This window comes from Culex quinquefasciatus, chromosome 1, assembly GCF_015732765.1.
Source record: "Culex quinquefasciatus strain JHB chromosome 1, VPISU_Cqui_1.0_pri_paternal, whole genome shotgun sequence".
NCBI lineage: Eukaryota > Metazoa > Arthropoda > Insecta > Diptera > Culicidae > Culex > Culex quinquefasciatus.
The window spans coordinates 71,813,325-71,884,158 of record NC_051861.1 but is presented as its reverse complement, the minus strand read 5'-3'; the positions used below and the strand labels follow the sequence as shown (position 1 = coordinate 71,884,158).

Here is a 70,834-nt window from a genome sequence, read left to right as displayed (position 1 = left end):
GCTATATACTAGGATGTAACAAAAATGACTTTTTGACGGGCATTCAGGGGTTGGTACCGGTGGGCGTACTGAGCCAATATATTTTGGATTTGGGCTCAGTACGCCCACCGGAATTAGCCCCTGAATGCTCGCCAAAAAGTCATTTTTGTTACATCCTACTTTATACGTAGGCTTTGCGTGGGATATGGAGCTATTTGAAATGTAAGCAGAGATTAGTGGATCCTACTAGGGGAAACTATTACACGATTTGAGATTTTTTTTATTTTGTTGATAACAGTAACAGCCTCACGCCTAACACGATCGCGAGTTCAGACTAATCCTGTGGCTATTTTTCGAAAACACCTGCTTAAGGACATGTTCACACTCATTCACACCGTGTTGACCGCCAGTCTGTTTTTGCGTGCGATCTCCGGTTTCCCTCCCTCATTATCTTCACACATCATTTTCCAAATCAGTAATTCCCCCCCGAGTGTGTTGGAGCCATTATTGCTGCTGCTGCATCAGCTCAAGTGAGCTCAACGGAGAAACAAAAGAGCACCCTCAAAAAGAAACTACAACTTTCACCGTTGCCATGCTATGACGGGTTTTATTTTCGTCAGCTTCGCGCATTAATTTACAACTTTGCGCTTATTTCGCGCGCCGCTACAAGTGCTAACAAGTCCAAATTCATAACTCTGGGATTACAATTATTGGAAGCGGGCTCGTGGTTGTTATAAGCAGTATGGCCCAATCTAGCATAAATATTTCGTCGAAATGACACACTTATTGGTGTTACGTGAAAAGACCATTCCGATGGGACAGTTGAGATGTACAGAAACAATGGAGCCGGATTTGTCCTCGGAGCACAGGAAGTACGATCTACAGTCAACTGAGTTAATGTCGGCGAATCGTCCAGTTGCCGTGCAAGGGTACTGGTACGATGTCGCAATGGTCGTGTTGATGAGTTCCGCTGTGTTTGGTGAATCTGCTCCGTCGCCGGATTCCTCAAAGATTGCAGCATCCGAAGCTGACAGGCACTGCATCGTTCCGTCGTCCTTGACACATTTATTAAACTTATTGGAGAATAGCGATCCCAGCGGACACGAGATAACTTCACGCTTTAATTCATAGTCCGAATTGAACGAGCACAAGTAGTACGACCGACAAGTTGGATCTTCGGTGTTGAGAATCCGGCCAACTCCAGAACACTGAGCTGTGGAATCCTCAATAATCGGCACGGTCGAGGTCATCGTTGCAGCAGGAACTGTGGTGGTAGTAATTGTTATCGGTACAGTCGTCATCACTGGACAGGCAAACTCTTTGCTATCAACGCATCGTTCACGCTCCGGAGAAAAGACGAATCCGGCTGGACAACGTACGATCACCTTGAACCAATTACCGCTTGGATCACGAGAACACAAATAGTAAGTGTGGCAATTTCCATCCTCCTCGTTTGCGAACCGTCCCGACTCGGTACAGATGCTGACTTCTTCCTCACTGGCCACTCTTCTTGCCATCGTCGGCTCGCTACTCCCGACGACATGCTCCTCCAATTTAAGCTCCAATTCTGCCAATGTACTAGGGCAGACGTATTCCGATGCAGCAACACACTTGGACGTAATTGCCGAGAAGATTGTGCCTCCGGTACAGGTCAAAAGTGTTGGCTTAAGCTCGCCTTTAGAGTTTTCCACGCAGCTGTAGTAAGTTTCGCATGTCTTCGAGAACTTATCCGGGTATCGCCCTACTCCAGGACATTCGAAATCACTGATTCCATCGTCCGGACAGTCGTAACTACTGGGTGGCACACATTTGCGCTCGATTTCCGAGTAAACGGTATCATTCTCACACAAAAAGTTCTTCGATACCAGAGTACTGTTCCGAAGCTTCGAACATACTCGATATCCCCGACAATTTGGAACAGATTCATCGGGAAAACTGCCAACGTCTAGGCACACAAAATCGGATAAAAATTTCAACACAATCGGTGGACACTGGTACTCGCTCTCATCCACACATGACGATGTTTTTGCTGAGAATACTTGCATCTTGGGGCAACTCTGCTTGATCGGTATATACACCCCAGGATCCTTACTTTTCAAGCAATTGATAAACTGGCGACAGTCTTGTGAATTAACATTCACAAACTTTCCACACTCCTTGCAATCGTACTCAATGGAGTAGAAATCTTCCAGGGTGTCGCAAGATTCCCCAGAAATACACCTCTGATATTTGGCGCTGAACAGACTTCCCGGGTTGCACTCATCGTTTCGAGTGCTGAACGATCCATCCGGTCCTGGTATACACGTTACGTACTGCTGGCAGCTCTCTTCATCCTCTTCAGGATCCGGAAATCGGCCCGGTTTAGTGCATTCCCAACCGATGACGACATTCGCTAGAAATGCGCCCAAAAGCAAAACTCGCACTTGAAGATTCATGCTAACTCCAGAACAAAACGAACGATGCTTGACCGAGCTTGATACTGGCTAGAATTTGACTAAATTACTTTCAATTTTGCTGTGCAGTAGCAGACGGTGGATGTGCAAAGAGTTGTCTCTTATTGTTTATAGGATATTAGTGTATGCCAACAAGATCACGAATATACGGGGATATCAAATGGGCTACTAACCGCAGCGTGCTACCGTCTAGCTTCTAATAATGGTTCTAAAACAAAATGACACCAAACGATGACTAACTTGTTTTTCTATCTGAAGGTATAGTATCCAAATGGTTTCTTAACAAATTTGTATCACTGTCCAATATGTCGTCAGCTGTGTGTTATCTTGTGACAACGACCATTTAGTACTTTTCGAGAAAATAATTTTTTAAAGTTTGATGATAAATATTTTCAAAACTATGAATGGTAGAGCCAAACTTTTTGAAGCAATCGGTTCGTATACTATCGCTTAACAAACGCTCCAAGTTTCAACTAATTTGGTTACACCAGTTAAAAGTTACAGTAAATTATGTAATCAAAAATCTTAAAAGCACGTGTCACAAGTGTGTTTCGAAAGTAAAATTGTACTACGTGTCACAAGTGTGCACAGAATTTCCATGCAAACTAAAATAGCCTTATATCAATAGTTTAACCGACTTAATCAGTATATTTTCAAAAACAAAAGATTGCATTGCCTTCAGAAAATGTGTATAAACATAAATTTGTGAAAACAAGAAAAATTTTCCACATTTTCCAACAACATGTATGACGTGTCACAAGTGTGTACGATCATTTTGATGATAAAACGGTCTATGTCACACAAGAAACGGAAGCGAGTTTCCAAAAACGGGTTAAAGCATCTTGTAGTGTTTGTTAAGTATAGCAAAACGTCATCATTAACTCATTTTCGACCAAAATGGTCTGTGTCACAAGATAGCACACAGCTGACGATGTACCAAATACATTCCCATAGTTATATGAAAAAAATATAAATGTTCCCCACACATTGGCCTTTCCTAAAATTGGCTTTTTCTACTGTTAGTCTCAATTTTTTTTTCATTCAGCTGATGTTTTTCACATTTTTTTTTCTGTTAGACCTATTTCACCGATAGGAAGTTTAAAATTTAAACTTCCTGCAATTGGTTCTCAACGGTACGGGCATGATTAGATGATAGCGGTGGCGACAAACGATGATATTTCTTTGCATGTATGACGGTGATGTCTGGATGTCTGGAGCAACTTTTGAAATGAAAAGTACCACATTGCTCTTACAGCCTTTCATTATACGTGTTTAAATGGGAAGAAAGGCCGTAAGAACAATGTCGTACCGCCCCTTTCAAATGTTGCTCCAGATATAGTCATCATCACTTTGCTTGCAGTTGCAACCACGACAAATTCGTTGCTGGGGCCTCTTTTTATCACCTTTGCTCTAGGATCATTGGAATGGTTTGCTACAGCTTACCTGTGAGAAAAATATTAGTTTAACTTGAATAGAGTGAATCTAGAAAACTAATAAATTAAAGTCAGAATGTTCATACCACAAAGACTCACTGATTCAATTCAAGTGAGTGCATAAAGATGTTTAATTTTTATCAAATCAGTTAGAACCCATACTTCAAACTGTTTCGTTTCATCCGATCATTGAACGCAATAGATTCACCAATTATAGCGCTCAATACATATTTCATGAGAAATCCTTCCTCACAGGTGCAAAGAACTCTAGTATTGTATAGATCCATATTTATTTAAATGTTTTAAATCTTATTAATTTTCTTTCTGTTTGCGCTCCAACTAATTTGCAGTGCAATAGAAAGACGAACGGAGGAGTATATCGACGGAATCACGCATTTCAGCGTGGAAAGCTGTGATAGATTGCGGTCTATAACGAAAATGAAAATAAGTTTAATAAATTCGTTCCATTCGAACGACCCCCGCTGGCGGCTTCGTGATTTTGTTTTTTACTATCATCATCATCATATGGGGAGGCTCTTCCAAGGCTTCAAAATGCAGTGACTCACTGAATATCTGCCGCTGTCTGCCCCACTGGACTTCATGGGCGATGGCAATGGAGCCAACAAAAAGGCTTCTGATATATAAATATATAGAAAGTAACGGTTTGTTTTAACTACACTATCAGCAGCATTCAATTAACGTTTCGTCTCGATGGCCTTTCGGTTAGCCACCGACCAATTGGATCGAGAAGCGTTTGATAATAATCTCACCATCACACCTGTTCAGCGAGGAGTGAAGAAGCCGCTGCGCTGTTAGTTACTCTTTTTTGATAGCTTTCTCCTCGCCTTCCCCTCCCCCCCCTCCTCGGCAACGTGATCGACGAGCTTTCTAATGCCCTTAAAATCGGCGAAAAAATATAGTCCAATTTACACACACCAAATTCCTCAAACCATTCTGATGTAACAAATTAATGTGCAAAAGAAACTAGTACGCCACGGCGGTTCCCGCCCATTATCGATTACCCACAAAAAGTGCGATGATTTTATAATTATTACCATTCACTTGCAGATTTTGCATCTCTTCCGCAGGCAGCTTGTACATACCGCTCACTCTCTAGTTCTGGAACAACCCAATCTGCATAGAAAAAAAGGTGGAAAGAAGAAATGCTTCAGGTGTGTACGATGTGCATTTTCACCTTACCCAGAAATCTAATTTATCTTTACCACCTTTCTCGCGAGATTTCGGTGCACTAAAATGTTGTTGGCCTAATAGTTTCGAAACGATTTAGTTATTAAACCAGGCAGTAATTAAAACAAGCATAAATTCCAGAACTTAAGAAAATGTATTTGTAAACCTTATAAGAGATCTTGGTAGATAAATATGCTAGCATAAAAAAATAACTGTAAATAATATTTACTAAATATATATGTTGAAACAGTTGGCCTTTAACTTTTTTCAATTTTCCCTGGTTCAATTTTCTCCATTCACTGATTATCCAGATTCCAGTTCTTTCAAAATGGATCCTTAGATGATCTCATTCTTTATCCTGATTCATATTTTTCGCGAAAGGACTTCAAAAGTTTTATTAACAAAACGCTTTCGTTTGGTTGCACGCCTGGCTATTTAATTTTTTTTTTAAATATAGCATTGAAATAGTAGTTTATGCAACAAGTTGCAAAAAGAGGATTTTTTCAGCACGAGTCGTACAACGAGGTTCACCGAGTTGGATAAATACGAAGAGTGCTGAAAAAATCAAGTTTTGCAACGAGTTCCATACATCATTTTTGGCAATTCCAAAAAACACACAATGAGTTAAATTTTAAGTCAAATTTTCATGTATTTTGTCAATAAATCGTTTAAATCAAATTTTTTTTGAAAAGTGTTACTTTTCGAAACAAGTACTGAAAAGTTCAACAAAAGTTCAGCACCCATTCAGCATTTATTTCGAAAAGTGTTGCTATTCGATTCTATTATTTTTGGTACAGAAAAGTAGGCTATTTCGTCGTTCAAGAATGACAGGAAAAGTGAGTAGTTTCACGACAGAATTGCAAAAATTTAATTTCTGTTTTTAGAGCGGAGGCTTTATACGGTCATCCAAAATGCACTTAACTTATGTGAAAATGTCCCAGGAATCCAGTAATGATAACCACTTGCACCGCAAAAATCATCTAGGGTCCATTTAACCCCAATTCCGCTTTAAAAGCATTTTTGGTCATTCTCAAATGTTAGGTTTTTTGGATACGTTAGATAATTTTATCGTAAAGATCAGACAATTTTACATAAGAAAGATGATTTGCACTTGATAGTTTAACACATTTATGTTGATAAAATCCAACGATGAGTGAAAAGATCAATTTTACAAATCCAAAATGCTAACATTTTTCCAACACGTTCTCAGGTTTCGAAGCTGGATCAGCTACCTTAGTGTGATGATTAATTGGTGAGCACCTGCGTTGCGAATAAAAACACCACGCGCACCGGAAAATATCGTTTTGGTTTGGAATGCAATCAAAATATAGACTGCTTATTTTCATAGGAAAGTGCGCGTAAATTAGAGTAAAATCAAAATCAATGTCAGCCAGTGTTCCCACTAGCCTAAGCCATCGGCTAGGCTAGGTTCATTTTTCTGGTTCAGGTTCACTCCACACGTCGGCAAGCATCGTCGGCTCAGGCTCAACGAGCGCCGTGAGCCATGGTTCATTTGGTTCAAACCAGGCGAGGCTAGCCAAAATGAACCATTGGCTTGAACCAGGCTTGAACCTGATCTAAGAATGTTAGGCTAAACGGCGAGCTCTGTTACACCATGATACTGTTCAACCCTAAATCTACAACAGCGTAACACTGTTACACCATAATAGTGTTACACCGTAACAATGTTACACCGTAACAGTGTTACATCGCAAAAGTGTTGCACCGTAACAGTGTTACACCGTAACGTTGTTACACCGTAACAGTGTTACACCGTAACAGTGTTGCACCGTAACAGTGTTGCACCGTAACAGTGTTACACTGTAACAGTGTTACACCGTAATGTTACGGTGTAATAAATGTTACGGTGTAACAAATATGACGTAGTAACAATGTTACAGTGTAACAATGTTACGGTGTAACAATGTTACATCATTATATTTGTTACATGGTAGCATTGTTGCGCCGTAACACTTGTGCATAGTCATGGTTTTCATTAGCCGGGTTAGCCTGGCTTAAGCCATGGTTCATGGTTCACTGAACCAGGATTGAACCACAAAAGGAGGCTTAAGCCGAACCAATTTTATTGGTGAACCTAGCCTAACCGGTTCATTTGGGAACTCTGACATTGTCAGCAGCTGCGCCATAAATCATTTTTTAGTTTTCGTACGATTTCGTTCGTCTTCGGCGCAAATGGAAAAGGTAGGCACGAAACAGTTGCGCACACCACGCTATTTTCCATCAACCACGGGCGCGAAATTTCACACCACGGATCTCACTTAATATCTGTTGGTTTGATGTACTGTATACAGCAGGAGTTGGTTTTTTGTCTTTTTTACGTTCATCAAAGTGAAGATGATAATTTTGATCAATTATAAAGATAAGCCATAACGTTGAAGTGCATTACGTTTATGCGGCTTTGCTAGGCAGGATCAATATGCTTTTCCCTAATTTCTCCATTTCACAAACAATTTCCATGATGATCGGTGCAGATTTAAGAAGAAGCAATTGAAAACTTACTATCAATTCAGGCCACAAAAAGCTAATAATAGGTCTGTAGTATTGAATACAAAAGTCAATTTGGCTTTTGACGCCACAACCGGGACATCTTTAAGCCATTCAGCGGAATTGACTTTAGCTACATTAGCTTGAAAGACGTCTTGATTGTGAATCCAACTGTCGACCAGTGAATCTAGCCGAGTCTACCGACGCAGGTTTATGCAGGTTTGCAAATTGGACGGCATTAGGACCAAGTCCTTAACCGGCCCAACATAAGAGAATTGCCTCTTATTGATTTTCCTACATAGAAAGCTGTTATAGAAAATATTGTAAGTAAATCTTTCCCTGTTCCTGAGGGGAACATCCGTGAAGAGTATCGGGGCCGGCATTTACAAAGCGGATTCAGTGACAGTTTATTAATCAACTTAATTTCACCCAAACCCTCTTTTACGTAAATGGTCCGACATTTTACTTCCCCATCCGATAGAAGGCCAGAAGGATAAGGCGGGAATCGAACCCACGCCCCATAGCAACTAAGAGATCGACAGCCGAAGCCGTTATCCACCGCAAATCCACCGTGCCACGAGGCCCTCTAACAGTGCTAATATTTATATTTATTCATGGATGAAACATGGATTCCCTGTGCCATTTTCTAAAATACGTATATTTTTTATATTTTTTTTAGGGGACCAAAATAAATGTTCTGAACCATAATGCGTGATGGTGCAAAATCGAGTTGAGGAGATATGTTTTTTTGAAAAATCGTGTTTTTTGAAAATATCGGAAACCTGGACAAAAAAATATTAAAAATATTTTTTAGAAGCAAAACCAAATTTGCAATCAAAAAGTATTCTCAATTCTAAAATTAAAAAATGAAACACTTGTGAAATTTTCTAATCTATTCAAAATAAGGCCGTTACAAATATTTTTCAAAGTTTAAATCGCTCCCCCTCCCCCTTCAAAATTGGTCACAATAATCAGGGGGCAAAAAATAATTCAAAAAACTTCAAAATTTTATTTAAAATAGAAGTCAAATCAACTTAAAACAATCTAAATCACATTTTTCTGCATTGATAATCATATCACAGATGTCTGTCTACGGCTTTAATATTTAATTTAAAACATTGTTTGTATTTATTAAAATTAAGTTAAATCAATTAAACTTTTTGCCTTCCTCACCTCAATAAGGAAGGGCTAGTGCGTCCATCCCGGGAATTAAACCGGGAATTCTCGAATCCGGGATTTTTGATATTTTGTCCCGGGAATTCCCGAAATTGAAAAAAAATCATTATTGGTCTGAAAACTCAGATTAGGTTGTGGAAATAGATGAACAGTTGAATACTTAGTAATCGATATCAATTTTAAAGCATTAGCAAATTTGTATCCGGCATATATCAACATTTATTTGGCTTATAATGGATTTTTTTTTAATTTTAGTTTACGGATCCCCAAAATGCCTAGCGCTTAAAATATTTTTCATTAAACTTTATTTATTTTTTAAATATTTACGTTTAATGATAGCTTTAAACGTGAAAAAATCATATTTAATTATTTTTCATCTGGTATCTGGAACAAATTAGGACAATAGTAACTAATTAAGACAGCATGATGTTCTGATATATTTTTAATTATCAAAACAAGTACATCAATATTCAAATTTATTGCTCTAAAATATTCTGTACCTATTCAGACTGCTGTCCCGATTTCTCCCAGTTGGCGGTAGTGGCTTAAAGATAGTTTGTAAAATATGTTTTATATAACACATGAAATTCTAAACTTTATAAAATTTAACATGGATGGTTTCATTTTATTTGTTTTCTTTTCTTGTTTTTTATTACAGTTACTGTGATTTTTTTAGCTTTTGCAGTGATTTCACATAAAAAAATGAAGAGATATAATTAATATTTTATGACTATTAATATGAAATAATTTGAATCACATTGGATTTAATATTATGATTCATTAAAAATATCCTAAGCATAACAAAGAACAAAAAAACAAAACAATTTTTTTAACTAACTGAAAACTGCTGTTCTTGTTCAGATTGAAGTAAAGATTATCACCAATTAACAGTATTGAGCTAATTCTACGATTGTAAGCTTCAAAAACAAAACAAATTTGATGAAAACATAGATTTAATGACATTTTAGAAAATTTCCCGGGATCCAGGAATTCCGGACTTGAAAAATATTTTTCCCGTTTCCCGGGAAATTCAAAACCCGGGAAAATTGGACGCCCTATGAAGGGCTTTAAAATCACTCGAAAAATGAACTTCTTTATTTGACCTCGTAGACCCACCTTCACGTATACCTATCGACTCAGAATCAAATTCTGAACAAATGTCTGTGCGTGTGTCTGGATGTGAGTCCGTGCACCGAAAAACATGCACTCGATTATCTCCGGATTGGCTGAACCGATTTCCGTCTTGGGGTCCCACAAGAATGAATGAATTAATGAATAATTCTCATACCTGCCGGCGGCTTGGTTCAGTTTACAGGTGTACGCTTGATCAAACAAATCGTCATCTTATGTTCAGTAATCTGTACACCCACGTACATATGTTTTTTTTGTACGAATTTTGTTGTTACAAATACCAGAAGAAATTTCCCAAACCCCCAAAGCAACGGAAATTTGTAAAGGTGTAGGGACACATCACACACGCCCTTGTTCAACCGTCACGACATTAAGGGTATGAGATGTCGCAAAATTAATAAGCATACTACCCATAACCGAACCTTCAACAGAGTGCCGGCAATCGAACACTCACAGCGAACGACCAGGGTAGTACCCTACCGCGTATATAGTTATATTGGCGTGGTTTGACTTAACTGTTGTGTTAATGTGTTAAAGTAAGTGAAATTTTTTTTTGTATCCAGGTCCATTTGAATATTTCAACTTCATGCTACATGCCAAAACCTCGATTGTTACTCTTGAAAGACAGGTTGTTATCTTCACAATCCTTCTCATTAGTTATACTTTTGATTGAGAGTTCCGGAAACGAAAAACCGCTGGAAAAGTTCCACTGGAGCAAAAGTCCACCGGAATTGCACCTGAACAGCAGGAACCAGGAACCAATCGACATTAAAAGCGATCCACCGGAACTGAACTCCACCGAAAAACCTTTTCCGTCTTGGGGTCCCACAAGACCCGGTTAATATTATAAAGTTTAGAAAAGTACTTCAAAAGTTATGCTAAAAAAAACAATTTTAGCTAAACTTTGGAAGATTGTATAAAGGGTGGTTTTTGTAAGAAAACCCGTCATGCTATATATTATTAGAAAGGTATTTGAAAGACCTTTCTAACGCGTTAAAAAGATTGAAGATCTGACAATCCCATCAAAAGTTATGAACACTTAAGTGTTATTTATAGACTTTTTTAAAGCCGGATCTAAAATATTTTGATGAAAAAGTTGTCCGGATCTATCATGCGACCCATCGTTGGATAGGTAATCAAAAGACCTTTCCAACAAGCCCAAAAGATTGAAGATCTGACAACCTTATCAAAAGTTATAAGTACTTTAGTGTTTTTGATACAATTTTTTGAAGCCGGATCCAGATAATTTGATAAAAAATAATTGTTATTTATACACTTTTTGGAGGATGTGTAGTGTCTTTACTTTATGAATGGTGGATTAAGTAACGTTTTTTTTATTGAAATCAATTTATTTACAAAATGTGTTATAGGGTCAGTTACAAGGTCGCCCAAATACCATGGAGAAACTTCAGAAGCCTGAATGTCAACAATTGGGAAAGGTTGCATAAGTTTCGAAAAATATGCAATGGCTTCAATAGCCTTTAAAAAGTGAATAAAACAATTTTAATAAAATAAACAATGGCTTGTTTAATAAATTTAAATTTAATATCTAAAACAAGCCTTACTCGACAAACTTCGTTGTGCCTTTTTTCGTTTGTTGACGTTTTTTGCCTTTTTGCTTATTCAGCCTCCTGGGATCAAAATTTGAGTTTACGTAAATTTTCCCTTATAGTCAAGGCACGAAATCGAAAAAGAGCTCATTTTCTTGTGTCTAACGGCAAATCATGTAACAGGCCAGGTTTTGATGGATCTAGACTAAATCGACCCCGCTGAGTCCGAATATTGCGGTCACGAAGCCGGATGTTAAGGGAAGCGAGATATTCAAGATGGCGACCAATATGGCGGCTATAAAGAGAAGTCAACAATATCACAGTATGAAGATTGTCAACGTGTCAATTTTTACTAATTTTGGGTCGCTGAACCGGAATATGACCATGAAAATCGGTCACGGCGACCCAGGAGCGTGTTATCTAAGATGGCGTCCAATATGGCGAAGAGAGAATCTTCAAGTATTTTTAAACAACATGTAACAGGCTTGTGACCAATCAAATTTAACTAATTTGGGGTCGCTGAACCCGAATATGACCATGAAAATCGGTCACGGCGACCCAGATGTGTGTTATCCAAGATGGCGTCCAATATGGCGAAGAGAGAATCTTCAAGTACTTTTAAACAACATGTAACAGGCTTGTGACCAATCAAATTTAACTAATTTGGGGTCGCTGAACCAGAATATGACCATGAAAGTCGGTCACGGCGATCCAGGAGCGTGTCTTTTTTTATATCATTTCACTTTTGCACTTTTTTTTTATATCATTTCAGATTTCTCTTGCCAGGATCAACCAAACTCCTTCACAGGTGGAAATCAATGGAGTTTGACCGGATATTTTAAAGTTAATTGTGAACACTAAAATTTATTGTATATTGTATTAAAACGATGTTAGTTTTTGGTGCTACTGCGGAAAAAACGGAATCGACGTAACACCATATGGGACCATCCATAAACCACGTGGACACTTTGGGGGTATGGCGATTGTCCACGATCCATACAAAAATATTTTTTTTGTATGGACAATTGTCCACGAGGGGGAGGGGGGGGGTTGACAGATTCCCAAAAAAGTGTCCACGTGGTTTATGGATGGTCCCTATAATGTGGCCCTCTTAAACCTTGCGGTTTCGTCAACGGTCCCCACAGGCGTGTATCGTTCTTTTTGCGACAAGACTCCGCCTCCCGGGTCTCCTAAGTTTGATGGAATGGGCACGGGGAGAGGGCACCGAATATCTATATTAACACTTAGAATTCGAACCGGCGACCTCTGGATTGTGAGTCCAGTGCGCGGTCCGATTGACCCTCACAGGCCGACACTACTGTTTTGGTGGCTTTTCCTACCGAATAAAAAATCAATCAATCAATTCAATTTACTATTTCTGAACCATTGATAGTCATTGGCCCAAGAGTGAAAGAGGATTTTTGCAGTCGAAAAGTCTGCAAATACAACATTTTTGTCTGTATAATTGGCATTGCTTCAGTCAATCCCTCGTTTTGTTTCGTTTCGTAGACGTCATCATTGAACATCATCAGGCAGCTTGTCAGTCATTATTTTTCTTTCTGTACAAAAACAATCCGCAGCTGCTGCGTATCAGATTTTTTCGTTCTCTCGAATAAAGCGAACAATAATCTCGGGAAAGTGCAAAAGTTTCACCAATTTTCGTTAGATAATCGCGGAAGATTAGCTTCGGTTGGGATTGCTTCCTATTTTGTGCGTTGATCTAGCAGAAAGAACTATGTGTCGTCCTTGATGTGTCAGCCAGTGCAGTGTGACAGTGTGAAAAACAGTCGCCATTTATCGCAGCTAAAATCTTTCCTACCTGGGACTGCGCCCCGACGGAGGAGCTGCCGATATGGACATCGTCGGGCTGGTCAAGCGGTCGTACTCCGATTACGGAACTATCCTGAAGGACTCGTGGTATACGATAATCGCAGAAGAGCTTAGAGAAAATGTGCGTAATGTTCTTTTTTTGGTTTTGATAGTTTGTAATATATTTTTTTCATCGGCTCTTCCGTACACATTACCCGCAAGTGTCGTCTGTGCTTTACACTTTATTGAATTTAATTATTCTGTGCATCCAGACAGGAGAATGAAAATGTATTCATTGAATTACGTTTCGTTACAGTTTGCCTGGTCATTGAGCTTACTTTTGCTCTTTATTGCCACGATTTTTGGCCTGTACTGCTGGAGACGCATCTACTTGAAAAGTAAGTTTTTATTTAGTTGCTTGTCATTGTTATTTTATTGAATATTCTACTATAAATGTTTTTATTTTGGAATAAAATAAAACAAGTAAATAAGCTTAACTAACGGTACAAATTCATCAAAATATCACTAAATGAAATAGAAGTAGTCGATAATCGATAATCGATTCTTGTTCAGTTTACGGAATATCTACATCTACGGATATCTAGAATGTTTTACATTTTCCACCTGAACGTTATTTAAAGGATTCTTTACTGAAATACAAATAAAATTATATATGCTTCGGAGAAAAATAAAATTAGAGTCGGTGGTCGTGATTAAGACCGGGACCGTGGTATAGGGGTAAGTGTGGTTGCCTCTCACCCAGTCGGCCTGGGTTTGATCCCAGAAGGTCACGGTGGCAAATTTTGAGACGAAATTTGTCTGATCACGCCTTCCGTCGGACGGGAAGTAAATGTTAGCCCCGGACTAACCAAAAGGTTAGGTCGTTAGCTCAGTCCAGGTGTAGGCGTCGTCTCCCTGGGTCCTGCCTCGGTGGAGTCGCTGGTAGGCAGTTGGACTAACAATCCAAAGGTCGTCAGTTGTAGAGCGAATAATTTGATTTTTTGATTGGTCGTGATGACTATAAGAACATATTGTTAATTAACCCTAGTATTGTTATATTTTAAATAAGTTCGAACTTTACAGTAACCAGAGATATACTCATCAATGAATAATATTACTCATCACAACTACGTGACACCTGCCTCATTTGTCATTACATAGTTTGGGCTGCACCTTACCTCAAACATCACAAAAGCTATAAACTTTAAAATAATTGGTAGGTTTGTGCGCAGCAAGCCAAACCTACATTTAAAACTTTGAAAATAACCCCTTGAACTATTTCTAAGTTTAGCTTTATTACTTGAAAGACCGCAAGGTGTTTTTTCTCAGTAAAAAATGAGAAGTAAAAATGTGACTTATTTTATGGAGTACATACCGTCCTTGGTGGCAGTGCGTGGCCGAATGGTTACGCTGTCCGCTTAGTAAGTGGATGATTCTGGGTTCGATTCCCATCTGCTGCAACCTTCCATCGGATGAGGAAGTAAAATGTCGGTCCCGGCCTTGGTTGTTAGGCCGTTAAGTCATTCCAGGTGTAGGAGTCGTCTCCATGCCATAAGTACAAACAACACACTAAACCATGCCTACTCCGGTGGAATCGCTGGCGGCGGTTGGACTCACAATCCGAAGGTCGTCAGTTCAAACACTGGGGTGGAAGGTTCCTTGGAGTAGAAAGAGGTTTGGGTGCTCTCCCCATTCAAGCCTTCGGACTCCTAGGTTCGAGCAGAAACTTGCAATAGAGACCACAAAAGACCCGGGGTCGTTAATGTGGATGGTTTGATTTTTATTTGACCGTCCTTTTTGTCGGCTTGACAGTCGTGGCGCACTGCCAAGCCGATAAAAAGGACGATTAACAGTCGTTAAAAGTTAAAAGAAATTATGGAGCACGTCTTTTATACATTTTCAAAATGATACGGTGCTTGTTCGGTATCTGGACGTTGTCTAAAATCGTAGATGGTGTAATTCACTCTTGGGGCAATGACTGTCAATGATGGGTCTGAATTTTGGGTCCAGAAATAGTAAATTGAAATGAAGAATAATTCACGATATGTAAAATGCTTCTATGGCCAGATGAACCGACTGTGGTCTTAGCCTATCTTTTGACAACCACAAAAAATGCTTCTACAAACAACACAAAGAAAACCGTTGTTTTAATGATACATTCTTATCCCCTTATAAACAGGAATTCTAGACTTTGTCTCAAGAATAAACTGTAAATTTATAAACAAATTTTCAGACCTGCCATGCTTTATGCTGTGCCGATCTGGACAAGCTGTTACTTAACCAGGAAGAAAACACTTCAAAGGATTCAGAAAAATTCTGAAAATGATTCTGAAACTTCCTCCCTGGTTCAGCACCAGTGAACTTCATCAATTAGCCGAAGTTGACACTTTGGATGTTATGTCCAATAAGATAATTGATGCATTTCGACAAAAATCATTGCAGTCTTCAGCTGCATTGATCCGCTCTTTATATAAATTATAAGTTAGTTTTAAGGTATCCCTTTTCCCTTGGTTTTATCCCTTATTCCCGAATCCCACTTTCCCGAATCCCATATCCCCGAAAATCATTTTCCCGAAAATTCCACATTCCCGAAAATCATTTCCCCGAAAGTGCCATTTCCCCGAAAATCATTTTCCCGAAATTTCTACATCCCCGAAAATCATTTTCCCGAAATTTCCACATCCCCGAAAATCATTTTCCCGAAAATTCCATATCCCCGAATGTCATTTACCTGAATGGCCATTTTACCGAACTGTCGTTTTCCCGAATTTACATATACCCGATTGATTATTTCTCCGAAAGTTCCATTTTCCCAAATGATATTAACTCCGTAGTAACAGTTCAATAGGGCGAATTTGCGTTTGTAAACAAGCAGTCTATCCCTTTTGCTCAAGTGACAGTTCACGTCAAGTAAGAGGGGGATAGACTGTTTGTTTACAAACGCAGATTCGCCCTATTGAAGTGTTACTACGGAACTTAGATATAAACTAAATTGTTTTTTGGGATTTTTTTTACCTTAATATCAAATTCTCCTGCGTGTGTTTTTAAACATGAAAAAAAGAAAAAACAAATAACCGTAGAACCATTAAAATTTCATCCAATTTGATCGATCCTGTTACGAGTAATGATGAAAAACGTAAAAAATATAGATTTTGCTCTGGGCGGGAAGGGGTTAAAGTAATTTGTGGGTTTTTACTCGAAGTGAACTTTTGACAAGGCCTTTGGATAACCGAGTCTGGACTGTATTTTGATTTTCAACTAAATGCAAAAAAAAGCGAAATGATCAATGTATTAAATCGACGCTGTCGTGCTATCTTGTCGTTTGTCGCTTTTTGACGTTCCGAGAAAAAAGCGTGTTAGTGTTTGACCTTTAATAAACGAAAAATAGAGCACGCTATGTAAACGATAACAAACACGTTTTATTTGGTTGACCATTCTGTGCATTGTCCTGAAATTTGTTTGAATTTGGTTGCTGAGGTTATAATTACAAACGTTCACGGTAGTCGGGCATGTACGTGTGTCAAACGCATTCTGATCTGAAACCTCTTTGGCCAGTTACAGCAATTTTCAGAGTGTATCAAGTTAGCACGAGACGACATTTTTAGGTTTTTATTGAATATCCCAGAATTGAAATCGAATTTTGGGTATCTATGTAGGTCAAAAGATGAGGCATTGTGAGCTGCACAAAATTGGCTTTCTTAATTCAATTTGGCCCAAAATCGACGTACGATAAGTTAGCTCGACTGCGACGAAATGAGAAAAATAGGCAACGCAGCTATTTAGATTTGTTCATTAGATATATGTACTTTGCTCAAGATGTTCTCCTTCTCTAGATCATTTGTCATAGTCGGAGTTTTTGTTGGATTCGGCGGAGTCAGTTCTTTTTGAAAGTCAGTTGGAGTAACTAAATATCAGAATTCGGAATTCGAATCCTTTAACTCCACAGACTTGGAAAATATTCAAAATTTAAGTGAAGCTGGAATAAAATGCTCGTAAAAAACTCGGAATTTTTTGAACGTTCAATTGTGAACATGATACTTCATTGATCGCCACTTTCCCGAACCCGGTCAGGCGGGTATGCCCGTTGTCCAGAACCGCGCGCGCATGATACTTCATTGATCGCCACTTCCCCGAACCCGGTCAGGCGGGTATGCCCGTTGTCCAGAACCGCGCGCGCGGTTCTGGGCAACGGGCGTACCCGCCTGACCGGGTTCGGGGAAGTGGCGTTCGGGAAAATGGTCGTTCGGGGATATGGTCATTCGGGAAAATGATTTTCGGGGATGTGGAAAATTAGGGAAAGTGGCCATTCGGGAAAATGGTTTTTAGGGGAAGTCGCCATTCGGGGATGTGGCCATTCGGGGAAATGGATTATTCGGGGAAATGATTTTCGGGTAAATGACATTTCGGGAAAGTGTCTTTTCGGAGATGTGGCATTCGGGGAAATGTCTTTTCGGGAATGTGGGTTTCGGGGAAATGTCATAGATTCTTTCCCTTTTGTACATGTAGGACCTCCTACATTTGAAATCACTGAATAGCGAAAGCTACAATATTTCATGAATAAATGAAAGTTGCTAGTATTTAAAATTGAGGTGAAAAGTAATCGATTGTGATTGGACACTCAATAATATTTCAACAAAATGAATGTACATGGAAGAGAAAAACTGAATAAATAATAATAATAATAATAATAATAATAATAATAAAAAATGATACATTCTGAATCAATATTTGAACGTTTTTCTAAAGCAAACATGGTCGGCTGGGAATGATACCTTTCAGAGCCTTAACTGAACTGGTTTCTTGAGTTTTTTTTTTTGAAAAGGTCCTATAAACATATGAAACAATAGCTTATAGGACCTTTTCGAAAGAACTCTAGATTTCAAACTGGGCGGTCGATTAAAAATCTAGAGTTTTTTTGAATAGGTCCTATAAACAAATAAAACACAATAGCTTATAGGTCCTTTAAAAAAAACTCTGGAAATAAAAAAAAACAGACAAACGTCAGAAACAATAACAAAAGAAAATGACCGAGTGGATGTTAAAATCAAGTTCAAAGTAAAAATCTTTTTTTTTTAATTTGTATGTGATTTCAAGTCACAATTAAAACTTCCATCATTGCCATGATTTTTCGTTCAAAGATATAAATTTTGCGCCCCTATCAATATTTTGACAAAATTTCTTCTACAAAATGTTTAGAATACTACCCCCCCTTGATTCATTTTGGTAACGATAATCCCATGCCTTGCGAAGTTATGGAAATCGTCATTAATCAATGATTGCCAACTAGGACGTCAATGACTGTACCACAAAATTATATAAATTTTGAAGCACAATTGATTTAGATAAAAAATTCCTTCAATGGCTTCAAGAAGGCAACAACCGACACATGCTGATTCATTTTGGTGCAGAAATTCGTTAAATTTAATGAGATACAGAGCATTTTAGAGTGATGATTATTTTTTATCGAAAATGATCAACGGCTTCACCTTAAAAGAAACTTAAAACAAATTAGAATAACTGTTATTTTAAATTATTTTACTAAGAAAATGTTGTACATCGATGGTCCACTGTCATTTTTGTTCTGCCCAGTTAGTGACCAGCCTTAGTCCACTTACCGAACAAGTACACTGAAACCCCGATGGTTTGACACCAATTTTTGTCGAACGAATGGGGTAAATTTTAAGACACCCTCTTTACACGGAGCTCACACACACTACCAAACGTTTGGTGTGATAGTGAGTGTGAGTCTCGTGTAAAAAGTGACAGTACGTCGCGCTCACGCACACTATCAAACTAAACGTTTGGTAGGGTGTGTGTGTGTGTGTGTGTGTGTGTGTGTGTGTGTGTGTGTGTGTATGAACTTCGTGTAAAAAGAGGTGTCAAACTATAAAGTGGCCCCGTACGTTTGACAACAGTTGGTAAATCGTCTTTCAAATATTGAAAAACATAAAGATTGGGCATTTCTGCCAAATGACTTCAGTTCATACATGTTTTTCTGACAATCCTGTCATTCGATGTTACCGTTAAAGTTTAGATTATTTGAATAAAAAAATATACTTTACTAAACTTGCCTTCACTTTCTCCAGAACTGCGCGACAAGGCCGCCCAGCTGCTGTTCCAGAACTATGACTCGTCCCAGCTGCGCTTTCGCAAGCGCGACAAGATGATGTTTTACGGCCGGCGGATGCTGCGCAAGATGAAGTCCATCTCGGGCCAGGCGTACGGCGGGCAGGGCCGCAAGCGGAAGGCCGTGATGCGGTTCGCAAAGCGGCTGCTACACATGCGCCGCGACAACGACCCGATCCAGTTGCAGGTTGTGGAACCGCCGGCCGAGTATCTGGAGGAAGCGGCCGAGGGCAACGACAAGGTTCCACCGGATGCGCTGTACATGCTGCAGAGCATACGCATTTTTGGTCACTTTGAGAAGCCGGTTTTCTTGAAGATTTGCAAGCACACCGAGATTATAAATTTAATTGCGGGTGAGTCGCTGATCAAGGTTGGTGACGCGGATGATAGCGTGTTTATCGTGCAGTCAGGACAGATCAATGTGTTTCTGAATAATCCAGACGGAAGTTCGATTGCGTTGAAGGTGGTTCGTAAGGGTGAGTCGGTGACGTCGTTGTTGAGCTTTATCGATGTGCTTGTGGGCAATACTAGTCAGTACAAAACGGTGACCGCAAGGGCCATGGAGAACTCGCAGGTCATCCGGTTGCCCATGTTCGCCTTCAAGGAGGTGTTTGACGAAAGTCCGGACCTGTTGGTTCGGGTGATTCAGGTCATCATGATTCGATTGCAGCGGGTCACGATCACAGCGCTGCACAATTATCTTGGACTGAGCACGGAGTACATTCAGTGTTCCTCACAACGCAAGAAGGTTTCCGTTCCGATGAAGAACAGTCCCGGCCATCGGCGCGTTCCTTCGGACGTCCAGATTCAGCCGTCGCATTCGTTGGTTGGCCAGCTGAGCAGTGCCAGCGAGATCCGGCCGGACATGTTGGCCGATTTGGCCGATCACATTGCCAGCCGGCGGACGTCGGCCCTGCCGAGTGAACCGATGGAGGAAGCGCTGATGAAGTCTATCGCCATTGAGGGGTTCCTCAAGGAGCTGGGTCTGCGGGAGGAAGACCGGCCTTTTATCGAGGACAACATTGTGCTTAAGGAGATTGCACCGGGGACAACGCTTACGCACCAGGCCAGAAGTGATGTAAGAAGGGGAAGATTTAACTTGGCCTTGAAACTAATTCTTGTAATTTTTTCAGGACGTCATGCTGATATTCGTCATCAGTGGCGGATTGACACTTGCCCAGTATCCGCAAATCAATCCCGGGTGCAACAAAAAGTTGGACAAGTCCGATAGTCACACAGTTACCATCCATCCGGGTGATGTCGTTGGAGGATTGGCCGTTTTGACGGGCGAAAGCAGTTTGTACACGATCAAAGCCAAGCACTATTCGCGGGTGGGACTGCTAAGCAAGGAAGTGATCTACAGGTAAGTGTTGATTTGTTTTCATTTATTTAAATTTTTTCATATGTGTTACTCTTTGCAGCATAATGCGGGAACGCCCAGCCGTAGTGCTGGATATTGCCGATAGCGTCGTGAAGCGTTTGTCGCCTCTGGTTCGGCAGTGTGATTTTGCACTGGATTGGAACTTTTTGGAGTCTGGTCGGGCGGTTTATCGCCAGGATGAGACCAGCGATTGCACGTACATCGTGCTGAATGGCCGTCTTCGGTCAGTCATCACTCACACGAACGGCAAGAAGGAGATTGTAGGCGAATACGGCAAAGGAGACTTAATTGGAATCGTCGAAATGATCACGGAGACGTCCCGCACCACAACCGTGATGGCCGTCAGAGATTCCGAGCTGGCAAAGCTGCCGGAAGGTCTGTTCAACGCGATCAAATTCAAGTATCCAATCGTAGTGACTCAGCTGATCAGTTTACTTAGCCATCGCATCCTGGGATCGATGCAGTCTCGATCAATTACCGGGAGCGCGTTGACGACAGTTCCGTTCGATACGAATCAGCAAATTTTGCATCGTTACTCTACGGTTGCGATCGTCGGCATCAGCGAGGACGTGCCGCTGACCGCGTTCACATACGAGCTATACCACTCTCTCTGTGCCATCGGTTCAACGCTGAGGTTGACCTCGGAGGTGGTGCGCAAAACCCTTGGTCCCCAGATCATGGAACAATCCAACGAATATCGGTTGACCAGCTGGCTTGGCCAGCAGGAGGATCGGCACAACATTGCGCTGTATCAGTGCGATCTCACGTTTGGTCCGTGGACGCAGCGTTGCCTGAGGCAGGCTGACGTAATTCTGATCGTCGGTGTCGGTGATCGTCCGCCAACGATCGGTAAGCTCGAGAAGGAGATTGACCGGCTGGCGATCAGGACGGCCAAAGAGTTGGTCCTGTTGCACCACGAGGGCGCTGCCCGACCGAGCAACACGACCAGTTGGCTCAACATGCGGGCCTGGGTGACGCGGCATCATCACATCCAATGTCCTAAGCGCATGTTTACGCGACGTAGTCAGTACCGCATTGTAAGAAAGTTAATTGATTCGATTCAAGTGTATCTCTGTAAACGCCTTTTTTGCGTGTGTTTTATTCCAGAACGACTTGTACAGCAAGGTGCTCATGTCAGAACCGAACATCCACTCGGACTTTTCGCGACTGGCCCGATGGTTGACGGGAAATTCGGTTGGGTTGGTGCTTGGCGGAGGTGGCGCACGAGGAGCGGCCCACGTGGGTATGTTCCGCGCGATTCAGGAAGCCGGAATTCCGATCGACATGGTGGGCGGCGTCAGCATCGGTGCATTTATGGGTGCCCTCTGGTGTTCGGAGAAAAACATCACTACGGTCACGCAAAAGGCCAGGGAGTGGTGCAAGGTAGGTTGTTGAGGCTGGTTCGTGGAGTTCATAAATCTCTACACCATTTTGTTTACCCAACTTTCAGAAAATGACCCAGTGGGGTCGTCAGCTGCTGGACCTGACCTATCCCATCACGTCAATGTTCTCCGGCAGAGATTTCAACCAAACCATCCACGGGACCTTCGGGGACGTTTGCATCGAGGACCTGTGGATTCCGTACTTTACGCTTACCACCGACATTTCAGCTAGCTGCGCGCGGACGCACACTCACGGTAATGTTTTACTTTCTTTGCAGCAGCACGAAACTGTTTTACCCTGTTGATGTTGTTTTTTGATTCCTTTGTCCCATGAAATATGTTCTGAGGGTTGAAAATTTCCGCGAGAACGAAAGCGTGCCGTCTTTTTCGAATGTCTCTTTCCATTTTTTCTTCCACATTTTTTAATGTTGTTGTTAGTTCGTTCGCAAAATTACAACCTTTGTATTAATTTTTCATTACATTATAAAATGACGTGATTACAATCAACAAAACAAAAATAATCATAACCAATGAAAACACGTTGAACTAAACGTTAAACACAGGGTCCCTCTGGCGTTATGTTCGATCGTCCATGTCGCTTAGCGGGTACATGCCCCCGCTGTGTGATCCGAAAGATGGACATCTGCTCTTGGACGGCGGTTATGTGAATAACCTACCAGGTAATTATTAAATCAACTATTTCCCTTTCGCATTTGTTTTTACCCACCACAACATCTTTCTACGCTCTCATGTTCACATTCCTCTTTGAGGGTAGTTTATTTTTTGTTAAGGGGTTACATACATGTAAATCGACACAAAAAAGTCGGAGGTTGGTGTGAGCACACACTTAATTTTATTTAAAATCTGTTTTCAAGACATTACAATATACATTTTCATCTATTATCAAAACAAATTTGAAGTCATTTGGTAGTACCCATGCCGAGATATAGCTATTTGAAGTTAGAAGTTTCAAAAAACGGGTGCCACGATATCTCAACACTGCCTTGACCAAATCTCAAAATTTCAAAATCGGACTTCGTCATGGACACAGGATAAGTCTTGATAGTCTTCACCCCGAATTTCAGCCATTTTAGTCCATTCCATCTCGAGATATCGTGGCACCTGTAAATCAACTCGGCGTTTCGAGAAAAACGCTCAGAAAGTTTGACAGTCCGCTTTGCGCACGGCAAAATGTTGATCTTAAAATCGTCTCTAACTCAGTTCAATCATGTATTATCTTCATGAAACTTCCTAGGGTGATTGAAAATCATCTTTTTAGTGGATTCAATAAATTGTCTGTAATATGAAATTTTGTGATTTTCTACATGTATATAACCCCTTAACTTCATTCGTTGATTACACTCTAAAATTTTCTTCATTTGCTTTCTCGATCAGTTTGTAGTCGTAGCAGTAGACGCTTCCCAGTGAAACACGCTAACAAATTGCTTTCGTTTGAAGTTTACAATAACAATTGACATTCACACATACACACCTAAACAAACACCTTCTAACAGTATATAACCATCTCAATTAGGTGAGGCTAACGATTGTTGTACTACTGTGACTATAGAGAGCTAAATGTTACGCACATCGACGCTAGTCACATTTGTCGCGCGCGCACACACCCACAAATTCACCGGTCAGAACATGACCGTGAAAAAAACAGTTCGTTTGATTCATCATTGAACGATATCAGTCGATTAAACTTATATTCGTCTTCAAATCAGATCATGCAGATCAGACCATGATCGCTCATACTATCAAACAAAACTTTTGGTAGTAAGTGTAAACTCTGTGTAAAGAGGGTGTCAAACTAAAAAGTTCGATAACAGTTGGTGTCAAACCATCGGGGTTTCAGTGTACTCTAATAGTTTACTTGACTTAAAACTACATTCACGTCTGTTTTTCTGAAGCCACTTAATTTTGATGTTTTTCAATTCGTCGCCATTTCATTTAAAATATCAAAGTTAAAGCATTAAAAGGAAGCGTCCTTTTATTACGTAACGCAGTTGGGTGGAAGGGTTCGAAGGCTGTGTTACGCTTCGTACAAAATAATAAAATTTGCATAAAACGAGGGGGTAGGCGCGTTACGTTACGCAATTTAGGATGCTCCCTAGCGCAAAGTGGATTTTTTAGCTGTCGAAAAATAGTTGGCACGAAAAGTGAAAATTTGATTATTTTTCGTGTAACAATTTTTTCACATTTCTAATATGTATCTCCATGTAAAATCCGCTTTTCGTGCTATTTATGCTATTTTTTTATTTATGAAAATGTATCATTTGCGGTCCGAAAAATCAGGGGGCAAAAACAATATTTGATCAAAAAACTTCAAAATAATAGAAGTCTAATCAACTGAAAACAATCTGAAATGCACTTTGAAACTTTTTTTCGCGCGAAAAAAAAATGATCTTTTTTTGATATTTTGGAAATTAATGATTGCAAAACAACTGGATAGGTGTATAATGCATTGTGGCTTGTAATTTATTTTTTTACCTTTTTCTGCCCTCCTCTCTTGACTTTCGTTAGAGTGGACATAAACTTCAATAAATATTTGCAACGGCCTAACTTTCCATTATTTTGTGATTTTTTTCTGAGTTCATGTACTTGTAAATTTGATAAAATATTTAAAAAAGTTTGTTAGGGTATCGTCGATTATTCCCGATAAAATTGTTGCGTACCATATCGTTATTGTCGGATAATAAAGTCAGATCCGTCAGATCGCCCAAAATCCGAAAAAGTTTCTCTCCTATTACGTGAAATTTTGTCTTAGATGACGTGAATGACAAAAATTAGTTTCTTGATCTGCATAGATTTCTTGTTTAAGGATCACTCCCTTGAAGATTATCGGGGCCGGCATTTACAAAGCGGATTCAGTGGCAATTTCATTCTGAACTTAATGTTAACATGTTAAGGTTAATGTTAACATTCCATAGGTCGCCTCCCTAAGGTATCGGGATAAGGTCCAGTTGGTGACGATACACTACCTTCCCTTTACTAAGCAATTGAATCTAGAAGAGAATTGATCACCAGTTGTGTTGGTCCGAGCCGGGATTTGAACTCCGATCTGCCGCTTACTAGTTGGGATCGTTACCACTAGGCTTCGTGGCTCGGTCCTTAAGCGGTATACGCGCATCGGAAGGAACCGGTCAAGAAAAATTTCAAATGGGCAGCAGCGGCAGCGGAAGCAAGCCAGTGAGGGAAGAAAAGCCCCAAGAAAACGCTACCTCTCCTTTGTTCTGCTGTTCGTAAATCTGTTTCTTGACCCCTTTCCTTCCGATCTCCATACTAGCCTTTAATTGGTAAACGAATCTTAAAATTAAAAATAAATGAAGGTAATTGAAAAAAATTGTGCGTATCAACAATTCCTAACTGCATGCTCTTAAATGTTGAAACTATATTGTTTTGAAAACCAAATAACCAATACCAAATGACCCCTTTGGTAATATCAGAAAAGCAACATCCTTTCGTGTGATCTCGGTAGCAAAGAGATCTGATCTTCAGTTCCCGAGTGAGTTAGAGTAGTGTATTTTGTAGTGGTACATTCAACTTTAACCTTCAAAACACCTGTGTCTATCACACGCTTCTTATCCGTTTTCATTTCCGTTCTAGCTTTTTTTTCTCTCTATGTCCCTGAAATATTGTTTTCCTTTCTTGTCCTTTTTTTCTAAACTGTGACGCGCACAAATGAATTCACACTAAAAGACACCACTTTGCATTGATTTTTTTTTGTTTTACATGAAGAACAAAACCTGTTTGCGCAGTACATTTGAGTAGCTCTGGTTGTCTCGACACACTCAACTTTTTCCGTGTTTCCGTGTATGATTTTTGTAAAATAAACCCGAAAAGGATTTCTTACGTTGGATTGCATTTGATGCTTGCTAAACAGAACTGGTGAAAGAAAGAAAGAAGAAAAAAAAACAAACGAGAGTAGTTCGCAAAAGACTACCCACGTCGCAATCGGAATGATTAATGCTCAGAACTATTTTGTAGGATAAAGTTTTTGTTCTTCTGTTTATGTTTAACTTCCGTTGAAATCAATGCGTCATCAATTGGCTCAGAGGTTAAAAATAAAATTGCGTCACTGCCTTCTTGCAATTGGTTCTTTTCAAAAAGCAAAATAATCTTGCAGGCAGCGCTAGTATTATTTCCCTTTGTGTAGTGTATCCTTGTTTTGTTTTCTTTAAATTGTATGCTAAAATGTTATTTGGATCAACACCACTTAGGGACACTGTGGCGTTATGTTCGTGCTAGTATGTCCGTAGCAGGAATATTCCCTCCTATCTGTGATAATAGAGATGGTCATCTACTGTTAGATGGTTGTTACACTAATAACGTTCCAGGTAAATTATGTGCCTTCTTTCTTATTAGTTCACTTTCCAGTTTACACAATCCTCTGTATACTTTGTATAATTTGTTTCTTTTAAAATTTATCTCTTTCAACTCGTCCGTAACTCACACCGCACTCGCGATAACTAATTCAAAGTAATTGGAAACTAACTTACTGTGTGCTGTGATTGTTGTCTGGTAAAAAGCTTATTATTTGGAGGTTAGTTTCGGATATCGTGGTACTCAAATTTGTAAAAAAAAAATGTTGTTGACTTCCTGCTCCGGTGGAATCGCTGGGTGCGGTTAGACTCACAATCCATAGGTCGTCAGTTTGAACCATGGGGTGGAAGGTTCCTTGGAGTAGAAAAAGGTTTGGGTGCTCTCCCCATTCAAGCATTAGAGCAGAAACTTGCAATAGAGACCACAAAAGACCTGGAGGTCGTTAAGGTGGTTGGTTTGTTTTTGTTAGTTTTTATTGAAAATGTGTCTCTAAAAAACTTGAGTTTTGGTTAGATAGAGCTGAATCTGTTTATATTTGGGTTATTCTCCGGCAACTCACACAGCAGTTGCCCCGACCCTCTTCGTTTTGCGTGAAACTTTTTCTAAGAGGTCACTTTTGACTCTGATTACGAATCCGAGGTCCGTTTTTTTTATATATCGTGACGGAGGGGCAGTACGACCCCTTTCATATTTGAACATGCGAAAAAGACGTGGTTTTGAATAATTTGCAGCCTGAAACGGTGATGAGATGGAAATTTATTGTCAAGGGGACATTTATGTAAAATTGGATGTCCGATTTGATGGCGTTCTCGAAATTCAGAAATAAGGTATTTTTCATCGGAAAATACCGAAAATACACAACAACAGTTTTAAAAACTCTGCTATTTTCCGTTACTCAACTGTCAAAAAATTGTAACATGTAATTTTAAGGAAAATTCAATGTGCTTTACAAATCTTCATTGACTCAGAAGGGTCATTTTTTCATTTAGATCAAAATTTTACATTTTTAAATTTCGTGGTTTTTCTAACATTGCAGGGTTATTTTTTAGAGTATAGCAATGTTCCACAAAGTTGTAGAGCAGACAGTTACAAAAAAAATATATAAGGGGTTTGCTTGTACCCATCACGAGTTATCGCGATTTTACGAAAAAAAGTTTTGAAAAAGTTGGTCGTCGTTGACCGCTGAAAAATATTTTTTTTCTGAATTTTGAGCACGCCATCAAATTGGGAGTCCAATTTTACATAAAAGTCTCTTTGACACCAAATTTTCATCTCATTACCGTTTCAGGCTGCAAATTATTGAAAACGCGTCTTTTTTTTGCATGTTCAAAAATGAAAGGAGTCGTACCGCCCCTCCGTCACGAGATATAAAAAAACGGACCTCGGATTCGTGATCAGGGACAAAAGTTACCTCTTAAGACAAAGTTTCACACAAATCGAAGAGGGGAATGATGCATCTACAATCATTTTCAGTAGACAAGACGTGTGTTAAAGTATCAAGATTTTTTTCTCATTGTATTTATTTGATTATTTCTGCCCCTAAGAATACAGTTTGAACAATGCACAGTGGTCCAGATCGCAAAATTAAGTGCATTTTTGGAGCTTTGGTATCATCATATGAGTTATTGCAAATAGAAAGGGGTAACTTTTGGCCTGGTTGAATATTAGGTTGGGTTACAATTAGGATGTTTTAAAAATATTTTTGGGTTTTTTTGTCTTCTAAAAAGTTGCTGGGCTTGCCAATCCAAGCAACTCTGTGGAAAACACCAACATTTTCAACACATTCCATGCGATCTAAGCCTTCTACGACCAAATTAAAAAAAGTATCTAAGCAAAGTTTTGGAGAGAAGTGAAGATCTGGCACTTTAGTTTTAGTTTTTCGAAAAGTCTTTTTGGACTAATTGTTTTAAATACATAATTAACAAAGGAAAGGCATAAACAAGAACATGTCGACGTAATCGTGCTATCTTTTAGTTTGTCGCTTTTTGACGTTCCGATAAAACGCATTATGTAAGCAAATGTAACCAAAAATTGTATTCGATAGAAATGTATTTTTACACCAAACTCCCAAATATCCACCCTTGAAACCGGACAACAATCACCGCGCAAGTCGCGTCCATCCGTGCACTGTTCTCACTATTTCAACACATTCTTGCTTGCCCTGCCTGCCCCCGAGATTGAACCAGATTTAATGCGTTCCATTTTCCATACTCCCAATTCGCCGCAGCGGATGTGATGCGTGGCCAGGGTGCAGCCCACATAATTGCGATCGACGTTGGCTCGCAAGACGACACCGACCTGACGGACTACGGCGACGACCTGTCCGGCTGGTGGCTGCTGTACAAACGCTGGAACCCGTTCACGTCACCCGTCAAGGTGCCCAACCTGCCCGACATTCAGTCCCGGCTTGCGTACGTTTCCTGCGTCCGGCAGTTGGAGGTTTGTGGGACTGTTGCTATACCTTAAGTTTGAGTTAGTTGTGACAAGATGTTTTCTTGAATTTCCCTCAACAGGAAGTGAAGAAAAGCGATTACTGCGAGTACATCCGGCCACCGATCGATACCTACAAGACGCTGGCGTTTGGAAGTTTCGACGAGATCAAAAACGTTGGCTTCGAGCACGGAAAGGCCTTCTTCGAAAACATGGCCAAATGTGGGCGCCTGTCGCGATTCAACCAGTGGAGCGTCAAGGACGTTCCCCAGAAGGTGACGCACTCTCTGAACGAGTAAGTTGTAGCAAAGTGGTTTATTTTATCTTACACTATTACTCATACATTTTTTTTTCAGATACTCCTTCATCGATTTGGCCCAAATTGTGTGCAAAGTGCCGGAGACGTACCCGGAGCGGGGTTACTCGTCCAGCGAGGACGACTACTACGACGGTTACGCGTCCGAACCGTCCACCATCCCGATGAACAAGGGCTCGTCGATGCGTATCATGCGGGCCGCCGGTTCGCTGTCGCTGTCCGAGAACGAGATGGACTCGGACGAGCTCGAATATCCGGTGGCGTTCAAAAAACTTCAGAGTCCAACGCCCACGTCCGAGCGAAACATCAGCAACAATAGCAGCAGCATTCCGCTGACACCGGAGCGGTCGTTCAAAGATTGAAAAGTTGGGATGGCAATCTCCTCAGTGATTCGTTTTACAAATCATTTTCGATTAGAATATTTTTACCACACCAAATCACGGTAGCTTAGAAACAGCAGTTTACGACAATAGATTCATGGTTCGCACAGCTCCTTTCAAATGTGTACGCTTCATGAAACAGTGTAAATAAAAACTTATTTTCCCTAAAAAAAATCCCATTTATTTTTTCATCGCTACTGAATGATTCATCAAGATACGACAAGACATCAAGACATAACTAATTAGTACCAACTAAAGCATCTGAAACGCGAGCGGATGCTGATAGCTGACTAATGCTTTACGATAACGAAAGGTCTATTCCCGTACTCGCAGAATGGCAAAATTCTGCAGCCACAAAAAGTATCTTTTCGCAGCGTGTTTCCGTACTATGGTACTATTCTGCAACTCTGTCAAAGAACTGTCACAGTGCAAAATTCTGCAGGTACGGGAATAGACCTACACCATATCAAAGGGTTAAATTGAGAACACGCACCGACGTATTTTTGCTGAAGACATTCCGTGCTTGGACTGACTGATACACGCAGTCAATTTTACTATGTTGAAAGCAGTATGGTAATTTTAACCCTCCAATATGCAGAGAAAGATCATGATTTCGTAATTGCCGCCATTCAATTTTGTTTATTTTACCATACTTCTACTGAAAAGCCACGGTTTAATTAATAAGCAGCATTTTTAGCAAATGTTCTTAAAATTACCATGGTCGGGCTTTGAGTGTACAATCTCAGCGTGACATGCATTAAAGAAGGCATTTTTGAAAGTCAAAACATAGGTGAGTAATTCTCAAAGAGGGGTTATAAATAGTTATCACGGGTTTACAAAAAAAAAGTTTTAAAAAAGTTGGTCCTCGTTGATCATGGCCGTTCACGATCACTCGCAACAGACACGGACGACGTAACAAAGAGAAACGCAAAAAGTAGCTTTTACAAAACTTGTTTTCGTAAAATCGCAATAACTCGTGATGGTTACAAGCAAACCCCTTATATATCAAAATTTTTGGAATTGTCTGCTCTACAACTTTGTAGAACATTGTTACACTTTAAAAATTAACCCAGCAAAGTTAGAAAAAAACACAAAATTTACAAAAAAAATGTTTTGTTCTAAATGAAAAAATGACCCTTCTGGGTTAATTCCCTTCTGGACCCTTCTGGTGTTAGATTCAAAAATTACATTAAATTCCCCTTAAAATGACATGTTGCAAAAAAAAAAAAATACAGTTGAGTATTGGAAGATGGCAGAATTTTAAAAACTGTCAGTGTTTTCTTTTCAATGGAAAATATGTATTTTTTCGGAATTTTGAGTTTGCCATTGCTGGGACTCGTGGTGTAGGGGTAAGCGTGATTGCCTCTCACCCAGTCGGTTTGGGTTCGATCCCAGACGGTCCCGGTGGCATTTCCCGAGACGAGATTTGTCTAACCACGCCTTCCGTCGGACGGGGAAGTAAATGTTGGCCCCGGTCTAACCTAGAAGGTTAGGTCGTTAGCTCAATCCAGGTGTAGGAGTCGTCTCCCTGAGTCCTGCCTCGGTGGAGTCGCTGGTAGGCAGTTGGACTAACAATCCAAAGGTCGTCAGTTCGAATCCCGGGTGGATGGAAGCTGAGGTGTAAAAGAGGTTTGCAATTGCCTCAACAATCAAGCCTTCGGACAGGGGTCGGGGTTCGTGTGAGTTGGTAGAGAAAACGAAGTAATTAATTTTAAGTGGCGCAAGGAAATTCACAAAAAAACTTCAACAGTAGAAGTTTGGGAGAGGTTTTCTTTTGCGTGTTTCGCTTCCTCTCTCTTCCGCGGGCGAAGAAATTTCGCAAGCGTGTTTTTTTTTGCGAATATTCCATCCCTGTATAGAATCGTTCCTTGTCAATTATTACCCTTATATAATAGAATCCAAATCTGATTGATAAACTGTTAAGTTGGGTGAAAGGAAAATACGTGTCGACTCGAGTTGCATTTTTTTGAACATCGGACAGTTATGCATAGAACGGCAGTGAAACATTCTAAATATCATGCTTCTCCATGAAAATTGTCACTTCCCAATGCTTTCCTGGAGACGCATGGTGTTTTAAGCTCGTTTGATGTTTGGTAATTTTCCGTTTGGTGCTCCCAATAATTTGCTGAAATTATTTTGATTTGATCAAATTCGTATCTGAGAGGGTTAACTTATAAGCACAAAAATGTGAGTATTCCGGTTGTATTGGTATCAAAAATATTGCACAGAATCAATGCCACAACTAGTACAAGCTAAAGCACAATTCAATTTCACCTGTGAAATTAACACCACGCTGTTGGATCCCATTTTGCCATCACAGTTGTGGCACACGCATTACAGTGAGAGCGAGTGATTTTTTTCTTCGTCTCGTGTCAGCGGCTCCTTTTCGTGTTGGCAACGGAACGGGACATGTGCAAAGCCAGGCAGCGGAAGCCATTCACGGCCCACACACACACACACATACATACACTCGGTTGGGACACCTCCACCTCCTCCCCGTTTGTACTTTCGTTCAAAAAGGCAGCTTATTGTTCTTTATTTCTTCGAACTTTATTCTCAACTAAAACAAAACATAAATTGTACTCTACTCTACTCGGCTATTCAAGATATAGGAGGTTCCACTGTACTCATTGATTGATTGAACACTGGGAAAGCCCGATCGATATAACGTTTTTTTCTTCATTGTCTTTTTTGGTTTCTCCTAGTCAACAGAATGGTTTAACGGTTTTCTGAAGGCATTTTGGCATTTTGGTAACTATTTAGTATTATATATTTTTTCATTAACGTAGTGTCGGCTTTTGCTCAATTTGACTAGATTTAATTGCATTCTCTATTGCTTATAGTTGAGGGGCTGACTAGCTTATTTAGGTAACACTGTACACCACAATTATCCAAACAGGTTTTAGGTTGTTCGCTTGAAATAAATGTATAACCACGACAGATCAACTAAGTTGTTGACACCGGAGAACTGAACTTTTCATTGGCACTTTGCCACCGCTATTTTGGCGGCCATCTTGAAAAGTTTTTCCTCAGTACTTGTCGTCATCCAGGTGGTCCAAACTATCCACGTTGATGTTGATGTTGATGGGTGGCTTTTCCAGGTCCAGCAGTTCCGAGGAAGACTTGTCCGTTTTGCACGACGACTCGTTGTGATGGTGGTCGTTGGCATCGTTGCTATCATTAAGATTGAAGTTGTGTAGATCTAAGCTAAGGTGTGCTTTCTCGTCGGCATCGAAGCGGGAATGTTGCTGTGTATACTGGTGCAACGGTAGTCCACTCCCGTTGGTTTGTATCATTGGGTGTTCACTGGGCGCTAAAGAGTCTGGTCCAGGTTGAACAGCGATTCGCTTTGAAGTTATCTATGTTAAACTGATCTACGTTCAAGAACTTCATTTCGTCGTCATACACTGATGTGGACGATGGGGGCGACGAGTTTATCAGACTGTTGATGTTGAGATAATGCAGCCCACTGTTGGTGTTCACGGAAGCGGACGTTGACGGACCAGCACTTCCTGCTGATGATGTCATGGTTGAGCCTATACTCGTAGCGTTGCACATAATCCCATTTATGTCGGTAAGCGTACTCGGAAACGTTGAAGTTGGCTTTCCACTTGAGCTGACCGTCGGGAAGCTGTTCCACTCAAAGGTCAAGTTTCCACCCCGTCCGTCCACCGGGTTGATGTGGTCAAAGTTTAGATTTAGGAACAAATTCGGCGATAATCGTCCCGGTGACATCTGCCCCAGGGACAACTTTCCCTCTGGATCAAATCCCGCACCTTGGGAAGTATTCTCCTGCAGGTTGAGCGACATACTGCCCAAGTTCATGTTCTGTCCAATGCTGTCGTAACCACCTACGCCCATACCAACTTCTTCAACGGGATTCCGCAAAACTCCCGAACTATTACTTCCCCAACCCCCGCTGGTCATCATCGCTGCACCGCAGTCACTAGGTTCCCCATCTTCCCGCGAAGAACCTTTTTCATTTTCCTCCATTTTGCGCGACGATTTTGGAACCACACCTGAACTCGTGCTTCAGTCAGCTCAATTCTAACGGCTAGCTCCTCGCGGAAAAATACATCCGGATAATGTGTCCTCTGGAAGGCCCGCTCGAGTTCCTGCAGTTGCAACGAGTTGAACGTAGTCCTACACGAAAAACGGAATCAATATTGACCACGTATTACGTAAAATCCTCAAACTTTCGACTAACCTGTATCTGCGTTGTTTGCGTTTCATGCTTACGGCGGGCTGGACAGGACTGACGATTTTCGCTGGGCAATCACCAGGTTGGACACCATAGCATCCGTACACCATTTGTATGGATTCCCAACCGCGCCGAAGGGTATTAGCTGTGAGTACAGACATCGCACGGACGAACAAACGGCCTTTCGCCTCCCAGGTTGGCGGCTTTGCCCCAGCCCTGGACGACACCTCGCGCGACCGATATCATATGTTTTGGCGTTTCAACTCAATTTCATCTGGCTATGTAAAACTGTAACACTTGAGGAGCACGTAGGAAATCCTCGTGCATAAATGGAGACGCATGGTGGTCGGCATAATTCTATGCGATTTGAACGCACCTGATACTTGATACAATTTGGAACAATTTGTCCATCGACCTTTGGTAACGCCAAAAAATAAAGCTGTTAAAGAGGAAAATTATTCGAGGGGAAATTGTTGATTCCGACATAACACCGCCCCTTTTCGCAGAGATGGTTCATTATTTCAAAAATTTTGGAAGGAGATGACAACAACCTCTTGAAGCATATTATTTACAACAAAAAATCTTTTTAAAGCACAAGACCAACCTTATATGAGACTAGTTGAGACTAGATCGTCATTTGTGTGCTATCTTGTGACAACGACTATTTAGTACTTTTCGAGAAAGTTGATTTTTAAAGTTTGTTGGTAAATAATTTTAAAACTATGAATGCTAGAGCCAAATTTTTTGAAGCAATCGGTTCGTATACTATCGCTTTACAAACGCTCCAAGTTTCAACTAATTTGGTTACACCAGTTAAAAGATACAGTAAATAATGTAAACAAAAATCTGAAAAGCACGTGGCACAAGTGTGCTCCGAAAGTAAAATTGTACTACGTGTCACAGGTGTGCACAGAGTTCTCAAATCAATGGTTTTATCGACTTAATCAGTATATTTTCATTAACAAAAGGTTGCATTGCCTTTAGAAAGTATGTGTGTACATTAATTTTTGAAAAACAAGAAAAAAATTCCCAATTTTCCAACAACATGTATGACGTGTCACAAGTGTGCACAATCATTTTGATGATAAATTGGTCTATGTCACAAGTGTGTATTGCGATATCCGGGAAACGGAAGCGAGTTTCCAAAATCGGGTTAAAGCATCTTGTAGTGTTTGTTAAAAGTATAGCAAAACGTCATCAATAACTCATTTTCGACCAAAATGGTCTATGTCACAAGATAGCACACAGCTGACGAGATGTTGATGAATCAACGATCTGAGTGTATATAAGATGCTTTATTGTTGTTATTTTCAATACGATTTATGAAGAAATATTCTATGGCACCTAGGAAACATGTTCAATAATAAATGCGAGAAATATTTGATTTTTCAAGTTTGAAAAAATATAAAAATGCACAATAGTGATGTCCCTGTTTCGCAGTAATTTTATTAAAGAATCATAACAGTGCACATTGTTTTTCGCTTCAACGTTATTTCAAAGCCATCATGTAAGATATGTCAATTACTTGTCTCATCTTTGAAATCCATTAGTAACCAATGGATACGGGTTGACTCCCTGTATCAGTATAAAAATAACCGACCACACATGAATTTCAGCCAGTTTATTAAGGATGAGACTAACGGTAAGAAGGTTGTTCTCCAGAAACCTTTTGCAAAAGGATTAATACGAGTTCCTTTGTGTTTAGATAATTTCAATATGCGCTACGGTGCTAGTTACGTGCCAAACACAGGGCAAGCTAAAGTACGGTGCAACACCACTTTTTGAAAACATCTTCCTTTCATCGGACTATGGCAACCAGAAGCTGTCCAGTGGACCGTCCATCAACTGCTTCCCACCAGCGGATCGAAACCACAAATACGAGTGGGCAGGTGGTTTCAATCAGGGACATATACTGGAAGAACTGCATCCGGAACCGAGAGGCGAAGACAACGGTGTTGATACCAGCGCGGAATCTGACGAGAACCAAATGGATAAACGCAGCGAAAAGGGACGGGACATGTCGTCCGATTTGTACGCCCAGTATCCATCATCATGCGCGTGTCAAACGAAGGTTTGTTGATAAACTTGAATTTCGTCAAAGTAATTTAAAGTTTTTTTGTACTCATTTAACTGTAGTACGAACTGCTCGATCTTGGCTACACGCACTTTCCGCGCTACATCGTAAACGCCATCTGCCAAAACCGGAACATCAACAGCCGTAAGTGCTGGCGTGGATCCCGCTGCAAGGAAATCCCGTACAAGGTCCGAGTGCTAACAAGGCGCAGCGAGGAGGACTCCAACGAGCAGGATCACCACGCTACGTTGTTGCCGGAAACGTTGCGGGATTTTTGGCGCTTCCGGACGGTGACCATTGCGGCGGCGTGTCAGTGTTCCATATAATTAATTGTGAAGAAAAGTGAGGTGCAAAGTTAAAACTAGTTTGGGGATTTGAAAAATCGGTGTGATTAAATTGCTTATTATAAAGAAGCATCTTATTAATAAAATTATTATTATAATACAAGTAGAAGATGAATAAACGCATTTTTATCCATGAAGGTGGTATTATGTTTCCGCACAATTAAAGTGACTAAAGTGAACCAAAAGGGGGTTCATTCGTCACTGATGAATTAAAAAGTAATGCCAATATGAGCTTAACATTTCGATGAAGTAGGTTCAGCAAATGTAAGCGTTTTCAAAAAATAATGAAAAATAATGTTTATAACATTATGCAAAACATATTCATTACTCATGCCTTTTACACGCTAAATGGTTTGCTGTGAAACGTTAAATTTTAGAGTTATATTAATATAGCTTTTATCAAAGATTGAATTTTCATGCACTATTTTCTATTATTGTAAATTAAAGTCACCCTACCGTACACATCAGAATCAACAATAAAATCATGGCCGGCAATTTCCCCAACATTCTCCCGCAGTGCAGGGTGCGAGCATAAATCCGCTTTCGCTCTCTTGCGGATAGCAAATACTCTCCGACTTTTCCCGATTTTCCCGGCTGCTCACCCATTCGCTCTCCCTCTCTCTTTTTATGCTACATTCTCAATGTTCATCACTCGCTCGTGGCTCACACTTTTGTGCAAGCAATTCCCCTCAACAGCCAGGCAGAGTTCAGAGCATAGTATGCTGCCAGGACCAAGAACGAAAACAAGGGTGTGCCCGAGAGAAGAACGAACAGACCACAGAAAAATATGTTATCTTCCAACTCACTTTTGTGAGCCTCTTTGTGGAAAAGTGGAAATTTTAGCGCTTCAGCCCACTTCGGAAGCGGTAATTAATAGCGCAAAAAGTGTGTGAGCGTGTACCGAGTGTCGGAACGATGAAGTGCGGGGCTTAATTAGTGCCCGGGAAGGACCATTCTGGAGGGCATTTTCATTGCGTTGACATGTGAGTGGCCCCCGTGGGCAGGCAAGAAAAAATCTCAAGTGAAAGATGGCTTAAATCAAGTGGGCGCTGCTCCTCTCCTGGAATAGATGAGATTTCTACCCCTTCCACCACGTCCTCCTCCGACAGGCAGCCGTGCCGCGTCTCGGCTCTGATCCGGATCCTCTGTGGCAAGACCTGGCCACCCACTCCCCCAACGAGACGTCGTCGTTGTTCTTCTCGAGAGTTGTTCCTGCCATCGATGATCGGAAAAAAGATTGCAACACCATCGAGACACGGCCAACTTCGATTCCAGGAGGGAGACGAAAAAGAAGAAAAAAGTTAAAATGTGTCATACTTATTCGCAGTTTGCATAATTCACCCCGCACAGGACACAGGAGGATAATAATCGCGGTGTGAACGCACGCGTGTGTGCGTGTGAGTGTGAAGAGGTTGAATCACCCACGACGGGGAGGGACGAGTGTTGTTTAGTGTTGGTGCGTGCGTGCGGGTTGTTCCGGGAGTTTGTTGACCATCAACCATCATGCAAGGCTCAACACCACCGATCATGGGATATCCCGAGGATGACGATCAGTACAAGGTGCCGCTGATCGCCAAGCTGTTGCACGCGCTACCTCATTACAATATCACGTTTCATCGGATCAACAACACGTTCCGACCATCGAACGAGGTCTACCTGGAGGTACATATTGGCCCAACATAATATTGTTGGGCAGATCCAGTACAAAAGGGGTGGCAATAATCAAATTCAGTCCTTTGAAATATGTACATCAATTCCATAAATCGAAATTTGTATTTGAACTAAAAACTTTCCTTGCATATTCAGAATGCAAACTTAGTTCAAAACAAAAAGTTCTTCTGCGTATCTTCTGCTGGCCTCTACTCCGGCCATCGTTCCGTGCAGTGCGCTTGTTGAGTGCGGTGGTTTGCGCAAAGCCTTGTTTTTTGGAATTTTTAAGGTTTTTTTCCTCTGTGCAACGATGAGTTGCATGATATTAAGGTGAGCCTTGTGAGCCATGTGAGCCTTGGTGCAAATATGTCAATTTGGTGTCTGAATTCATTCATGTTTAACTGTTAAAAAAGAATTCAACATGTGAAATCACGGGAAAAGGTAACACTTTTTGCCTTTTTCTGCTTCCACCTTTTTAATTTCCTTTAATTTGTGTAATTTATAACCTCAACCTGCACTGTCCATGTTCGCATAAATATCCCATATGCAAAAACAGCAAGTTGAGAAAAACGCAATTGAAGTTTCCCATACGATAGGTGTTAAGTTTTCGCGAAAAAAATGGATTTCCTGCTGATTTCTCAAACAAAGAACTGAAAGAGCGCACGATTTTAAACCAAACTTCATCAATAACTCAAAAGTGATGAAATTGCATGTGGAACATTATGCGAACAGGGGCAGTAGCAGCAATCTTCATAACAATGAAAATATTGCTTCATCGCATGTAATTTTCATTCCTGTCCTTCGGAATAGACGACACGATTTACTTTTTCTTACCAAAAATTTTTGCTGAGAATAAAACTTTTCAGCACTGTTTTCAAATGTATCAAGGAAGAACAATGTGTTTCCATCGGATCCTGATGTTGGCATATAAACTCCTAAATGTCTTTTTATCAGGTATCAGGTGGAAAAGAGTTTATTAGCACTGGAGCGCCCAACGCATGTCCAACTTACAGGGACGCCCAAGCCTTCCAAAAAAGGTGGAACGGTAACTTCAACTCGCTAGTTCTCGGGCATTACTCAACCAATCGGGACGATTCTTGTTTCCAGTGATTTGTTAGAATGTCTAGATGAACCTTAAAATTTAGCAGAACTTGATTTGAACAAATCTGTTATTTCTGCGACCGAAAACATCGTTCCACCATTTCAAAAACGACTGCCTCCGCGGAATTTTTGGCGAATTTTTTTGATCGCAAAAGTTACAGATTTAATCAAATTAAGTTCTGCAAAGTTCTAGAATCATCTAGACATCCTAACAAATCACTGGAAAGAAGAATCATCTTGATTAGTTGAGTTATGTCCGAGAACCATTAAGTTGAAGTTACCAGCCTTGGGCGTTGGAATGTTAAGAAATGCGCAAGCATGTATTTCAAAAAAAAATATTTGTGTGGTGAGGATCAACAAATTGAATGGAAATAGAACCGAATCCTTAACCTGTTGAACAAACGAAAATTACTGCTATGTGGTCTTATCTTATTTTAACAAGCAGTGCGACATAAAAAGTGTCCAGTGTACAACTCAGGCGATGAAAGCTTCGGAAGCAGAGCCTCGTTGGATAAATGTATGACTCGGGCTAACATCTTTTTGCACCTTGTTGCCTAAACAACTATTGCATTTCTCTAAATTGATTTAGAAAAAATATTCTTTGGAAATAAGCACGCAAAAACTAAAGGCAGGCAAAAACTAAAGCACAACACCCATGACTTTTTACAAAACTGGGTGGCTATGTTTGACATGACATCATCATCATCTCTCATGGTCGTGGTCATGGTCATCTCACTTTACAATGAATATTTAACAAATCGTTAACAAAAAGAATCAAAAAGTCTAAGGTAGTATAATACTACCCTAATAATTAAAACAAATGTCAAGGATTCAACATTTATATCTTCGATCGAAAAATTATAACAATAATGGAAGCCGTACTTGAAATTTGATTGGTTAAATTGAATAAAATACAGCGTATTTTTTTAAACTGATGATCAATTTTCCATTAAATGATGGATGGTTTTACCTTAGAAAAAAATAAATTGGATCAGTGCATTAGCATTTTCATCGGATCTGATTCCGGTTTTTGAAAATTTGATTTCTGCTTCTGGAGATTTTGCGATTCCAACCTGACTCCGAAGATTTAACGATTCCGACTCCGGTTTCTCAGAATTAGTCAACGCTTGTTTTCCAAAAAAATCCTGACAACAAAGTCCTTCCGTGGGTTACTACAGGTTTACTGGGTTATTACACCTAAATTCATTCATAAAATAAAACTGCTTGTCAAACGGATTTATCAACAATCTTTAACAATTTGTAGAACAAGATTAAACAAGTAATTGAATGAACGTTTTAAATATGTTTTGATTCCTTTCAGTGAGAAACAACGTTATGACATAATACAAGCCAGAATCTTCTTACTGGGACATCCAGCATACACGAGTATATGATAGCCATCTGCACATCTGTGCACCACTTGAGTGCAATTCAATGAGATACCAGAAACCTTTCTGTCGTTTCTTTTTGCGCTGAAACCGACCAAGCTGCCAGACTGTCTATGGCCAGATGCACAGAAAGTACAGAATGATGCCAGCACCAGAAAAAAGTAACATGTAATGAGAGAATTTTCGGATTGACTTTATGCTATTCAATCAAATAAATCTTCTCCAGCAGTTGAAGCGAGCGCTTGCTTATGCAAACCACTACTATAACTGCACCTTCGTTGTGTCTATTTATATCGCAAAATAGATACCATTACACAGCAGCAGCAGCAGCTTGATTTTGGTGGGTATTGCATTATGTTGTAACTATGCGGCGCTACGTACTACGATGTTCACAGAAGAATCAGGGTGACACCTAACGGGTCAATATCATATTAGAAATGTAAAAAACACATTGGACCAATTCTTTGGCTCCTTTTCAAAAAATTCCCAAGTTTTTTTCAGCGTTTTGGCTGTAGTGGCACAATTAAAAAAGAAACCACCCAATGTTATTACATATTTGAAAAGATAATTGATTTTCCAACATAGAAATGACATGCATAATGAACAATATTATACCTGTGCTTCTCCTGAAATGAAAAAGTAGCGTGACGGGACAACATCGTAAAACTGGAATTTTAAAAGGCACACCAAAAAAATCTCTTCTACACATTATCACAAATTGAAAAACGAATCTTTTGCTCCTTGAACTGAAAGATTTGGTTGAGATTTGAGTTTTTGCCAGCCATTTCTTTTCGTGGCGGGACAACGAAAGGAGCAGATTTATGAAAAAACTCCTCTCCCATTCAATGACTTGCAGACCTTATTTGGTCAGTATTTTTGGCATTTCATATAAGAAAACGCATTTAAAGCACATTGCAATTATTAGATCATAATTAAAATGAAATTTTTTATATAAAAAATCACATTGAAAATTGAAAAAAGTGACATTTTGGTGTAGCTTTGCTAAGAATCGGTCATTGGGTACTTTTTGTATTTTTTGCGTTTGATTTTATAGGTTTGTTTTGAGGTACGTTTCCATGAATAAATGTTCAAAGATTCATAAATGTTGAAAGAATTGCCACCCTACAAAGGATACAGCACCAATGACGCGCATGAGTGTATGCGTGCGAACAAGGAACGCTCATTCATCGAATGTGCATCGTACACCGTCCAATTGAATGTTTTTTCTTTCCTCTTTTCGTTATCAATACTTTCTTTTCACCATTAACTCTCTTTCTCTCACACTCACTCTCATTCTTTCTCTCCGTATAGAGTCTGGGAATCCTAGGATCGATACCGGCCGCGCTGTTAATAGTGTCACTGTTCGGGTTGCTCCTGTACCTCCTGACACGATGCTGTGACCGCAAACCAAGGCCTGCCCATTCCATTACCAGCCTCAAAGTCACCCTCTCCATCGTGACCGTTAGTACTCCGGCTTCGCACTTTGTAAAGTCTTGAATTATTAATTCTTATTAAAAATATTAGGTATTGTGCTGTGCCGCCATCGGGTTGGGCCTGTACGGAAACGATGATCTACACAACGGGCTGTTGGATGTTCTGCAGGCCGGCCGAAAGGTGGACAATGTCGTTTCGTCGGTGCGCAATCAAACGTACATCCTGGAGAATACACTAACCATGAAGATACAGCAGCAGCTTACCGAGCTGGAGGACATCTTCGACAGCAAGACAAACAATCAGACGGCTCTGTCTCAGCTGCAACAGGCACTCGCGGTGACGAAAGGCAACGTGACCATCGCGAAGAATGCCGCCAACGACATACGGCGCCCGCTGTCCGGGTTGGTCATAACGGACTTTTTAGCGGTAAGTAGAAACATGTACACAGAAAAGGGATTCATCATTAAATCAAAATAACTTAGTTAGCTAGAACAAGCAAAAAAAAATCTCTAATTTTTTGAAATTATATAGGTCTTTATTGAACTTTCTTATAATAATTACATTTCATTTACATTCTAAGTGGTATGGCTACACGGAGAAAAATGAGTTCCTAAAATCGTGAACAAGCGTTCATGAAAATGGGAACCACGAACAAAGTGTTCATTTTTCATGGTACTTTTTTCAAAATCGTACCATGGGATTTGAACACTTTGTTCGAGGTTCCCATTTTCATGAACGCTTGTTCACGATTTTGGGAACTCTTTTTTCTCCGTGTACATGCTCTTCATCTTTGTTATATTTTTCGTTTTCTTATTAACTGTTCACATTCATTTATTTACTTCAATTTTTTTTACATTTTTGCATTGAATCGAATACATTTTGGTAAAAAAGAAAAAAAATAACTTTAACAACTAATCCTAACTTAAAACTAAAAAGTAAATTCATTGAAATATTCAAAATCATTAAAACGAGTAAACTACGAACTGTATTTTAAAATAAATCCTCCAAGCGTTCTTACTTGTTCCGCACGAGTTTTGCAACCACGCAGTGTTGTTGTCATCTCGATGAAAATGTTCAGAAGTTCTTGTGGTGAAAACAGGTCACTGCTGCCTTCATCCGTTGATGCTGGTTGGTTTTTTCCTCGGTTGCTGACTGAAGCCAGGAGGTGTTGTATACTCTGCAACTTTTTGCCGCTGATTCAACGGCAATGGCTGCAGATTTGGAACCACTCGAACAGATCCCGCTCCAGGTGACGCCAAAGCAGGAAAATCCACGTCCGTGAAAGTTGGTGGTGTTTTGCGACGATTTGGTTGGTGCCTCGTCGTCGCTTGCTGCCGAATTTTTACAAACTCAGCACGTTTTGGGCAGCTTCGATTCTTGGTCGAATGGTCGCCGCCGCAATTGAAGCATTTGGCTTCAATGTTCTCGTTGATTGTTTCGCAAGCTTGAGTTTTGTGCTCACCTCCGCAGGTTGCACAACGACTCTTGATGAAACAGTTCCTTCCACCATGTCCAAACAGCAAACAGTTCGAACACTGTGTCACGTCACGGTGCACTGGACGATAACGCTCCCAAGTCACGATGATGTTGAAAATTGCCCGAACTGCTTTCAGCTCAGACGGCGTTGTCGATCCTTTCTCGAAATGAACCAGATACAGTTGATCACGATACTTGATGTCCTTGTTGTGTCTCGTCATCTTGAAGACTTCGATCACGTTCAACTTCAGAGTTTTGAGCTCTTCTTTCAGCACACTCACATCCATGTCGTACAGGCCTCGGAGGACCTGTTTAATGGGGCGTTTACCTGGATCGTCATGGCTGTAGTATTCAATCTTTGTGTTGTTCAGGAAATCCCGAACGTAGTTGTAATCCTTCCTGCCAGGTAGCAGAATTTTGAGTTCATCAGCACACAAGCGAATGGAAGTTCGTAAAGCACCAGATTTGATAAACCCGGTCAGCCACTTTCGCACCGATTTCGATGACGATGTTTTCACAAAAATGGGTGGCAACTTTTCACGTCGTTCAAATCCTTCCTTCTCGCTCACGTCCACAGGGAGGGTAGCGAATTGGTTTCAGACAATTTTGAGCGTCCTTGCTCAAACTGCCTGGCTTTACAGGTAGCGCTTCGGCATTCTTTAGCTTCTTAAAATCTGCCGATCCTGCTGGTGAGGACCGCCTCTTTTTCTTGCCGTGAGGCATTTTTTGCACTTTTTAACACTCTTTTGGTTTGTGAGGGACGCACGTCTGACTCGCTTCTCTGCTGATCGCAGACTAAAAAAAATCTCTATATTTTCAGCATGTAGAACGATTCGCTAATCTGTCTCGCGGTCAAATATGATCGAACAAGTAATAAAAACTAAAACTATCAAAAAAATCAATCCATCCACTTTAACGACCCCCAGGTCTTTTGTGGCCTCTATTGCAAGTTTCTACTCGATTAGCTGCGAAAAACTTGGGCTAATTTTCGCTGTCTAGCAGTTCAGTTTCACTAGAACCAGCTATATATTTAGCAAGATTGGGAAAAGCTGGACAAATGGACAAAAATTACCTTTTCGCTCGTAGGCTGCCATTAACACCAAAACTAACATTTCATCAGAATTTATTCGACCTTCCATAGGGAATGAGTTGGGCTACAATGTCCTTTTATTACGTTTGACCAAAATTAAGAATCCAGGGCTGTCTCATTGTTCCCTCACTTCTTTCAGCTCATGGTTAACAATGAGACACTTTTAGTTTTCTTCATTAGACTTTTCAAAACGAAGTTGACATTATAGCTGTCGGCCACCATTGCTAGTACCAACCACTAGTGTCTTCCTTTTTATCTACAAGAACTTCGCCACCCTAAGTGTATGAAAGTAGGGAGCTGGGGTAAGACGGCCAGGCAGGGTAAGACGGCCACCCCACTGTTTTAATAAGTATACTAATGAATATTACTAAAATGTTCAGCAATACTGTTCCTCATGCTAAATAATGCATGTGGAGTCACCTTTGCCAGAAATATTGTTTAAAATAGTATAAAAATAGCTCAAAATAAAAAAAAATAATTTTTGAACTTGAAACTGGATGTAATTTTCATGAATTACAACTTAAGCATTTTTGTTAAATAACAATATGTTTTTCTGTCTTCAAATATTTTTTCATGTTAAATTGAAGTTTTCCCTAGATTATGTCCCTCGAAAAAGTTCAAAAAATTCGATGAACTGTTTACAAAAAATGTTTAAAAAATAATTTATTTGGGGCAAGACGGCCACCTCTTCCGGGGTAAGACGGCCACCCGTAATTTTTAGATTTTATTTGATATTAGGTTATATTTTTGACGGTTTTTGACTACTAAGACATATTTGTAGATAAAGGAAAAGCATTTTCAATAAAACTATCCATTTTTAATCAAAATGCTGTTAACTACCGTTTCGACAACATTCTTTACTGTGATATAGCAAAACTCATTGAATAGTATGAAATCCTATCAAATTTTTCATAAAAATCGCTAATTTAATATTGTTTACATAATTTTGATTTACTTATTCTAATCGAAATACACAAACTATTTTTTTGTATCAAATTGTGTTTGTTTTGTAGTAAAAATTCATAGTTTTTCATAAAATGTGGTCGCAATAATATGAAATTCACTGAGCCAAAATATGAAATTTTTTAAACAGCATATTTCTTCACATTTGAAACCTGGTTTTTTTCAACCAAAATAGTTACGATGTTCAGAGAAGTCTGTTGAACCAACCTTGTAGGTGTTTGGGTGGATTTAGCAAAGTTATTAAGTTAATTTATAGCATTGGCCGTCTTACCCCACATGGGTGGCCGTCTTACCCCGCGTATTTCATATATATACGATTTCAATTATTTTTTTAAAATTGCTGAAAAGTATTGAAAATTGGTTTTTAGACCAACTAATTTATGTAATTTCTATAATGGACTAGTAGTAGAACAATATGTACGTAATTTGAGATCAAAATAATCTGTTGTGTAAATTTTATGAGACTTCTCCCTTAGGATGGCCGTCTTACCCCCATCTCCCCTATGGCACGGAGCGACGGCGCCGAATACCCATATTTACACAAGGAATTTTTAGAGCGCCCGCCGTGGGATTCGAACCAGTGACCTCTGGATTGTGAGCCTGATTGATCCACTCGGCCAGACTTTTCAAATTCTATGAAAATCTTTCAAAACATGAATTGAAAGTGTTTTTTTTTGGCATATTTATTGAGTTTTAACTTTTTTTAACCAAAAATATAAAGTTATTTGGAATATAACTTTCATGCACATAGGAGCCAAGGGCGACAAAGTCCTTGTAGATAAAAGGAAAACACTAGTGGTTGGAACTACACCCAGAACTGGGCATTGGTATGTATACGAAAGGATAAAGGGCACGGTTAGGTAGTTAAATGGTATTGTGAACGGACGCAGAGGATAAATCCCGAAATTACCGATAGTACTTTACACATGGGTTCATTTTCCAAAAACTGTCGATATCGAGACTCGAACCCAAGAACTTTGGCTTGCCGAACCGAACCTTTGCCGTATCGGCCACCATAGTACGGTGACTAAATGGCGGTCGTTTATCGATATAAGTCACTCAATGGGATGAACTGTTTCAATGAATGAATGAACACGATTTGTTGTTGATGTAAGCGCGAGAGGTCTATACTCTCGCCTAATAGTACTTTCCTCTGGTTTCTTCACGGGAGAACTTTCCGCTTGGTCTTTATCTTTGGATGTCAACTTTTTTTATACATCACCGATTGGACACTAAAACATATTTTGACTTTCAAAAAACTTTTCAAAATTAGCTTTAAAAATCAATTTCAAATCTTTTGTGCATGGAAAATCATTATCTTCTTATAAAATTAAGCTTTATAATTTTATGTAATGAAATAAGCAATTCAAACTTAATGTACAGTCATCCCTCATATTCGGAACAGTTTACAGATCTGCCAATGCTCAACAAATCATAGAAAATCGATAATTGAACATAATCGTGGTGATTATTGCATTAGATCGTAATATTACGATCGTAATTTCTCGACTCACGATCGAGGTTTCTCGATAGTAAGATTACGACTTACCATCGACAAATTATGACTTACCATCGACAAATTACGATCGTAATTTGAATGTTGAGAAATCTCGATCGTGGATCGAGAAATTACGATCGGAATTTGTAATACCGTTTTTTTGAATATTTTTTTATTCAAACAAAATATTTAAAAAAAATCTAAGTTCAATTTTTTAATATGAAAAAATAAGAAAATTCCAAAAATTAAAAAAAAAATTAAAAATTTCACAAATTTCAAAAACTTTAAAAATTATAAAAATTTCAAAATTTTTAAAATTTTTAAAAAAATTAAGTTTAATTTTTTTACATGAAAAATCAGAAAATTTAAACAATTTCAAAATTTGAAATTTTGAAATTTTGAAATTTTGAAATTTTGAAATTTTGAAATTTTGAAATTTTGAAATTTTGAAATTTTGAAATTTTGAAATTTTGAAATTTTGAAATTTTGAAATTTTGAAATTTTTGAAATTTGAGTTTTTTTTTTAATTATTAATTAAATAAAAAAGTTTTCAAAACGAGCTTCGAACCCATATCGAGATTTTCTCGATCGTCGGTCGTAATTTGTCGATGGTAGATCGAGAAATTACGATCGAATGATCTCAATCTACTATCGACAAATTACGACTTACCATTGACAAATTACGATCGTAATATTACGATCGAAAAATCTCGATCGTGAGTCGAGAAATTACGATCGAAATATTACGATCGAATGCAATAATCACCACGAATGATTTGCTTTTACCTTCATGTGAAAGCTTTTCTTGCGATCTTTCGATTGATGTACATTTTTACGTTTTATATCAAGAAAACATTGACCCTTGAAATCCACAAATTCGGAACACTTTTTTCTTACGATGGAAACAAACTTTTTCTCTCCAGGGGTACATATTTTTACAAAAAAAAGACTTCACACTCTGAAACCAATAAAACTCAAGCTTAGTGATGTTTTAAACATAGTCAGATAACTTTTTTTTGTGAAAATATCAATTAAATTCAGGTGTTCCACAATTGTGGGAGGCACAATAACATCCCACAATCATGGAACAGGAAATTTGGAGACAGTGTTTTGCTGTTCTGGATAAATTAGTCTTGAAATGAGGTTTTTTTGTTCAAAAAGTACTATTTTTACTAGTGAAATAGCAAGAGAATGTCCAAATAAAGGTCCTAAAAATAACAGGGACGGCAGAAAAGTTGCTTTTTGCATCCTATTGGCAAATTACCACAAAAGTGTTCCGAATTTGTGGGTGTTCCGAATATGTGGGATGACTGTACTTGGAAGCACTAGGGTCATTCCACCTGAAGCGGAACACCATTTGAAAATTACCATCTCCGATTCTGCTCAAATTTGGCAGAGCTGTTAAGATTATCAAAACATGCAAAAATCCCGAATTTCATCCAAATCGGACCACCCCCTCCATTTTTGTACCCTCTCAAAAAATCGACTTTTTGGCGATTTTTGAGCGAAACCCCTAACTTCAAACGACGATAACTCAGGAACCACAAATCTTAGAGGGTCGGTCTTAGACTCAATTTTGAAGGAAATTGGACGTAGAATCCATTTCCGCGATCAAAATTTAGATTAAAATATGTTTTCTACCTGTATTGCGCAATTGAAAACTTTAAATGGCCGTATCTCAAAACAGCCCTATTTATTTTTTAAATTTGACCTCACCATCGTATTCCCCGTCCAATTTTACATAAGAATCATTTATCGACAGAGAGGAATATTTTTCGTTCCAGAGATATCGAATTTTAAAGTTTTAAGTATTTGAAATTACCTATAATATCTACACTCGCCGCATCTGCTAGAAGCACTCAGTCGTGCTGATCAATAATAACTACCTGGTGTTCTGTAAGATGAATTATTTTTTCAATTTTATACGATTTTGAGATAATCAATACCTTGAACAATCTATTTTTGTTTAAGGAATATTTATTGGGTAATTTTAATACACTATTTTTCCTGATCTCAGTGTCATTGAACCATAATAAGTAAAATTTGAACTTTTTATATTTATTTGCAAATGCTACAGAGTTTTTACAGTACAATTTTCGAAAATTTCTCATTATTCTATTATTTTCATATTTTTTCTAATTCCTCATTTCTTCCCACTATCTCAAATTATTTCTTTTATTTCTTCTTTTATTTGAAACGAGAACAAATGTAGAGCTGGCTGTAGTAGATGAAATAATTCTCATGGGTTCTAGAGCTTTTGCCATGTGCGATAGCGAAATAGTGCCATTCAGCAAAAACCCCAAATTCTGCCTTAGGGTTTGAAAGATTGATCATATTAAACCGATTTTTATAATGTGTTTCATCAGAATAATTGATGATTTTTTTCAATTCTGGTACATTTAATTTCAAAAGCAATACCATATACTTCTGATACATGTGGATAGCAGCTGTATCGTCTTCCAAGATTTCGAAATGATTGACAAACAAAAAAAAAAGATTATTGTTCGGTGTCGAAATGAACACAACTGAATAATAACACAACTAGATAATAAATCAGATTAATCCTTGTGATTTTCTTACCTTTTTCCAGTTTTATACTTTCCAGAAATCCTCCTACTTAATCATGCTTCACGAGAGTTTTATTCATATTAATTCATAATTTTTAACACGATAATGTATCGTACACTTTTTCTTAAGTTACAAGATCAATTACAATTTCCTGCTAGCTCTGCGGGAATTCCATTCTGCCCTGTATTGCGTGTCGTTCTTGCATTGTACAGTGGGCTAGCACACAAATTCGCCGTATACAGCAGTTTCCTACACTGCCGTTTTACGGCGATATGATGTATACGCCATTGAGGTGATTTTGCTGTAGACACGATTTTCTGTTTTTGTTCATTTTTTCAATTTAAAATGACTAATTTGAGGTCTGCTCTGTAGAAACTGTTAAAAAGTACAATAAAAATGTGGCCCCAACAAAATTTCTTGTTTTTTCCTATTCTCTACGATTTTAAACCACAAACATCATTTGGCCGAAAAAATAGCAATAAAAAATCACTACTTTTCCTGCCCAATGATGTATGTATACATTGCTCGATCAAAGCGATCAAAGCTGGCTTTATTTTTTGTGCCAGCTATTTTGATAGCTGAGTGGATCCCGTAATGAATTGTCCACGTGGATACTTTAAGGGGGAAGGTATTAGGAGCGTTCTTTTATTACGTAACGCAGTTGGGGGAGGGTCGGAGGCCGTGTTACGCTCCATACAATTTTTTTTTAAATTTGTATGGAAATTTTGTTACGAGGGGGGGTCTAAAAATCCGATTTTTTGCGTTACGTAATAAAAGAACGCTCCCTTAGCGATTGTCTATGCTCCATGAACACATTTTTGCATGAACAATTGTCAGCAAGGGAGGTTGGTGGGTCTAGAATTTTCAAAAAAGTGTCTACGTGAATGTGGATAAGGTGTCATCCATTAAGTACGTCACATTAAAATCAGCCAAAATTTACTCCACCCCCCTTTGTCACAATTTCCCTATGCTTTTAACACGCAACGTCACGCTTTCTCAAAACCCCCTTCTTCCCTCAGAACGTGACGTACTTTATGGATGATGCCTAATGGACGTCCCCTTAAGAATTAAATCGAAGTAATGTAATAAAATATTGCCCAGGGTTGATTTGGTCCCAAAACCTCATATCAACATTCAAACTGTATTGAATTTGACTCCTATCAATTCTCAATGTATACATACATCATGATGAGTAAAATTGGCGTATACATCATTGTTTGTCGAGTGGGTCTCGTGGCGCAGGGGTAGCGGCTTCGGCTGCCGATCCTGATGATGCTATGAGACGCGGGTTCGATTCCCGCCTTATCCACTGAGCTTCTATCGGATGGTGAAGTAAAACGTCGGTCCCGGTTTCTCCTGTCTCGTCAGAGGCGCTGGAGCAGAAATCCCACGTTAGAGGAAGGCCATGCCCCGGGGGCGTAGTGCCAATAGTTTCGTTTTTTATCATTGTTTGTTTGCTTAATAAAATGGGCCCCAGAGCAGTTTTTTGAAAAATTCTTTCGTCAGGAGGTAGCTTTTAAGATTCTTTATCAGACTGTACAATAAAACTGAAAATGTCCAAAATGGCGTATACATCATATCGCCGTAAAACGGCAGTACAGTGGTGTACATTACATTTTTGCCTTATTTGCTAATGATTATTTGGGATGAAATCTTAATTCAATAAATAACCAGGTAGCAGTTATTGAACAGCGCTTCTGAGTGCTTCTAGCATATGCGGCGAATGAAGCTAATGTAGGTAATCTCAAAAACTAAAAACTTTAAAATACGATATCTCTGGAATGAAAAATATTCCTTTCTGTCAATAAGTGATTCTTATCTAAAATCGGACGGGGAATACGATGGTGAGGTCAAATTCAAAAAATAAATAGGGCTGTTTTGAGATACGGCCATTTAAAGTTTTCAATTGCGCAATACTAGTAGAAAACATATTTTAATCTAAATTTTGATCGCGGAAACGGATTCTACGTCCAATTTCCTTCAAAATTGAGTCTAAGACCGACCCTCTAAGATTTGTGGTTCCTGAGTTATCGTCGTTTGGAGATAGGGGTTTCGCTCAAAAATCGCCAAAAAGTCGATTTTTTGGGAGGGTACAAAAATGGAGGGGATGGTCCGATTTGGATGAAATTCGGGATTTTTGCATGTTTTGATAATCTTAACAGCTCTGCCAAATTTGAGCAGAATCGGAGATGGTAATTTTCAAATTTGCATTTTTTCTTGCACACTTCAGGTGGAATGACCCACTAATGCTTCCCAATGATTTATTTATTAGTAAAAAGGTGGTTTAAATTGAAACTATTCGCCTTCCATTGCAGGGCTGAATTTTAAGGATGTAAAAATTGATTATTGATGGTGTAAGTGGAAAGCGTGGTTGCCTCTCACACCAGTTGGACTGGGTTCGATCCCAGACGGTCCCAGTGGCATTTTTCGAGACGAGATTTGTCTGATCACACCTTCCGGTGGATGGGGAAGTAAATGGTGGCCCCGCACGAAAAGGAGTTTGATCTGAAAATTACGCTCCTTTTTTGTTGGCTCATAATTGTTAAAATTAAAAGTTTTTTAGTAAAATTTTCCATATTTCTAGTAAAATTTGCCACTAGTAAAAATTGTAAAAAAATAACAAACATAGATCGTAGTTTCTCGACTCACGATCGAGATTTCTCGATCGTAGTTTTACGATCGTAATTTGTCAATTGTAAGTCGTAATTTGTCGATGGTAAGTCGTAATTTGTCGATAGTAGTTTGAGATCATTCGATCGTAATTTCTCGATCTACCATCGAGAAATTACGACCGACGATCGAGAAAATCTCGATATGGGTTCGAAGCTCGTATTGAAAACATTTTTATTTAATTAATGATTTTCAAAAAAAAAAAACAAAAATTTCAAAAATATCAAAAATTACAAAAAAATTTAAAATTTTAAAATTTTTAAAAAATTCAAAAAATTTAAAAATTTCAAGAATTTCAAAAATTAAAATAAATTCAAAATTTTCAAAAAATTTCAAAAATTTCAAAAATTTCAAAAATTTCAAAAATTTCAAAAATTTCAAAAATTTCAAAAATTTCATAAATTTTAAAAATTTCAAAAATTTCAAAAATTTCAAAAATTTCAAAAATTTCACAAATTTTCCAAAAAAAAATTATTTTTAAAAAATTTTAAATTTTTGAATTTTTGAAATTTTTTTTTTGAAAATCATGAATTAACTAAAAAAGTTTTCAAAACGAGCTTCGAACCCATATCGAGATTTTCTCGATCGTCGGTCGTAATTTGTCGATGGTAGATCGAGAAATTACGATCGAATGATCTCAATCTTCTATCGACAAATTACGACTTACCATTGACAAATTACGATCGTAATATTACGATCGAAAAATCTCGATCGTGAGTCGAGAAATTACGATCGAAATATTACGATCGAATGCAATTATCACCACGAATATTATGATCGAGAAATCTCGATCGTGAGTCGAGAAATTACGATCGTAATATTACGATCGAATGCAATAATCACCACGCTTGTTTCGAGTCGCTATCGAGAACGCCAAGGCAATGCTGTAGAGCGTACAATTTGATTTTTTTTTAAATCCTAACATTCAAATAAGTCCTTATTTCTAGCTACCGTGACCGTAAGGCTGGTTTCTCCTTGTAAGCGGTGATAGGTTCAAATCCTGCCTGGCTCGGCAAAGTCATCCGGAGGATGTGAGTTCGATTGAAGGTTAAATGAAAATATCTCTATTTACAGAAAGGAGACCAATGGGAGCTGATTCGATGGCCCGGGACGGTCGCTATCCTCGCGCTTTTACTGGTTCTCTGCGCCGTGCTGCTGGTGGGCGTTGCCCGTCACTCACGCTGTGCGCTGATTCTGTTTAGCGTTTGTGGGCTGCTGGCCGTAACCGGAAGCTGGCTCATGTCCGGAATATACCTTTCGACTTCGGTGGCTGTCGGCGATCTGTGTAACGATCCCGCAGACTTCCTCGTTCACCAAGCACCGAACGAGCTTCCGGCGGATATTCTACTTTACTACACCCAGTGTGACGTTTCCCGATCGAATCCGTTTACCCAGCGCCTTCGCGAATCTCAGAATGCCATCAACAACGCTCGCAACGCAATGGGCGTTGTGTCCAAGTAAGATGCTACGTCATGGTTCGGTATTTGATCTGCTTTTTAATATTTTTTTATAATTCTTATTTCAGAATTGGGCCAGTACTCTTCAAGAATGCTGGACTGGGTCCAAAGCTGGGCTCGGTGAATGCCGATATTAAGCTGTGCGAAAGACTTCTCACGGGACTGACGGCGCTGGTTGATTGCAAGACGGTCCACTACAGCTATCTGAACGCAACGCGTGGTCTCTGCGAGGGAGGGCTGCTGGGCCTGGTGCTTATGCTGATCGCGAGCTTTATGGCCGCAATCCTGCTCACCGTGATGGTGTGGGTAGATTCGCACACGTGGATTTATATTCGGAAGAGGTAGGATACAATTATATTTACATATAGACTCTAGATTCGAACTTGCATCTAATTTAATCCATTTCATGGCCAATCCCTCATTTGTTATAGGAACGACTACGCTCAAGTAGAAGAACAATCATATGTATCAGCCCATCAACTCCATCCTCAGAATCACCAGAATATGAACACGCGACCACTGCCACACAATCATAAGGGGTATTTTGAGTCATGGTAAGGTGTACTGTGGATCAACTAATAAATATTTTTTTAATTTATTTTCACAGTCCACCAGTCATTAGCGGATCGCAAACTTTGGCCCACCCAGGACGTAACCCGAAGAACGAGTTAACTCCTCAGCAGCAGGCCCATCTGCACCATCACCATGCTCAAACGATGATGCGGCCCGGTGGAACGCACACTCTCGGACGACTTCCATCGCACAACAACAGCCCGACTCACATGCACGGACCGAACAACGGCAAATACGCCACCCTGAGCAAGCACTGCAAGACACTAGATGCAAATGACTTTTACTGAAGTTACGCCGCCTGTAACGATAAAAAATTTCACCCGCCGAATATGCAACAACCACACTATCATACGCTGAGTCACCAGCAGCAACAGCAAATGTTGCAACTTCAATTGCAACATCAACAACAGCTGCAACAACAACATCAACAGCAGCAGCAACAACAACAACAACAGCAACAACATCCACATATGCCTCCTCACGCTCGACATCACCAACATCCAGGAGGTCCCATCGCAGGTCACACCATGACCATGAATAGAAAAATTATCGAAAAAAATCACTACAACGATGAGGTTCCGCCACCGTTGCCACCTCTAAGGAATCCTCAGAAAGCCCTGGAATCGGTTCAGGCAATACCGAGTCTCAACGACAGCTCTGTCAACGAGCGCGACAAGCAAATCTACATTTGTTCAACACTCAAGAACCCAAACATCCCGAACAATCACAACGGTAGCCATAACAATGGTAGCAACGGAAACACGCACTACGGAACCATGCGCAACAACACAAACGCAATAAAGAACCAAACCACATTCAACTCGACACCCCCAACTACAACCAAACCGCTACCATCGATCATCAATACGCCCCTGCCGGAAATTCCGACGCAGCCCACCCAACAGCCGGTACAAGCCCCCAAGGATGACATTTACGTTAAGCGTAAATTCATCGACCAAAACAGCAAATTCGCAACACTGAAAGCGATTCCGCTACCAAAGATCGAAGCACTGGAACTTGAAGCTCAAAGGAAGAAAATGGCACAAAACTCTGCGTCATCGGGAGCACACAACGGCCCAGCCACGATCGTTCCAGCTGTGAGCTCCCCACTACCACCCCCTCCGGTGACAACAATGAGCACCGCCATGACCACATCCCAGATCCAGTCCCTTCCATTGCCACCACCACCGCCAGAATTGATAGAGGAGGAACCGTTGCCACCGCCACCTCCACCGGTAGAACTAGCTGCCGACCTATCATCGGCTGGTGGTGATAATCCCAAAGAGGTCATCTACGCCACCAAGGCGATCACAAGCAACCACATTGGCAATGACGGGAGCGGAGCGAACGCAACCAGCAATGGCGACGAGAGCAGCTTCTATGCTGTGACAGAACTGTAGACCGGGGTTACCAACGAGGGTTACCAAGAGAAAAAAATCCTAGCAAGCGGTGAAAAATTGAAAAAAACAACATTCGGATCGAGCATATACATAGTGTGGTGAGACAGATAAATAAGGGTGAATGAGATTGCATTTAAATCGTTACAGGCGGAATAGAAATCTTTTAATGAATACCTAGTCCTAGTACTTACTTAATTTGAAGCGCTTTAAAAACCATTGAATTGATTTTTTACGAAGAGATTTTCCTTTCGAACGCATGATTGAAATGATCCTCTCATGGCTTGTATAAACAGTAATTAATCTTTTTAAAAAAATGCGTAGAAATCACTGTTTGTGTTTATAATGTCAAAACTATATTACGGAATAAAACCGGCCCATTATTGCAACAAAAAAAATTATATTGAGTATAGAAGGAACCATGGCAACTTTGTTTGTATTAATTGCAATAACTGAAGAACCTTTTTTTGTATTGTGCAGTGACCCATTAAAATTTTCCTTTCAATATGTAATTGGAAACTATCAGTGTTTTACTGTACAATATTCGTTGATCTCAAAAATTTGCTAAGTTGAAATGTTGAATGTAGCAATTCATTCATCATGAAATGTTAGAGGAATCTGCAAAGTTAGTCATACACTCACATATAGCATTCATAACGACATTTCGCCAAATCATGATTATTAGAGTGACGCAGAAATTAATGCTCAAATAGCGGCTGAAAATATTGACTGTTTGAAACTTCCTCCATTGTTTCGTTTCCCGGCACTGGTCATAGCGTAAAATTAAAATTGGACAAAAGACTATACAACAATACATTAGAAAAAAGCAACCTGCATAATTTATCATACAAAAAAGTAATAAACAAGCCAACTTATAAGCGAATCTAAACCAAATCTTTTTGATATGCATATTAATGTACATGGTTGAATCTTCAGAAACAAAATAGAACTCGAGAAACAAGAACAGCAACATTTTGTGGTACTAATGGAGACATTGAAGTAAATAAATTTTTTGTAGTGAGCTATCTATTGCGGATAAGACATTTTTAGAAATGCGTAATGGAAGTACTCTCTTAAACCAAATATTTAATTAAATATATTAAATGTAGAAATGTAATTAACTGTTGTACATGAGTATTTTTATTTTGATTGATGAAAAATCAAAACCAGGATCCAGCTATTGAATGGAAACGAAGCATGAAAACATAAATTACTACTAATATATCATAGATATACCAAATATACATCTCCTTATCGGGGTAATGCAAAAGACAGAAACACACACACACACATCGTGGAGAGACAAAAATCTCCATAAACACTTTATACCCCACACACACCGCATCACAATCGACAGACAGACAACATAAAAAAAGCAAACGGAAGAGAAAAGTACGAGGCCTCTAATAACATCATGATATTATCGTATTCTCAAAACAAACTGCAATTAGTTTAAGCGTCTATTCGTGCACTTTAAACCAACAACAACAGAAACGAAGGAATTTGTGAAAGTTTAGCACAAGTTTTTATCATTTAGTACGAATCCATCGTTTGGCCGAGATGATTGAACTAGCCAGCAGAAGAAGAAAAAACAAATCCCATGTGCAATGGTAATGAATTGAAGACCATGCATTGCAAGAAGGAAGAATGTAATTATGTAGGATTTTGAAGACTTCAAAACGTAATTCCAATAAAATCAGTAACAAGTAAAAATCGTGGTTTATGCAACAACTTGCAAAATGATTAGTTTTTCAGCACTAGTGTTACGGATGAATACCGCTCGTGCTGAAAAAAACCTAGGTGTGCAACGAGTGGAATATTTTTTTTTTAAATCCGAAAAAAACACGTTTGAATATGATTGTTCAGTAGGGTTACAATAAAAAAATCGACATCAGAGATACCCTCTGACTCAATTCCTAATGTAAAAATAAGTATCTGTGCCAATTTTGAGCCAAATCGGTTAAGGCTAAGGGGTCGCTTTTCATCGTTGAAGTTTATATGGAGAAAATCACGAAAATGTATCTAATCTAATCTAATCTAATCTAACACAAACGCAGCCAGTCCGATGAAAGCATGCTGGAAAGTCTTGTGATTAGATTACGCCCCAAGCACTTTTCTTGTCATTATTAATAATTGTAGTACATCCGAGAACACCCGAAAATGTATTACAAAAATTAAAGCGGCCAGCCCTACTACGTTGTGTTTACCGCAGAGAGGATTCTGAGAACGGATCACATTTCACAGAATCTACAGGGGAGGAAGGATGCGTGGACATACCGTACCAAACGCTCCGGTGGAGAAAATCACGAAAATGTATGAGGAAAAACATTGTTTCAGTAATTTTCTGCTAGGTGGCGCAGGTCTCGCCCAAAATTGTCCAAGTGTGAGATTCTTGTAGGAAATTTAATTCCCTACAACTTTGTCAAAGGGTGCCCCTTGTATACCTTCAAGTATGTAAGCCGATTTCTTTTCATCGCATTGCTAATAACTCATCAGGATCAACTCGGACCGTCTTGCATCCTTCTACAAAGTTGTAGGCCAGGTTGTAGGTAATTAAATTTCCTACAAGAATCTCACACTTGGACAATTTTGGGCGAGACCTGCGCCACCTGCTGCAAAAATCCTGAAGCGATGTTTTTCCCCATACATTTTTGCGATTTTCCCCATATAAACTTCAACGATGAAACCCCTTAGCCTTAACCGATTTGGCTCAAAATTGGCACAGTTACTTGTTTTTGCCTAAAGAATCGATCCAGGGGGTATCTCTTGCGATTTTCCGAAATTTTCAATTTTTCTTGTCACTCTATTGTTTAGTGATACGTTTGATTTCCCGCTTTATGTTGGCTTCCGTGCATTTGGTCAACTCAAAGCCAAGACGTTGTCAACAGCTTTTCTATACATGTGCTAAAAAGTTGAATCATTTTATCATTATAGAATGACAGGAAAAGTAAGTTGGTGGCAAACGAAGGCAAGCATGAAGTTTGGGGTCCCCAGAAACGAAAAATAAGAATTCTTGAAAAATTTGTTTAGAGATGTGCCAAGTTCAAAATATTATTCTAGAACAACAAATTACTATGTCGTTCTTTCAAGTTCCACCATTCAGTAAAAAGCCATCGAGATTGCTACTGTGAAAATTCAAATAAAATTTATTATGTGTTCTCACGTGCACCATACACTACAATCGTTAAATATCTTGTAATAAATATGTAGGATTATTGCGTTTACCGCGGTGCACAACTTTCGCACCACATTCTTGCCGATTTACTTAAGTCATTGTTGTTAGTCCAGGGATAATTTAGGGGGTTAAATGCTATCAGCATTTTATCAACGCTATTTTTTTTCGCTATAACTAAAACTATCGTAATCATATTAAAAGTATGGTATAGAACAGTACTGACTTTGGTAAAAAAATAACGTTATGCGGGTTAACATGGGAATACACTTAAATTTACAACGCATACAAATGCACCACCTCATCATTGTTGGTTATCTTATTGTGCCAATGCTGCTGTTGTTGCTGGTGCTGTCGTATCTCCACCTGCAATTGCATTGCTTTGCGCTTGTTGCGGATGCTGCTGTTGTACCGTTGAAACTGTACGATCCACGGATTGGCCGCTGGACAGCTGGCTGCTCGCGCTCGGGTTTCTGGAATGTAGGCTTTCCCCTCCATCGGCACTAATCGGCGTCTGGACCAGCGGTGTCGGAGGATTTTTGTTGCCCGGTAGTTGATTCGGTTTGGCCGTCATTTGCATATGGTACCTAGTTTATTAGAAAGAGAGAGAGAGTGAGTCAGCCTTTGGCTTCAACTAGTATAGATCTTCAGTTTCATACTTGTAAATGTTTTCCGTACTCTCCACAACTCCTTGCGTAAGGTTCAAGCTGCGTCCTTTTACGCCGCTTTCCTTAATCGGAGGACTCCACCAGTTGACGACGCGACCGACGAGTGGAACTTGTCGTAAGATTCCGTCCTGCCAGAGCTTTTCATCGGCCTCGCGCTGCAAGTCCATGGTGGCTGCCTCGATACCTTTCTTGAGGATCTCGGACATGGTGTCCAGTATTTTGGAGTTTTCCTGAATTTTCAAACCGGTTTGAATCACCAGATCAAGCAGCTCTTCTACATCGGTTTCGCTGGTGACCATGCCAAAGCTTGAATTTGAAAGTAAAGCATTATTCAAAAGAACTACAAGAAACCGTCAGCTTTGCTCACCGCACACAGATAAGTCCATCAGTTCCTTCTCCGAGGGAAAATGCACCATCGTGAGCTTTCAGCATTTCCACTAACGCCGAGTTTAACCTGTTTAGCTCCGTTTTGGCCTGATCGGTCAGTAGTGTTTCCCATCCTTCTGGAACGTAATGAACACTACCCAGCCCAGCCCAATCGTTAAGCTCGATCAGACGAAGAACCGGACTCTCGGCCACAAGCTGGTTGAAGCGAGCCTTGTGTTTAACAGTCGCCAGCAGTATCTCGATTTGCGCCTCGATAAACTGTCCCACGCTTTCGATGACCTCGCTGAGCGGAAGCAACTCCCCATATCCAGGTGCGAACGGAGAGTAACGGATGCAGGTGCCGTGCAATGAATGGTTAATGATTTCCAGATTTAACTGGGCACAATCACGCAACAAAATCTGGCCCAACCATCCGTTCAAGCGGTCAAAGTATGAGGAGATGTTCGACTTGCTGGTTGGCTCATCTTTTGTCTTGCTGTCCACCGCATCTGATGGCAGCTGCGATTCTACCGAAACATCAGCTTCCGATCCAACCGAGGCGGTCACTTCGTTCGTGGCAGCATTCTTCTCAGCACAGGTTCCATCGAATTGAAACACTACCACCGGAATAGCGGACTCGAACAGAATCTGCAAGAAAAGGGCCAATTTGATCGTGCTGCGATAGAGTTATTTATAGACACAACTCACGCAATAATTGATTGGACTGTTCAACAGTGCCCGGAAGGATTTCCCAGCCTCTTGACGAGGAGCTTTACTCTGGAATCAGACAAAAAATAGAAGTTCTGTGAAGAGGCTTGTGCAATACATATTTAACGAAAAGTATGCTGCTTCCACCATTTGATCAGTCCGGTAAGATCACTGTATTTTTATGCAGTGACCGAAGCATTTATGCGAACCGATCTAGACTGCTTTTCCTGGGCAGATTGAGCGTTTAAGTTGTCAATGAAAATCTTGACGCCGTGTTGTGAGCACTTTTTGTACTCAATAACCGGCCTTTGATTCTCAACTGGCACATTCTGTCGTTAACTGGTCACCACCCAATCAAGCGCCAACTTATTTCACCTAACACAAAGAAAGCAGTCCGCAGTGAGTATGTATGTATAGCCGCTACTTCAATACATAGTATGGTTTCCGTAGTTACGGTGATCCTTCCCCTTCCAGCACACCTCTTGCAGCGGTACGACGTCGAGATCGCGGACTAGACAATCGTATGCATCTTGTCTTACCCAAATTTTAACTCCTTCTATCTTGCTGAGCATTTCATGCATCTGCCTGCACGAATCGAATGCCATGAATATTCGCTCGCTAATGGCGTCCACTCCCATCGTCTGCATGATGGTCCACAAGCTGAGCGCGGTCAGCCGGTTCGACAGAATGGGATCAACATCAAACAACGTCAGCATGCTGGTCGGGATCTGTTTGTACATGAGCACACACGGCACGCCGCTCATTCCCAGCCAATTGCCCAAGTTCAGCGTCATCGAGTCCGGGATGGCTTTGATCTGGAATAAAATAGGTCATCAGGCGAAATATCAACGGCATTACTTCTACCGTACCCCTGTCAATGTTCCCTTCGTAACGGCCAATGCCGCCAAGCAATGTCCCTGGCAATGCAACCATACATTGCTCATGTTGCACACGTTCCTGATGACGGCCAAATTGTCCACTTCTCCGCAAACCGACGAACCGAGATCGGCCATCACGAACAAAGGAACTTTGCCAGCTTCAACGTCAGTCGCAATCATCTTCTGCAGCTCCGAGGCGTCCATAGTACCACGAGCGACGGTTATCACATTACAAGGAACAGTGCGAATGTTTGCCACAGGAAGTCCAATGAAACGGCAAGTGTTTTGCAGGGCAAATAAAGAGCTGTTTTCGGAAATATAAAGCGTAGCATTTTGCAGCTGCGACAGTCGGTTATCAACCAACTCCGGAAAGCGGTTTGCGATTGCCAGCCGGACCGAGTACAGAATACATTCGGCACTATCGCGATAGTAGCTGGTACTACAATCCATGAACCTGAACATGTGACTCAGCCAGCGATTCGTGTCCGAAACTATTTTCGAAACAATCCGGCTGAGATGTTGTCGATCCAATGAGGTCAAGTACGATGCAATCGAATGCGTTATGACGGCCAATTGTGCCGCATCATCCAACGGTGGCAGCACGAATTCCGGCTCTTCATCGACGTCCAAAGTGGAAATGAGCGTTTCGAGTGTCGAGAGTACTTCGGCAGTCGGCTTCTTATCCGGTTGAAGGAAACCAGGAGTTATCGGAATCGGATTTTGCTGCTGCTGCTCTACAGCTCCTTTCACATACTCCAAGCGATTTAGCACCTGGGAAGCTTGGTTTTCCAACTCGGCCAGGCTGGAACGAACCTACAGAAAGAAAATTCAGCAATGAAGAAAAAAAATCGATTCCAGCCCCACTTACATTGGCCGCTGGAATCTCCAGTACTTGCGGCTCCAAAACACCACCCAATCCCTGGGGAATACTGGATTCACCAGGTACGTCGGACATGGCTAACCCAGCTGGATTTATTTGTGCTTTACAACGCAATTATACTGTACGAAATCTTTACGCCCCAGAAAAAGACGGTTCTTCAAAACACTGCTGCATTGACCACTTTTTTGTTATGTGGCAGACGCAGAACTGTGACAGCTCTTGTTTGACACATCAATGACACATATTACTTCGCTGACTGACATTCTGAAAGGGCGAATGCTTCGCCTAAAAAGCACCCTAAAATTGGGGTACGAATCGTCCCCAAAAATGGGTAAGATCCGGTATCTTTTTGTTTTGAGCTCGGTGGCTGAATTCGCATTGCGAATTACAGTCGACTCTCTGGCTGTCGATCTTCTCGATTTCAATATTGCTCCATCTATCGATGAATTCTTCAGTCCCTTCAAACTGCATACTTCGATTGGCTTTATTCCTCGATATTCTCTTTTGCTTGAAGGATCTCTTCCTCGACGGTCCCTTGGATTCTGTTTGCTTTAAAAATCTCTTCCGGTTGTCAATGTTGTCACTATCTCATGGCTTGCATAGACATTTATCTTTGCGAAACGAAGCTTTGAAGGGTGTTTGACATTAGTTTGTTTTTGTTTGCTGGACGTTGCCATGATTCTCTCCCATAGCTGGGTACCAAGAAAAACATATTTTCAATCGAGTCTTCATTTTGCATCGTTCTGTAAACTGATGATTCTCTTCCTCGACGGTCCCTTGGATATTGACAACCAGAGAGTCGACTGTATATCATCAAATCTAGCAAAACAATAGAGTTATCTACGTGCGCATGTATTGCGAGTTCATACACGAAGGGTTTTTAGGTTAAAATTTGTACCCGCCAGCAAAAACAAATGGTAGGCTAGTGTGCGTGAGATCGGGCTTAGATAACTCTATGCCAAAGGGCCGTAGTGGGTTTGTAAACATAGAGTGTATCTTGCTCACGCAAGAGAATGTTTACATTTGACAAGAAAGGGATACACTCTTTGTTTACAAACCCTCTACGGCCGTTTTACATTGTTTTGCTTTGTTTTTAATGACAGTTATCCCATAAGGAATAAGGCTTTCTAGTCAGAAATTTACCAACACATTCAAAGTATGTTTACATGACAGCTGGACGTTTGTTTGCATCAGGTTTCCTATCTCTTTCTAGCAAAAATTTTTTGTCAGGCGACTTCTAGCTGGTTTTTTTGACTGACTGCCCGATATGTCAGCCAACATACTTCGCAGGGCTGTGACAGCTACAGCTCGATCATTGTTTGCATCAGGACACTGTGACGAGGAGTTCGTCATTTTTGAGAAAAATTATATTTTTTTTCACTGGGCCTAGAAAGCCTTATACATCGTAGAAAAATGCAAAAAATGCTCGAATGGAAATGCTCATTCAAACAGATACAAACTACTTAATTAATTGCAATAAAAAACGTTACTTAATCCACCTTTGGGTGGTACGTGCCTTCCTCACATTCATAAAGTAAAGACACTACACATCCTCAAAAAAGTGTATAAATAACACTTATTTTTTATCAAATTATCTGAGATCCGGCCTCAAAAAAGTGTATCAAAAACACTAAAGTACTTATAACTTTTGATAGGGTTGTCAGATCTTCAATCTTTTGGGCAAGGTCTTTTGATAACCTATCCAACGATGGGTCGCATGATAGATCAGGACAACTTTTTCATCAAAATATTTAAGATCCGGCTTCAAATGAGTCTATAAATAACACTTAAGTGCTCATAACTTTTGATGCAGTTGTCAGATCTTCAATCTTTTTAACGCGTTGGAAAGGTCTTTCAAATACCTTTCTAATAATATATAGCATGACGAGTTTTCTTACAAAAACCACCCTTTTTACAATCTTCCGAAGTTTAGCTAAAATCTTTTTTTTAGCATAAATTTGAAGTACTCATCTTAACTTCATAATATTAACTAGGGTCTTGTGGGACCCCAAGACGGATCGAATGAGACTAAAACGGTCCAAATCGGTTCAGCCAGTCCGGAGAAAATCGAGTGCATATTTTTCGGTGCACGGTCTCACATCCAGACACACGCACAGACATTTGTCCAGAATTTGATTCTGAGTCGATAGGTATACGTGAAGGTGTGTCTAGGAGGTCAAATAAAGAAGTTCATTTTTTTGAGTGATTATAAAGCCGACATAAATACCTTTCCTCATTGAGGTGAGGCAGGCAAAAACACTGTGTTCATGAACCACTAAAGCTAAGAACAAGATTGTCCGTTCGACGCAGTGGTGAACGCAGTGGTCAACTGTCAGTCGAACAATCTACATGGGTTGCTTTGTTGAATGGTCGATGACTGGCAGGCTATGATGACAGGCGCAGAATTTTGCGTTTGCGTCAAGGCCTGACGGACAATCTTGTTCTTACCTTAACTCTCTTTCGTCACTCCAACTTGCCGATTGACGAGTTGGCGTTTATTCGGGGAAAGAGAGTTAACACAGAGTGGGTGGTGTTTATACAAAGAATGCGCGTGGCAAAGCCTACTGCGCCTAAAGCTAAAACTAAACTAATCACCAGGGCCGCACTTAGGGCTGACTTCCAACACTCCCTCTCGAACCTAAAGTGCTTCGGTGCTTCTCGGTCGAAACAACTTGGGCCCTTGGTGAACACATCGGCGAGCTGGTCACTTGTCAGGAGGAACTGGCAACTTGGTGAGTCCTTCCTGACCAACTATCACGGATGCTGTTGTTGCGGATGCTCCGAGGTTCATCCGCTTCCGATCGTGTAGATCTTCTTCGTAGTGTACTTGCTCTCCTCTTGGCTTGCCACCGGAGAGTTGATGGCGGTTCCGATCGGTTCGCAGGCAGAACCGAATGTTGAGCGGCGATCGACGACGTCGCTTCCCCGGTTTCCGTCCGCAACTCCTAGCAGCGGATCGACGACACCTGTACCGCTTTTTCCGGTTTTGCAGCGCCTTCGCACCAACCAGCGATTTGTTCATCTTGCGCACCTTACTCCCCCTCTCAAATCCTGGAGGCTTCCGTTCTTCTGTCTGGTGCAGCTGTTCCGACGATTCGGGCGTACGTTTCTTTGTAGTCGTACCCCGCACGTTGCAAGCCCCTCAAGACGAGGCGAGCTTTGTACCTGGCAGCGGTACCGTCTTCTTCCTTCTTGATCCTGAACACCCACTTGCAGCACACAACTCGGCGACCAGCAGGAGCCTCGACGAGGTCCCACGTGAGCAACTCTGTGCGGTTCTTCTCTAGCGACCGCAACTCGTCGTCGATAGCGCGCTTCCACAGCGGCCAGTCGTAGCGTTTCTGCAGCGCTTCATTGGTGTCGAGAATCTTGTCCAAGTAGGCCTTGGCGTTCAACGCAACGGTGACGCAGACGTCGTGGTCGGGCCTTGCCGGCCACTTCCACTCCAACACGAGTTCGGAGAACCCAGCCGGATGCATCTTCACGCGACCTCTTCTTTCTCCCGCAGCTTCCTCCAGTTCTGGTACTGCGTTCTCTTCCGGCACTGACACTGGGTTTTCTTCATGCACTTCTGCTTCTTCTTGCACTGTGTCATCTGGATCAGATTCTTCCTCCAAGTCCACATCGTCTTCTTCCGGAATGGAATCATCACCGGCGAGTTCATCGTCCGTGCTCACTTCCGGCACTTTCTCTTGATTCTCCTACTCAGAAACCACGTCTGATCCACACATTTCGAGCTCCACGTCAAGCACGAACAAACTTCCGTACCGCGTTGCAGTGCACTTGACATCTCCGTCCTTCGAAATGCGAGCATGATTCCGTCCAAACGAGGCTTCCATTCCGCGCTCAGCCACCTTTTCCACGGAGAACAGGTTCGTCGTCAATCCAGGCACGTACAGGACGTCGTGAACCGTGCAGTTTAACGTCCTTTTTCCGACGCCGGCCTTCATTTTCAATTCTCCGACGAAGTGACTTTCGAGCGTCACTCCTGCTTCGGCCACGTTGACCACCTTCGGGGTTTCCATCCGACGCACATTCACCAGTAGATTCCAATCACCAACCATGTGATCGGAAACATCACTGTCCAGCACCCAACGGAACTTTCCGTTTGCTTCCTCATTGTTGGCTTCTTCCGCTTCTGGCACGAACAGCACATCTTCCTTGGCACCGGCACTGCTTTCCGCCGCATGCACCTTCCCCTTCTTCGGCTGCTGCACACTTCCGGCAGCGTGTTTTGCCTTCTTCTTGGGCGAGCAGTCCACCTTCTTGTGCCCCGGATTCCCGCAAACGCAACACTTGAACGGAAACATTCCGTTACTTCCGGCACGCGCTGCTTTCCGGTTCGACACTTCCTCCAGGGCTTCCCAAATCAGCTTCGGCGATGACATTCCACGAACGACTTCCCGATGCGGCTCGGCGATTGTCTTGAGCAGGAACAACTTACACTTTTCGTCCTCTTCCTTCCGGGACTTCTGCAGTGCTTCCTTCCGCACCCGCTCCGCCACGCCTTCCTCCGCAACCACCGTGAAAAACGATTCGGTGCCGTCCCGTCGAACGCTTGCGACACAAATTCGTACTCCATCGCTCTAGAAAACGTTCTTTTCGCGTCTCACTTCCCAAAAATTCAACTCACTTTCCGATCGCGAGAATGGCGTCACTTTTCTGGGCGTCCGCGCACGTGTATGTAAAAACTTTTTCCTTCCGTTCGCGGTTTCCTTGGCGACGCGCCACGCGATTTGCTGGGCCCATAACCTGACGAGTTGGCGTTTATTCGGGGAAAGAGAGTTAACACAAAGTGGGTGGTGTTTATATAAAAAATGCGATGCGAGATGGACCAACTATGGTCTCAGCAGTCGTATGACAGAAACAAAAACAAATGCGCGTGGCAAAGCCTACTGCGCCTAAAGCTAAAACTAAACTAATCACCAGGGCCGCACTTAGGGCTGACTTCCAACACCGATAGACACAAAATTTGGCTAGGGTATTTTAACCATTAGTGAACCCCCTAGTAGAGCCGAAGCACATTTTTCGCAAATTTTCAATATTTTAAGCACTTTTTCATAACCCTTTGAACAAAATAATGGAATCTGGAGTGTTTTGAACAATTTTGAGTGTTTGTTTCATAAGTTTTTTGTTTTTGAGCAGAAAAATAGCCATTTGAAAAAAAAGATTGGTGCGCTGGAAGTGGGGGCGCGAAATCGTGATTATGCAGGCTAATTTTTGTTTGTGCTTTTGTGTCGCTATTCGTATGGGGTGAGTGATTGCGGTAATCGAATAATAGCATGACTTACTGAATTATTTGTGTCTTGAGCGTAATTTTCGTTGAGTAATTGGTGTTTTTGTGATTTTTTTTGTGATCTTAATTAATTGTTTTGTGATTTTCAAAGCCCTTCCTATATCATCGTTGATCGGAAGGCACGGCGTCGGGTAAATTGTGTATATTTTTTTGAATAAGGTTTTATTTTTTATGATGAAAAAGCCATTTCTATATAATGATCGAAAGACGCACTGACATTTTGGATTAATTAATAGTGAAGTGAAATAATTGTGTGTGAGTGACTTTGTGTGTTCACCAAAAAGACCTTCCCATAGCATCGTTGCTCGGAAGGCTCGCCGACGGGTCTGTTATGAAAGTCCTCCCCATAGCATCGTAGCTCGGGAGGCATCGAAAAGCCAATACCTTATCCTACTAACCCAAAAAATAATAATCACGTGATGCTTGAAGGAGATGCTGTGGATTCAACGGTCTCAAGCGGTATCAACAAGTATATAGCGAAAAACTGTGTGCTTGATGAGTCTGCAACTTCAACTATCGGACTAACATTCCTCCCTTTCGTTGAACTGCAGGCTTCTTGGGAGGGCGCCGGTATTGACTAATAAAGTAGGGATCTTCAGAGGTTAAACAGTGACCGGATGGTTAGCTCCCACTGATCATTTTTGATTCATTGTTTAACTTCAGCTGATCTGTCGATAACGGAGTAGCAACTCATTGGCAGTCAACCATGCTCATGCTCATGCTCATGCTCAGAAAAATAGCCATTTGAAAAAAAAAGTTTTTTTGCCTGTTATGGACCCCCTTTTCCAATCGAGGTTTTTAAACGAAGATGGCGTTCGAATGGTGAAAGCCCGAAATGTCAAAATCACGCAGTGGTACCAACATTACGGAACAAGTGTGCCATGGCATGACAGCCATATTTTTTTTCTAATGTTGGTGCTACTGCGCGATTTTGACATTTCGGGCGTTCACCATTCGAGCGCCATCTTCGCTTAAAAACCTGGATAGTGGACCCGGGTCTATAATCCGATTGTGGACCCGGGTCCACTATAGGCAAACTGTTATTTTTATACCTAATTTAACCGATATTTGATGTTTTGATGCATTGTGTAGGTCTAATGATAGATATAATGAATAAAAGATGGATTTTGCTCTCTTTTCATCATGAACAAATATGTTTTGTTAACAAATTTGGCTTTAAACAACAAAAAAAACCTAACAGACATTTAAACACATTTATTTCCGAAAAAGATCAGAGAAAACGTTTCAAAAACCACTGTAAACATACAAATAATTTAAAAAAGTAATTTTGATGCAATTTTTCCATATAAATTACATAAATGATTGACCCAAACTAAACAATAGATTTGTTTACAGTTGCTGATAAAACCACGCATGTTCATTTAAAAATAATGTTTTGTTATTGATTTATTATTATAAAATATCATTTCAAACTGCAACTATGATGCTTCAGTAAAGTACCATTAACTAAAGTTTTGATTAATTATTAATTCTTTCGGCTTCAGCATATTTGGTACTTTTAACATGAAAACAGCTATTTATACTCATAATTGAAAAAAAAAATAAGCGTTTAGGTTGATTACAACAAGCATTTATTGTATGTTTAAGAGAAACTTTTGCTTAAATACACAGTTTTCTTTATTTTGGTAAGTTAAATTAACAGGGGTCCACTTTTGGAAAAGTTTAGATTTTTGTTGTCCTATATTGGGCCCCCCTAATTTTTGCTCGAAAATGAGCAGTTGCTTCGTAAAGTTTCTTAAACTTACATTATTTCGACCTGCTGAAGTTGAATTATCAGTCAAAAAATGATTGGATAGTTAATTCAATCATAAAATCTAAATGCATTTTTGTTGTGAAAATGCTAGTGGCCATGGCTGATTTCAGATGTCGAACTCAAAACACTTATTTTGGCTCAAAGGACACGTCAATGTCAGCCAACATTGTTTTAAATTATGCTGAACATGCCAAATAAAAGATTTGTAGACAAAAACACGCTTGAAATTGTGGTTTTGCGAAAGACTGTGGAAGTTCGTTGAGCCCGGAGTGGCCCCGAATCCACTGACGGAAGTGTGGACTGCCGGAGATGAGAAGGCGCTAACCACGATCCAGTTGCTGGTGGAGGACCGCCAACACCGTTTCATCCAGGGTAAGGAGACTGCAAAAGCGGCGTGGGATGCGTTGAAGGAGCATCACAGCAAGCTTACCCTCGAGCAAAAGGTCTCCACCATCATACAGATTGCGAACCAGACCTTTCGGGATGGCGACAGCATGGATACGTACATCGGGGAGTTTGAACAGCTGTATGGCCGGCTGGACAACGCGGGAATGAAGATCCAGGAGTGCGTAAAGGTGGCGTTGATTCTGCGCGGGCTTCCTGCAACGTTTCGGCCACTAATTATGGCCCTCGGTGCGCGGGATGAAGATGATCTCACGCTCGATTTGGTAAAAGACAAGTTGATCGACGAAGCGGCCAACTACAAGTCGATCTGTGAAGCGGAGGAGAAGGCGCTCAAGGTGCGCACCGGCCGCCGGAAGGTGTTGATATGTTATCATTGCGGTAAGCCGGGCCATCGGAAGGCAGATTGCGAGGAGTACTCAACGGAGGACGACGAGGATGACAAGTCGAAGAAACACAAAGAAAAGGCTCTGAAGGCAATCGAAGATTCCTGCGAAGAAATCACTCTTGCTGTTACAAGAGGAAAAATTGGACCAAAATCATGGTTAATCGATTCTGGCGCGTCGTCTCACTTGACAAGTGACAGGAGTGCGTTTGTGAAAATCGATAAAAGTGTGCGTTCTGTACCCTGACTGAAAAGTCCGTCGGACGTCCGTCGTTTGTCGTCCGTGCATTCGTACGACGTCGCACGACAATGTCGTGCGACTGTCGCGCAAATGTCATACGTTTTTGCACCAAAATGTCGTATTTGTCGTGCGATCGATAATCGAAATTGTACGACATTGTCGTACGACATTCGACCGACGTCGCACGGTTTTGTTATTTAGGATGTCGTGCCATTGTCGTGTGCTGTCAATTCTAATTTTTAGGTTATGTTGCAGTTTTTATTTATTTTTTTTATTCAGACGCACAAAATTTCACAATAATATTAGCTTTTTCACTCAATTAAACTTTCGGATCGCAGATTCTTCTCTAAATTCCTTGATTTTCCTTGACCGCAGCTTCGGGCTTGGATTGGTGTTCTCCTGGCAGCATTTTGGTGCTGGACTTTTGATCCCCGACGAGCTGATCAAAGTTGTATCAAAGTTGGGAAGACAATCTTGGATCTCCGACGAATTGATCGTCGAATTGATGGCCACCGGAGTACGAGACAATGTGGGTTTGTGGAGTATGCGTACGAAACAACGTGGCTGCTTCCGTGGGTTCTACGGATGCAACGCGGGACCACACGTGGACGGCAG

At 40.5% G+C, this 70,834-nt stretch overlaps 7 protein-coding genes across 9 annotated transcripts; 3 read left to right on the top strand and 4 right to left on the bottom strand.

Annotated features, from left to right (window-relative positions):
• Positions 1-558: 558 nt before the first annotated feature.
• LOC6034477 lies at positions 559-2,486 on the bottom strand. Its single transcript, XM_001844735.2, has one exon. The coding sequence runs from the start codon at positions 2,412-2,414 to the stop codon at positions 732-734; it is 1,683 nt and encodes a 560-aa protein (XP_001844787.2). The 5' UTR covers positions 2,415-2,486; the 3' UTR covers positions 559-731.
• Positions 2,487-12,970: 10,484 nt separating this feature from the next.
• Positions 12,971-29,739, top strand: LOC6034476 (neuropathy target esterase sws). Of its 2 annotated transcripts, none has more exons than XM_038266995.1 (11): positions 12,971-13,366; positions 13,541-13,622; positions 19,311-20,428; positions 20,484-20,713; positions 20,772-21,768; positions 21,839-22,114; positions 22,182-22,368; positions 26,337-26,453; positions 28,667-28,878; positions 28,953-29,164; positions 29,226-29,739. In XM_038266995.1, exons 1-11 carry the CDS (start codon positions 13,268-13,270, stop codon positions 29,545-29,547), a joined length of 3,852 nt encoding a protein of 1,283 aa, XP_038122923.1. In that variant the 5' UTR covers positions 12,971-13,267; the 3' UTR covers positions 29,548-29,739. The 2 variants fall into 2 exon arrangements, with proteins under 2 accessions (XP_038122923.1, XP_001844786.1); XM_001844734.2 differs by lacking the exon at positions 26,337-26,453 and adding an exon at positions 22,677-22,793.
• Positions 29,740-32,093: 2,354 nt separating this feature from the next.
• Positions 32,094-33,885, bottom strand: LOC6034475 (paired box protein Pax-7). Its single transcript, XM_038265076.1, is given in 4 exon segments — positions 32,094-32,846; positions 32,878-33,492; positions 33,495-33,708; positions 33,773-33,885. Coding segments are annotated over 4 exon segments (1,107 nt in total). The 5' UTR covers positions 33,799-33,885; the 3' UTR covers positions 32,094-32,594.
• Positions 33,886-35,282: 1,397 nt separating this feature from the next.
• Positions 35,283-36,299, top strand: LOC6034474. Its single transcript, XM_001844732.2, has 3 exons — positions 35,283-35,408; positions 35,472-35,837; positions 35,903-36,299. Exons 1-3 carry the CDS (start codon positions 35,397-35,399, stop codon positions 36,164-36,166), a joined length of 642 nt encoding a protein of 213 aa, XP_001844784.1. The 5' UTR covers positions 35,283-35,396; the 3' UTR covers positions 36,167-36,299.
• A 574-nt stretch (positions 36,300-36,873) lies between these two features.
• Positions 36,874-54,374, top strand: LOC6034472 (protein tweety). 2 transcript variants are annotated; one of them, XM_038260055.1, is made up of 7 exons: positions 36,876-37,846; positions 41,635-41,784; positions 41,848-42,183; positions 53,097-53,479; positions 53,548-53,820; positions 53,911-54,018; positions 54,087-54,374. In XM_038260055.1, exons 1-7 carry the CDS (start codon positions 37,688-37,690, stop codon positions 54,337-54,339), a joined length of 1,662 nt encoding a protein of 553 aa, XP_038115983.1. In that variant the 5' UTR covers positions 36,876-37,687; the 3' UTR covers positions 54,340-54,374. The 2 variants fall into 2 exon arrangements, with proteins under 2 accessions (XP_038115988.1, XP_038115983.1); XM_038260060.1 differs by lacking the exon at positions 53,911-54,018 and having other exon boundaries at positions 36,874-37,846.
• Positions 54,375-58,568: 4,194 nt separating this feature from the next.
• Positions 58,569-62,336, bottom strand: LOC6034471 (pyridoxal-dependent decarboxylase domain-containing protein 1). The gene is made up of 7 exons (XM_038266893.1): positions 62,110-62,336; positions 61,233-62,054; positions 60,903-61,178; positions 60,364-60,432; positions 59,657-60,303; positions 59,281-59,595; positions 58,569-59,208 (listed from the first exon to the last, which is right to left on the bottom strand). The coding sequence occupies exons 1-7, from the start codon at positions 62,194-62,196 to the stop codon at positions 58,941-58,943; spliced, it is 2,484 nt and encodes an 827-aa protein (XP_038122821.1). The 5' UTR covers positions 62,197-62,336; the 3' UTR covers positions 58,569-58,940.
• Positions 62,337-65,822: 3,486 nt separating this feature from the next.
• On the bottom strand, positions 65,823-69,645 carry LOC119770355. Its single transcript, XM_038265068.1, has 3 exons — positions 69,622-69,645; positions 66,755-66,873; positions 65,823-66,678 (listed from the first exon to the last, which is right to left on the bottom strand). Exons 1-3 carry the CDS (start codon positions 69,643-69,645, stop codon positions 65,823-65,825), a joined length of 999 nt encoding a protein of 332 aa, XP_038120996.1.
• Positions 69,646-70,834: the final 1,189 nt, after the last annotated feature.

Bases quoted from the DNA above. Each gene is read 5' to 3' on its own strand.
- LOC6034477 (XM_001844735.2), bottom strand. From the start codon at position 2,414: ATGAATCTTCAAGTGCGAGTTTTGCTTTTGGGCGCATTTCTAGCGAAT.
- LOC6034476 (XM_038266995.1), top strand. From the start codon at position 13,268: ATGGACATCGTCGGGCTGGTCAAGCGGTCGTACTCCGATTACGGAACT. The intron at 20,714-20,771 runs GTAAGTGTTGAT...TACTCTTTGCAG, and splicing joins AGCAAGGAAGTGATCTACAG to CATAATGCGGGAACGCCCAG. The intron at 22,115-22,181 runs GTAGGTTGTTGA...CCCAACTTTCAG, and splicing joins AGGCCAGGGAGTGGTGCAAG to AAAATGACCCAGTGGGGTCG.
- LOC6034474 (XM_001844732.2), top strand. The intron at 35,838-35,902 runs GTTTGTTGATAA...ATTTAACTGTAG, and splicing joins CATGCGCGTGTCAAACGAAG to TACGAACTGCTCGATCTTGG.
- LOC6034472 (XM_038260055.1), top strand. From the start codon at position 37,688: ATGCAAGGCTCAACACCACCGATCATGGGATATCCCGAGGATGACGAT. The intron at 53,480-53,547 runs GTAAGATGCTAC...TTCTTATTTCAG, and splicing joins GCAATGGGCGTTGTGTCCAA to AATTGGGCCAGTACTCTTCA. The intron at 54,019-54,086 runs GTATTTTGAGTC...TTATTTTCACAG, and splicing joins CTGCCACACAATCATAAGGG to TCCACCAGTCATTAGCGGAT.
- LOC6034471 (XM_038266893.1), bottom strand. From the start codon at position 62,196: ATGTCCGACGTACCTGGTGAATCCAGTATTCCCCAGGGATTGGGTGGT. The intron at 60,304-60,363 runs GTGAGTTGTGTC...CTTTTCTTGCAG, and splicing joins ACAGTCCAATCAATTATTGC to ATTCTGTTCGAGTCCGCTAT. The intron at 59,596-59,656 runs GTGAGCAAAGCT...TTCAAATTCAAG, and splicing joins GATGGACTTATCTGTGTGCG to CTTTGGCATGGTCACCAGCG.
- LOC119770355 (XM_038265068.1), bottom strand. From the start codon at position 69,645: ATGGTGGAGACCTTTTGCTCGAGG. The intron at 66,874-69,621 runs GTAAGCTTGCTG...CCAACTCGTCAG, and splicing joins TGGAGACCTTTTGCTCGAGG to GTTATGGGCCCAGCAAATCG. The intron at 66,679-66,754 runs GTGAGTTGAATT...TTGTGTCGCAAG, and splicing joins GCCATTCTCGCGATCGGAAA to CGTTCGACGGGACGGCACCG.